Source organism: Gymnodraco acuticeps, unplaced genomic scaffold, assembly GCF_902827175.1.
Source record: "Gymnodraco acuticeps unplaced genomic scaffold, fGymAcu1.1, whole genome shotgun sequence".
In the NCBI taxonomy this organism is placed as follows: domain Eukaryota; kingdom Metazoa; phylum Chordata; class Actinopteri; order Perciformes; family Bathydraconidae; genus Gymnodraco; species Gymnodraco acuticeps.
The window spans coordinates 2,999,132-3,060,079 of record NW_022989810.1 but is presented as its reverse complement, the minus strand read 5'-3'; the positions used below and the strand labels follow the sequence as shown (position 1 = coordinate 3,060,079).

Below are 60,948 nucleotides of genomic sequence, written 5' to 3'. Positions count from 1 at the left end.
ACACACACACACACACACACACACACACACACACACACACACACACACACACACACACACACACACACACACACACACAGAGCCGAGCTTTAATGAAACACAGAGACCCAGACGTAATAGTACTGTATCATATTATTTTCGAATCAATAATTTTTCAAAATATGATTTTTTTTTTTTTTTTTTTTATAATCTTTTTTTTTTTTTAATAACCATTTTTCCTCCTGGTCTCTCGCGCCCCCCCTGTCATGCCTCTGCGCCCCCCACTTTGAGAACCACTGCCTTAACTTGAAATACTCAGATAAAGTACAAGTGACTCAAATGTGTTTGTGTAATTAAGTACCGTACTTGAATACATTAGTTACATTCCATCACTGAAATATAGGCTACTATAGTTTTGTGATTAAATTACCAGTAGGCCTACAACTTGTAAAAAGTACGGAGTATCAGTACTTTACACTACTGATATTGTACTTAAAAGTAAGCTCGGTAGCATAAACTTTAACCAAGTTAAATGAAAATGACAAACGGACCAAACCAAAATACAACAATCTTTCATTTCCTAAATCCTTTAAGGAAACATTATAGAACTAACGGTATGTTACTAAGAACCATTGGGAAAAGATTATACCTAATAATAAATATTATTATTGAGCTGCAAGGTTAAGGACCCCTGTGATTATACTTGCCAGTTTTTCTCTCGCCAAGATCTTCCCTGAATTTTCAGCATTATGTCTGTAAATATTTAAGGCCAACTGGGTCATGCAGACATGCTGAGGGTCTGTTGCTTTACATCATTGTTAAAGGTGTGAACTATATTAAATGTTAAAATGGAAATAAATAAAATACAGTTGTTAGTGTACGTTGAATTTAAGTCTTTGTCCAAAGAAAATCTGGTTCATTTAAATTGCATACATTCACTATTTTGTGCGCGTGTCTGTGGTCTGTGACCTTAGTAACTGCCGTCATCACCTAATCAGCATCTGAATGTCTCACGGCCTCTAGATGCCTTTAAGGGCTGCTCGTACATTGTAATTCTTACTGAAAAAACACACGACGAATCACAACCACAAATCTAATTTAAGTCGTTGGTCAAGAAAAAAATTGCCCCATAAAATAAACCAAGACCGGCTAAAAATGGGTGAAGGCAATACATCCATTAGATGCGCTGTGTTATTGGGGGCGATCTATGTAAATAGGTTTTATATTGTCATATTCCTGACCGCCTATGAAGGCAGCAGTGGAGCCTCACGTTCCACACTTCCTTCCTCCGAGCTGAGCAGTTCACTGGTGGTGCAGCCATTTTGACTCTGAACCGTAGCGCTGGAGAGAAACTGTCTGGAAAAGGTGGGGATTATGTTACTCTAAGCAAAGCGCTCATATATGTTTACTTCGTACTTTCCCTCCAGTGTGTTATCTATTTATATTTTAAAGCACATTTGTTCACACGGTATAATAATAGTGCTAGTATTATTTAGCTTTCGTGATTAGCTTAGCTCACGTAAGCTTGCATTTAGCTCCACAGGCAGCTTCAGAGTTTGGGATTTCACTGGCCCAAGTTTATTTCAGTATCATGCGTCAGTGTTGACACGGAGTTATCCCATGCTGCATAGCGAGGGTTTCCAACTCTAAACAGCACAAATGACTTGCAGCTAACCCATGTTGCTAAATACAGCTAGCTGCTTAGCTACATGTAACGTTAGCTTTCATCTTATAGCTAACACTCGCTCTTTCTGGCCAGTAAACGCAGTGTAATGTTACTGCGCACAAACTGCAGCAGCTCTAGTCATGTCAGCAGAAGTGATGGCGATGGTGCAAATTAAAATGTAACTAGCTGGCCTGTGCATTTCAGGTGTAAATCCAGAAGAGAGTGATGTGGGACCAGGGAGGACAACCCTGGCCGCAGTGGCCCCTGAGCCAGCAGCAGTGGATGCAGTCTTTCCAGCACACGCAAGATCCAGGTGAGTGAGCGATGCAAATGCACCGTGAGAATATTTTTCTGCAGAAGATCTGAGCCTCTGCAGGGCTTCTTTGCACAATAGACCAGTAATACCTTCTGTCTGTATGCAGGTCAAGTGGACTGGGCTGCCCTGGCACAAGCATGGATAGCACAGAAGGAGACGACAGGACCAGAGCAGCCCAACATTCAGCCCAATGGCCAGGACATCCCAGGCCTTGAACCAGTTGGGCCGGGCAACCATGGGGCCTTCCCTGGCGACCCGGCATTTGGCAGAATGTGGCAGCCAGGTACAATTGTAACCCCATGAATGGTATCAAGTAGGGATGATACGGAAAGATATAGGACTTTTTGGTTGATTATGATCAAAACACTTTGTTGTATTCCCATTATTGGGGTTGTTGTGGTCGAGCCAGCCTTGTTTAACTAAGAAAAAATACAACATTTATCATGCAAGAAAGAACAGATGCAAAATGTTGCATTAATGCTGGGGAACCTTGTGGTGTATGATTGGTTTATGTAAGAATACTTTTTTGTTCCCCGAAAATGTGTGTTGCCTAGAAAATACACATACACAAATATTGAGTCAACACAATGGAAGATACATTCATTTCAGTTTGTCAGTGCCATTTTAAGCTTGTTTTTTTATGATACTCTGACTAATATTGAATTATTCTATCCAGGATAATCGTGATGAAACTTTAACATTGTCCAATGCCTCATAGCAAGTTTCTATTTTTACATATTTTCTGTGCTACAGCTTACTGTTATTTATAAGGCGAAAGAGAATAAGGTGATTTGTGACTATTCGTGATCCCTCATGTATATGACTTTAGATAGACAGCTGGATACCAAGTCCCTCTTGTTCAGACGTTGAGGAAAATCTCCAGAGTTGTGTTTTTATTGTTACACATATATGTCCGTGTTGCTTTGGCTTTTGTTTATTACTTCTGTTGTCATTACCAGAATGGGCAATGCATGGCCAGCCCCCTCCTCCTCCACCCCCTGAACAGGCCTGGATCCCCCCTGGCTCAGGGCCGATGGATGTGGTGAACCCCAGCGAGGACAGCAACAGCCAGGACAGCGTGGAGTTCAACTCTGAGGCCCACCACGGGGTTTACCCCCAGAACAGCCATGGGTATGGGGCACAGCCCGACAGCTACGCCATGGCCCCCATGGCCATGAACCAGTTTGATTATCAGGTATGCAGATGCTACAGTAGGAACTGTTGAAGCGTTTGGGTTTTAGTGTGACAACCAAGTAACACAAGAAGGAGCAAATCCATAGAAACAGAGCCGGGTCCCAGCATCTAGGTGTATCAGTCATTGCTTTCTTGATGCGGTGCAGAGGAAAGTGTTGGCTTGTTGAGGATCCAGCATGGTTTGGTATTGTTTATAAGCTGCTTTTTATTTTACATTTTGAACTAAACAGACATTTTAGCCCAGTCAGTAGTGATGGATGAATGTCAGCTAACCTTATCTGGGGAATAAAAAAACAACACTCAGTAGATGAGAGAGGACCTATTGTACTTTGAACTTCCTTTTTAATTTTCTATTTGTGCGGTCTCTCCACAGCATGGCGCCGCCTCATCCTTCGCCCCCGCACCCACCAACTTCCACTCCCCATACTGGCAGGGTCCTCCTCAGAACAGACGAGATGTCAGACCCCCCGGCTTCAGGGAGCGCCCCAGATCCCCCATCCAGCTTCCTGTCAAACAGGAGGTCGCAGCAACATTAGGTGAGTGTGTTTTCCCTTTAAGAATAGCCAGCCATCACATTAAGATGATCAGCTAGAAGACTGCTTGAGGTGCAGTTTGTGTGTAAACCTCACGTCTGCTTTGTTTTTTGTAACAAAAAAGAATGCTCCTAATTTAATTACAAGTAGTTCATTGTACTCGCACTTAGTTACGCATACCAGAATAGACATGAAGTACTTTTTTAACATTTTATTATGCACGGCTAAAAATGAACTATAGTTTAGATATTTTGTCTTAATGGCCATCCCCATACCTCTTTGCACTAATGAATGTGAACTACATAACTGACAGTAGTCAAGTAGTAGTAAGTCAAAACACTTGAGTAGTAATCCCACATTCTAAACATTTTTAATTACAAGTGAAAACTACTTGATTAAATGTTTTTAGAACAAATGGCTATAATTGTAGTGTTAATATATCACAGTTCAGATCAGGAAACTGTCGGCACGGTAAAAAGGAATCTGTATGATGTTGCAAAGATGTGTTGGTTTCTGAATCTTAACATTGCAGTATGTGGAGGACTCATTTTGACCTTCATGTCACCTTCAGATGCGGTAAAGAGGCGCACACTACCTGCCTGGATCCGAGAGGGCCTTGAGAAGATGGACAGGGAGAAGCAGAAGAAGATCGAGCGAGAACAGATGGAGAAGGAGCGCGCTAAAATGACAAAAGACGACGCCAAAGAGCGCGAGGTCGAGGAAGGAGGCGACGGGCCACGAGTGCCCCGCAAGAGCAAATTTGTAAGCAACACGTTTCTGCCATTGACATCAAAATGATTTCCTTTTGAAAATCACTTAACACTTTGTTTTTCTGGCAAAAGTATCATTTGCATCACAATTTATGCACGTTGTTAAACATAATCCCTTGCTCCTGTGTCCATCAGGACAGCGACGATGAGGGGAATTATAACAATGACGATGAAGAAAAGCCCCTCCATCAAAAAGAATTTCTGGTCGAAGCCCGTCACCTGCTGCAGAGGACAGCGAACCTGAAATGACGGAGGAGGAAAAGGAGTTCCAGCTGGTCAGTTTGATCTTATTCTGCATCTCAACAGTTGTAGTTGCCTATTCTTCAAAGAGATTGATATACAAATAATGGATTTTGTTTTTCTTCTTAGATGTTTATCACAAAAACCCTTCTGACAGAGATCCTTCTCGAGGTCACCAACGAGGAGATCCAGCATGTGGCCAGAGAGACGCACCGCAAAGCCACTCGAGGTCTGCTCTTGTTTTTTCCACTTTTACTTAATCTATACTTGTCACCAAGACATTTGTTGTTCAAATCTGAAGAGAATCCAATATGTGCATAATAATCTCTTTAAAATGGACTCCGTAAGGCCCTGTAAAGTAGGGCGGTTGAGCGGCAAACTTTGGAGTATGTCTGAAATTCAACCATTCTCTGCTAATGCATCAGAAGCAGAGCACAGAGCTTTTCACAAACAGTATTTCTGGTTCACGGTATTAAAGGTCCTGCTGAAAGACTCTATGATACGAGTGAATAATGTCTGAGCATTGAATCTGACCAGCATCCACGTTTTAGATACAAGACACTTCCTCCACTGAAGTGACTGCATTAGTACAGATTGGTTCTTCCCGCTTGTGCGACTGTTTGACTTGGATTGTGTGACAGAATTTTGTTTGTTAACCCTCTCTCTTTTCTCCATTTTTTTAATTTATTTTATTTTGTTTTTGTCATTTCTGTTCTCTCTTTTTCACCAATGGCAGCTCTTGTGAATAGTTATCTGTGACCCCCCCTCTTCTCTAGCGACTCTCTTGAGAAAATGGCTCTGTGTTTTAACATGTTGTTCCTGTTGTTGATGTGAATCAAAGCTCCTGCAAAACAGCTGGCACAGTCAAGTGCATTGGCTTCTCTGACTGGTCTCAGTGAGTATCCCTTTTTCTGTCACTGGGGGGCGGGATGGAGAATATATATTAATTAAATGGCGGGGTTTTAGAAGGAAAACAGGAGAAACTTAGACCATAACACCCAAAATACACTTGATTGATCGAAGTGAAAACGTTGTGATGAGAAGCATGCTCTTCATCACAAAGTATTCTTATGCAGCTTTTCTTTAAGGGATATATGTTTACATTTGTTTTGAAGGGGTTAATCAGTGTGTAATATACTGTTCTTAAGGATTAAGTGCCTTCCATTGGGGACCTTGGGTTGGGATTAAGGGCTTTATAGTGAAACCTACTTTTGAGAATAAATCTTCGTCCATACCAACACTCAACCACCCGGGGGCTCTGTTGTGGCAGGTGGGCTCGGTGACTACGGTTCAGACGAGAGCGAGGATGAGGATGAGCGCAGCGTTCGAGGGTCCGAATCCTCCGACACAGATGACGAAGAGCTGCGCCACCGCATCCGAGAGAAGCAGGACGCCTTCCGCCGCAAGGAGCGGGAGGTGCAGCAGCTGCAGGACAAACAGGCGCAGGACGCTCTGCTTGCACGGGGTAAGACATGTTTGTGTCTTTGCAGGTTTGCATAGGCATTTCAGGAAGGAGGGAACGCTTCCTTGTACGCTGCGAGGGTCTAAGGACAAAGAGTCGTATACTGTGCACACTGCAAAGCCCCCGGAGACACATGTGCTATATAAATATAATTGGATTCATTCATTTTCACTAAATAGTCATCTAAAGACAAAGGAACTAATCGATTATTTGAAGTTGCAAAAATGTATTCTTTGCAAAAAATTAGTTTGACCAGGTCATAAAAGTTAGTGCTCTATCAATCTCATCTTGAATAATGCAATCATAATTATTGTAAAACTGTGTAGTTTGTTTCATGACATGATGTTTCTTAGTTTATTTTTAACCTGAGTTTTTGTTTGTTTTCACAGAAGAGATGGTGAAGGAGAGATTGAGCAGAGAAAAGGGGGAATATGATGAGGGCCAGCCAGAGAATACGCACAAACAGGAAATGAAAGAGACAAAGGCGGAGCCCTTGGTAGAAAGGCGTAGGTCCCGTAGTGAGAAGGAGGGTAGCGAGAGCAAGCCCCCGGGCAGAGGGACGGAGCGGTCAGGGCGAGGCGGCAGCAGTTCACCGGCCAACGGTCACAGCAGCAGCTCCCGCTCCACCTCCAGCCACAGCAGCCGCCACTCTTCCTCCTCCTCGTCTTATTCCTCCTCGGCATCCTCCCGTAGTTCATCACGATCCTCCTCCCCGCGCAGGAAGAGGAGGCGCAGCCGCTCATCCTCCCACAAGGCTCGCAGGCGTAGCCGCAGCTCCCACCGGCATCGCAGCGTGAAGGCCAGGGAGAGGAGGAGGAGCAGCGCAGAGAGATCAGGCCGACACAAGAAAGATCACAGCGAGTCCAGGGAGCGCAAGAGCCGCAGGAGTAGATCCAGATCCAGAGAGCGGGACAGGGCCAGAGCCAGGGCCAGAGACAGCCGCAGCAGAGAGAGGGAGAAGGAAAGGGAGAAGGAGAGGAAAAGGAGTCGGGATGGCAGAGATAGCAGCCGTAGCAGCAAACACAAGCAGAAGGCCTCCAGCAAAGACAGGGAGAGAAAGAGGGAAAGGAGTCATAGCCCCGAGAAGGACAAGAAAAAAAAGGAGAAGGAGTCAGACAAAAAGAAAGAAAAGCCTAAGGCCAAGGAGAAGGAGAAGGAGAAAGGAAGCTCTGCAGTTACAGAGGAGAATGGCAAATCTAAGAAAAGGAAGGAGAGCGACTCGTGCACGGACTCTCAGAGTGAAAAGCACTCCCGGCAGGAGAGCAAATCCAGCAAGAAGGGCTCCGTTAAAGCTAGCAAGAAACGCTCAGACTCCGACTCAAGTAGGTCCCTCACCCCTGAAGTTAGCAAGGAAAAGAAATCTAAAAAATCTAAACGTAGTCGCTCAAGGTCGACGGAAAAGTCTCACAAGTCTGGTAAGAAGGCAAGCCGCAAACACAAGTCTAAGTCGCGATCAAGGTAGTATTCTTTTTATTCCCTTTCTTTCTTACTGTATGTTTTTCATTGTATGTCTCATTGTGAATTCTACAGTCATTTTTAATTAGTATTTTGTAATAACTTTAAAAAGGAAAATTGTTGACTGATGTTATGAAAATGTACTGTCAACTGCAGTCAAATCTGCTTAACATTGTAAAGTCTGCAATAAAGTTTGTAATGCTTCATCTGTGTGTTATCTATCATCACATTTGTTATTTCTGAATTTCTAACAAGTCACATGATGTCTCAACATCCTAAAGCCAGTTTCATCTTTTTGTAGCAACTTGTTAAGATATGAAACCATTTGTTGCCTTACACTGTGCACTGCAGGGTATATTTGCTTCTCTAAAGTCTGCAGAACATTAGTTTTTCTGGAGGGTACAGAATGTCTGGTGGGTGGGGGTATCTGGGCATGTTTATATGTTGTAGTCTGCGTGGGTACGTGTGATTGGTGCAGTATTAATGTTGTGTCCACGCTCTCTTTCAGGTCAACTTCCCCCTCCCGTCGTAGCAGACGTTGAGGAGCACGGTTAACCCTCCTGATCTGTGCACTTTACCATTTTAAATTCCATGAGTTGAACAGGCTTGTCTCATTATAGAGGCAATTGTGTAGGTGAACCCCCCCTCTCATACACACGTCTTTCATCTTTGTAAATATGTTGTTATTTTTTAAAAGTGACTGAAGAACAACTTCAAACTTTTTGAATGGTAGGAGTTTTCACTTGTATCATTATGCAAAGCTTAAGCTCTGTGGACACTAAAAAGCTAAAGTTGTATCATTTTAAAAACCGTAACAGGATTAACTTTTTTTTCCTCAAAACATTATTGTAATATGTCCAATAAAACTGTGTGTTCCTTGTCTCGCCTTGCTGTCTTTTCTTTGTGCTACTTATAATAACACCCTCCCACACACCCCCCACCCTTTGAAAACACATAAATTGCTCAGTAACTGTCTCCACATACAGGTCAGGGTAGGTCCACTATATGCTGGCAAGTGGTTTATTTTATTGGAAATTATCCACTTGGAACTACTATCCCATGTTGAAGTGTTTGTAATTTAACACAAAAACACATAAGTCAGTCACCTAGTAGGACTTCCTTTGAGTTAAATATGGTTATTACTCGAGTTGGCGCAGTACATGGTTCTGAACCACTCTTGTGAATGTCAGTAGGGATCACATATCACCAAGCACACGTCAGTACCGTTGAACGGGTCTCTTCTAAAATGTTGCTGCGTTGCAGGTGCTGCCATAAAGCTGCAAGTCCTAGGACAGTGCCTCAAACTGAGAGTATGCTTAAGGCTAAGCTAACATAAAGCTAGAGAAGCAGCAATGATAAAATGACGGTGGCTTTTATGAAATTCGTTGGTTATGAAAGAACCCTTACATTAAAATAGCCACTAATAATGAATTACTGAAATAAATTACAAACGCAACCAATGACAGTCTATTTGTTTCCAGTCGGTAATATTTCATTGTCTGACCAGTAGGAACTAAAGTGTGTGTTGTTTCTGCCCGGGGAGAAAAGACATGCGCACAGTCGGTCAACTCAAGTGCAGTCAACAAATGTTCAGAAGCTAGCTGTGAACGTGTGTTATGACAGCATGTACGCGAATAAGTTCGGTCGCCTCATGTTCGGGCTGTACAGCCGGAACACCGCCGCTGTGTGTGGGGTGGTCCAGGCCCAGAGAGCGGGAGGACGGAGCGGGTTCAGCTGGACGGCGGTGTCTAGACAGTGGACACTGTGGCTGAGGAGGAGCACCTCTCTGGAGAGCCAGCACCACACCGTGCCCTGTCACATGAGGTAGGCTGCAACACCAACATCACAGTACAAGAGCCACTTTGTTATTGTTATTGTTAGCGTACCTTAACATGTCACAGTTGCAGCCAGGGGATATGTGTTAAACTGTACCAAGGGTAAATTGGTTAAAGCTCCCAAAGGAAATAAAGGTCAAAAAGTGTTAGTTATTTTATTTACTCAAAGAGTTGCTATAACTCAACTAAATGTGTTTAAAGGCTTGGATGGGCAACAAGAACAATGGTGTTAACCAACAGTTGCTTTTATTAACCATTAACTGGGGGATTTACATTTTTGATTAATCGTTTCTTATGTTACATGCCAGAACATTCTACAGAATCCCCATTTCTTTAGCTTGGACCACAAGCTGACCTCAGAGGGTTTGTGTTATCCAACCAACAGACCAAAGCATAAGTAATATGCAGTCATATAAAAGTGAGACTGCTTACATCTGAGAAGCTTAAACCAGTAATTTCCACATTATTCTTCAAGTTGACTAATCGACTTGTAATTTCACAAATAATTCCAATATGCCACACATTTTAGCAAGGATGTTTTAGTCCAAGATGTGGAAGTGCAACCTCAGCTCCATTTGTTATAAGACCATAACAGACTTTGTTTCCAAAATATTCAGAGGATAAAAAACTAAAAAGGCTAAATTAAAACCACAGTGTTTGAATCCATTCAACATAATATTATGTGTTTACTAAGGTTTGGGGCAAATACATGCAATTTGTTTGCTGCTGTATTATTAATTATGTTGCTATCATTGACCCCCTAAGCATTTAGTTTACAGCTCACATTTAAATGGTTCAGAGTTTGAAAGTGAATGAAGGTTTTGTCGTTTAAGTTTAATTATATTGATATTTAGTATTTTTAAAGCCTTGTGGGACTGGGGCATTTCTGTTGTCCAATACAAAAAAACTAGTTTGACTTTTTCTTAAAAATTAGAAACTTATATCAAAACTGTATAAATAATACCATTGTTGGTAATCATTGACAGTTCCCAAAACAACATAGAATTTAGCATACAAAAAATAATAACATTATCTGTTTGTAAATTGACATTTGTAGGGGTTAAAATTCTGAAGAAAATATATTTGTATTCATTTTGATCAGAACTAAAGTTGGTAACAATATTGAACCGAGTGCTAGTGAAACAAAATAATATATATTGATTTTTGATGTCTAAATTCAAGGTCCCAACGCCTCATTTTCAGTACTGTGTCCCCTGTAGTAACGCTCATGTTTAGTTATTTGCAGTCTTAATGTAATCTTCTCTATCTCCCCCTGCACAGCGCCCGCTCGGCCTCCCACAGCACGGTGGACCCCGACGAGGTGAGGAGGTTCCAGTTACTGGCCAGCAAGTGGTGGGATGAGCGGGGGGAGTTTGCTGCTCTTCACGCCATGAATGACCTGAGGGTGCCTTTTATACGGTGAGTGTTTCAACATGATATGCATGATTGAGAGGCGTCAAGCAACTGTGACAAAACATAACCTGGGGCAGATTCAGCCTTGTGGTATTTGAGAGCAAAAACACATACATTGAAGTAACATGAATTGGAAGTGACAGGATTCCTGCACACATCAGCACATTTTCAACAAATAGCGTTTCAGCTCCCCCAACTCTACATCAGGGTTGTTTTGGTGCTGCTGCGTCTGTTTTGATTGATAAGATTCGCTGTAGGGGCCCCCACAAGATAATCAGTATTTTACCCATCCCCCCTTTTCTGTGGTCCTGTTGGTGGAGGTGATGATGGTGATGTGTGTGTGTGTTGACAGTGTGACAGATCCAGTGCCACTGTGTGTCTGAGTGAGGCTGATTTGCCCTCAGGGTGTGTCTAAATGAGACCGCTGCTACTGTTGCTGCTGCACCTTTTACACTCTGACTCTCTTACTGTGGTACTATAGATACAAACACATGTTCATTTTCTTGAATATCATTTGTGAACTTGAACATAGATAATAGAGTCTGGAGTCCATACAGTAATACCACATTAATAAAAGACACAATTGCAATAAACCTCGCTGTTTTTTAGTTTTTTTTTCAGAATCAACCAGTGTTTTTATTCACCACTATATCACCTAACCCTAATATGACATGACTTAGTTGAATACTTGATTCTGATTGGTTAATTCGGACATTTCAGAGTTTTATATGACTGTAGTACAGTCCGCTGTCAAGGACTATAATGACCGTTGCTAAGGATGATCAAGAGAGAGAAAGGAAAAGAGGTTTAATGACGGATCGCTGGACGTCAGATAAATCAACAGAAGCAGACAGACAGGAAGTAAACATTAACGGGAACACGGTATGAGCTCTAGTTTTTAAGGACTTGTTGGGACTTGGACAGTCACAGAAAACATCATTCAGAGCTGCCTTCATTTTAAATTCACTTTGAATTCCAGCTGTTGGTACGCCATGGAACAGGGTTTTATTTTCTTAGTGGAAGCAATACGATTATTTATAAGTCAATACAATAATTTCAATTAATATATCAATTTAATGAATGTCAAGACGTTAGTTTATTTAGTATGTGGCTGTGTAATAAGTGGGATAATGTGCAGCAAGGCAGTCATATTATTATCCCTTACATATTCACCACTTAGTCATCTTAATTCTGTCAACAAATTATATATTGAATTGTGGCAGTGCTTTTATATAATATACCTATAAATATTCTAAAAAGCTTTTTTTAAATCTCTAGCATTATAGTTTGTATGCAGAAGGAGCTGGTTTAGGTGGGGGATACAGAAGGAGCTGGTTTAGGTGGGGGTTACAGAAGGAGCTGGTTTAGGTGGGGGTTACAGAAGGAGCTGGTTAGGTGGGGGTTACAGAAGGAGCTGGTTTAGGTGGGGGTTACAGAAGGAGCTGGTTTAGGTGGGGGATACAGAAGGAGCTGCTTTAGGTGGGGGTTACAGAAGGAGCTGGTTTAGGTGGGGGATACAGAAGGAGCTGGTTTAGGTGGGGGATACAGAAGGAGCTGGTTTAGGTGGGGTTACAGAAGGAGCTGGTTTAGGTGGGGGGTTACAGAAGGAGCTGGTTTAGGTGGGGGTTACAGAAGGAGCTGGTTTAGGTGGGGGATACAGAAGGAGCTGGTTTAGGTGGGGGTTACAGAAGGAGCTGGTTTAGGTGGGGGTTACAGAAGGAGCTGGTTTGGTGGGGTTACAGAAGGAGCTGGTTTAGGTGGGGGTTACAGAAGGAGCTGGTTTAGGTGGGGGTACAGAAGGAGCTGGTTTAGGTGGGGGTTACAGAAGGAGCTGGTTTAGGTGGGGTTACAGAAGGAGCTGGTTTAGGTGGGGGTTACAGAAGGAGCTGGTTTAGGTGGGGGGTTACAGAAGGAGCTGGTTTAGGTGGGGGTTACAGAAGGAGCTGGTTTAGGTGGGGTTACAGAAGGAGCTGGTTTAGGTGGGGTTACAGAAGGAGCTGGTTTAGGTGGGGGTTACAGAAGGAGCTGGTTTAGGTGGGGGGGTTACAGAAGGAGCTGGTTTAGGTGGGGGTTACAGAAGGAGCTGGTTTAGGTGGGGTTACAGAAGGAGCTGGTTTAGGTGGGGTTACAGAAGGAGCTGGTTTAGGTGGGGGTTACAGAAGGAGCTTGGTTTAGGGTGGGGGTTACAGAAGGAGCTGGTTTAGGTGGGGGTTACAGAAGGAGCTGGTTTAGGTGGGGTTACAGAAGGAGCTGGTTTAGGTGGGGGTTACAGAAGGAGCTGGTTTAGGTGGGGGTTACAGAAGGAGCTGGTTTAGGTGGGGGTTACAGAAGGAGCTGGTTTAGGTGGGGGTTACAGAAGGAGCTGGTTAGGTGGGGGTTACAGAAGGAGCTGGTTTAGGTGGGGGTTACAGAAGGAGCTGGTTTAGGTGGGGGTTACAGAAGGAGCTGGTTTAGGTGGGGGTTACAGAAGGAGCTGGTTTAGGTGGGGGTTGTGGTACAGAGAGCTGGTAGGTGGGGTTACAGAAGAGCTGTTTAGGTGGGGGATACTGAAGGAGCTGGTTTAGGTGGGGGGTTACAGAAGGAGCTGGTTTAGGGGGGGGTTACAGAAGGAGCTGGTTTAGGTGGGGGTTACAGAAGGAGCTGGTTTAGGTGGGGGTTACAGAAGGAGCTGGTTTAGGTGGGGGATTACAGAAGGAGCTGGTTTAGGTGGGGGATACAGAAGGAGCTGGTTTAGGTGGGGGTTACAGAAGGAGCTGGTTTAGGTGGGGGATTACAGAAGGAGCTGGTTTAGGTGGGGGTAAAGAAGGAGCTGGTTTAGGTGGGGGTTACAGAAGGAGCTGGTTTAGGTGGGGGATTACAGAAGGAGCTGGTTTAGGTGGGGTTACAGAAGGAGCTGGTTTAGGTGGGGGATACAGAAGGAGCTGGTTTAGGGGGGTTACAGCAGGAGCTGGTTTAGGTGGGGATACAGAAGGAGCTGGTTTAGGTGGGGGATACAGAAGGAGCTGGTTTAGGTGGGGGTTACAGAAGGAGCTGGTTTAGGTGGGGGTTACAGAAGGAGCTGGTTTAGGTGGGGGTTACAGAAGGAGCTGGTTTAGGTGGGGGTTACAGAAGGAGCTGGTTTAGGTGGGGTTACAGAAGGAGCTGGTTTAGGTGGGGGTTACAGAAGGAGCTGGTTTAGGTGGGGGTTACAGAAGGAGCTGGTTTAGGTGGGGGTTACAGAAGGAGCTGGTTTAGGTGGGGTTACAGAAGGAGCTGGTTTAGGTGGTGGTTACAGAAGGAGCTGGTTTAGGTGGGGTACAGAAGGGGCGGGTTTAGGGGGGGGTTACAGAAGGAGCTGGTTTAGGTGGGGTTACAGAAGGAGCTGGTTTAGGTGGGGGTTACAGAAGGAGCTGGTTTAGGTGGGGGTTACAGAAGGAGCTGGGTTTAGTGTGGGGGTTACAGAAGGAGCTGGTTTAGGTGGGGGTATACAGAAGGAGCTGGTTTAGGTGGGGGTTACAGAAGGAGCTGGTTTAGGGGGGGGTTACAGAAGGAGCTGGTTAGGTGGGGGTTACAGAAGGAGCTGGTTTAGGTGGGGTTACAGAAGGAGCTGGTTTAGGTGGGGTTACAGAAGGAGCTGGTTTAGGTGGGGTTACAGAAGGAGCTGGTTTAGGTTGGGTTACAGAAGGAGCTGGTTTAGGTGGGGGTTACAGAAGGAGCTGGTTTAGGTGGGGGGTTACAGAAGGAGCTGGTTTTAGGTGGGGGTTACGAAGGAGCTGGTTTAGGTGGGGTTACAGAAGGAGCTGGTTTAGGTGGGGTTACAGAAGGAGCTGGTTTAGGTGGGGTTACAGAAGGAGCTGGTTTAGGTGGGGGTGTACAGAAGGAGTGGGTTAGTTGGTTACAGAAGGAAGCTGGTTTAGGTGGGGGATACAGAAGGAACTGGTTTAGGTGGGGTTACAGAAGGAGCTGGTTTAGGTGGGGGTTACAGAAGGAGCTGGTTTTAGGTGGGGTTACAGAAGGAGCTGGTTTAGGTGGGGTTACAGAAGGAGCTGGTTTAGGTGGGGGTTACAGAAGGAGCTGGTTTAGGTGGGGTTACAGAAGGAGCTGGTTTAGGTGGGGGATACAGAAGGAGCTTGTTTAGGTTGGGTTACAGAAGGAGCTGGTTTAGGTGGGGGTTACAGAAGGAGCTGGTTTAGGTGGGGGTTACAGAAGGAGCTGGTTTAGGTGGGGGTTACAGAAGGAGCTGGTTTACGTGGGGGATACAGAAGGAGCTGGTTTAGGTGGGGGTTACAGAACTAGCTGGTTTAGGTGGGGGTTACAGAAGGAGCTGGTTTAGGTGGGGGATACAGAAGGAGCTGGTTTAGGTGGGGTTACAGAAGGAGCTGGTTTAGGTGGGGTTACAGAAGGAGCTGGTTTAGGTGGGGGGTTACAGAAGGAAGCTGGTTTAGGTGGGGGTTACAGAAGGAGCTGGTTTAGGTGGGGGTTACAGAAGGAGCTGGTTTAGGTGGGGGTTTACAGAAGGAGCTGGTTTAGGTGGGGTTACAGAAGGAGCTGGTTTAGGTGGGGGTTACAGAAGGAGCTGGTTTACGTGGGGGATACAGAAGGAGCTGGTTTAGGTGGGGGTTACAGAACTAGCTGGTTTAGGTGGGGGTTACAGAAGGAGCTGGTTTAGGTGGGGTTACAGAAGGAGCTGGTTTAGGTTGGGTTACAGAAGGAGCTGGTTTAGGTGGGGGATACAGAAGGAGCTGGTTTAGGTGGGGGTTACAGAAGGAGCTGGTTTAGGTGGGGTTACAGAAGGAGCTGGTTTAGGTTGGGTTACAGAAGGAGCTGGTTTACGTGGGGGATACAGAAGGAGCTGGTTTAGGTGGGGGTTACAGAACTAGCTGGTTTAGGTGGGGGTTACAGAAGGAGCTGGTTTAGGTGGGTTACAGAAGGAGCTGGTTTAGGTTGGGTTACAGAAGGAGCTGGTTTAGGTGGGGGATACAGAAGGAGCTGGTTTAGGTGGGGTTACAGAAGGAGCTGGTTTAGGTGGGGGTTACAGAAGGAGCTGGTTTAGGTGGGGGTTACAGAAGGAGCTGGTTTAGGTGGGGGATACAGAAGGAGCTGGTTTAGGTGGGGGTTACAGAAGGAGCTGGTTTAGGTGGGGGTTACAGAAGGAGCTGGTTTAGGTGGGGGTTACAGAAGGAGCTGGTTTACGTGGGGGATACAGAAGGAGCTGGTTTAGGTGGGGGTTACAGAACTAGCTGGTTTAGGTGGGGGTTACAGAAGGAGCTGGTTAGGTGGGGTTACAGAAGGAGCTGGTTTAGGTGGGGGATACAGAAGGAGCTGGTTTAGGTGGGGGGTACAGAAGGAGCTGGTTTAGGTGGGGGTTACAGAAGGAGCTGGTTTAGGTGGGGGTTACAGAAGGAGCTGGTTTAGGTGGGGGTTACAGAAGGAGCTGGTTTAGGTGGGGTTACAGAAGGAGCTGGTTTAGGTGGGGGTTACAGAAGGAGCTGGTTTAGGTGGGGGTTACAGAAGGAGCTGGTTAGGTGGGGGGATACAGAAGGAGCTGGTTTAGGTGGGGGTTACAGAAGGAGCTGGTTTAGGTGGGGGTTACAGAAGGAGCTGGTTTAGGTTGGGGGTACAGAAGGAGCTGGTTTAGGTGGGGGTTACAGAAGGAGCTGGTTTAGGTGGGGGTTACAGAAGGAGCTGGTTTAGGTGGGGGTTACAGAAGGAGCTGGTTTAGGTGGGGGTTACAGAAGGAGCTGGTTTAGGTGGGGGTTACAGAAGGAGCTGCTTTAGGTGGGGGTTACAGAAGGAGCTGCTTTAGGTGGGGGATACAGAAGGAGCTGCTTTAGGTGGGGGTTACAGAAGGAGCTGGTTTAGGTGGGGGATACAGAAGGAGCTGGTTTAGGTGGGGGTTACAGAAGGAGCTGGTTTAGGTGGGGGTTACAGAAGGAGCTGGTTTAGGTGGGGGTTACAGAAGGAGCTGGTTTAGGTGGGGGTTACAGAAGGAGCTGGTTTAGGTGGGGGTTACAGAAGGAGCTGGTTTAGGTGGGGTTACAGAAGGAGCTGGTTTAGGTGGGGTTACAGAAGGAGCTGGTTTAGGTGGGGTTACAGAAGGAGCTGGTTTAGGTTGGGTTACAGAAGGAGCTGGTTTAGGTGGGGTTACAGAAGGAGCTGGTTTAGGTGGGGGTTACAGAAGGAGCTGGTTTAGGTGGGGTTACAGAAGGAGCTGGTTTAGGTGGGTTACAGAAGGAGCTGGTTTAGGTGGGGTTACAGAAGGAGCTGGTTTAGGTTGGGTTACAGAAGGAGCTGGTTTAGGTGGGGGATACAGAAGGAGCTGGTTTAGGTGGGGGTTACAGAAGGAGCTGGTTTAGGTGGGGGTTACAGAAGGAGCTGGTTTAGGTGGGGGTTACAGAAGGAGCTGGTTTAGGTGGGGGTTACAGAAGGAGCTGGTTTAGGTGGGGTTACAGAAGGAGCTGGTTTAGGTGGGGTTACAGAAGGAGCTGGTTTAGGTGGGGGTTACAGAAGGAGCTGGTTTAGGTGGGGTTACAGAAGGAGCTGGTTTAGGTGGGGGTTACAGAAGGAGCTGGTTTAGGTGGGGGTTACAGAAGGAGCTGGTTTAGGTGGGGGTTACAGAAGGAGCTGGTTTAGGTGGGGTTACAGAAGGAGCTGGTTTAGGTGGGGGATACAGAAGGAGCTGGTTTAGGTGGGGGTTACAGAAGGAGCTGGTTTAGGTTGGGTTACAGAAGGATCTGGTTTAGGTGGGGGATACAGAAGGAGCTGGTTTAGGTGGGGGTTACAGAAGGAGCTGGTTTAGGTGGGGGTTACAGAAGGAGCTGGTTTAGGTTGGGGTTACAGAAGGAGCTGGTTTAGGTGGATGTCAGCCAACAGATAATCCTCCTTCCTTCACTGTTTGCACGACTGCTCCTGCACCCCAGCAGAGCTTTAATGAGCACAATGCATACCCACATCTCAGCCTGTTCTGCATGTCTGCTGCCCGGGGCCGCAGCAGTCAGACAGTGTGAGGGAGGAAGGGAGGAAGGGACTCGAGCGAGGGAGAAAAGGAGGGGGAATCTGTAGCCACAGGATCATTGTTGATGTTAGCTGGCAGACACTGACATTCAGATGGTTGTGACAGTGGATGGTGTAATCCAACATGTGTCATTCTCATATACCTACTTATGGCTACAAATGTTCAAGGGAGAGACACATCTGGCAAAAACTATATTTGTATGCCCTGCTGAATGTTTAACAATAGCTAGTCCCAGCCTGCTCCAACGAGGTCAAGGGAAAAATCGAATAAATTCATTTCTAAAGACAAAAATACTGTTAATTTAAAAAAAATGGTGCATTGTGTGATACAAGGGTTGCCAAAAATAGACATTTTAAATCTATTATGGCAACAAATAGAAACAACAATTTTTAACCTTGCCTCATCCAATGCTGGGATTTATTGTTTGGATATAATACATGTGCTTAATATGTATGCAATTGGCATGCATTAAATAAGATAATGCCTAACTTACATTTAAATATAACCTTCATAGTACTTTAGATACTAAAAATAACTATATAATGTGAGTAATCAACTGGGGAAGTGATATCTATCAGTTAATATTTGTACCTTATTCATCGTTAGTGTCTCCCCTCAGTACGCGTTCATCTTCCCTCGGTTTTTACAAACTCATCTGATCGTAACGTGGCGGGTGTATGTTGAAAAGTAACACGAGTAAGGCGGTTGTAGTTTTATTTAATTCAACCCACCTTCCATTTACCTTTTTCAGGGATAATCTGCTGAATGAGCACAGACTGGGGCATCCTGGGAAACCACTGGCAGGACTCAGGATTCTGGATGTGGGCTGTGGAGGGGGCCTGCTCACCGAGGTAAGGGTGTCACTCTTTTGTGAGAAAGACGCAAAGCGAGTGCAAATTAGGGCATGTGGACAAACTATTTTAGCTTTCTCTGTGTCTATTCCCAATAGTTTAAATTGCTGCCTTCACGTCACCTTAAATTCTTGAAAGATATTCTGCTTTCGTTGCTTTATACTTCCAGTCCTTTCACATACCAGTGCCTAAGAAACCTCTAAACGTCAGCCTGATCCTCCTCCTCTGGTGATGTGGCTGGTCTCAGTGTGGTGGAGCGGACAGGCGGTCATTTATTGTTGTTTATCTGTTTGTTAGAGCTGCTAGCTGCGGCAGCTTCTGTCTCTATTATAACGGAGGACATACCAGCTGTGTGGTGTGATTTGAGATGACAAATTCAGGTCCTGTTCTTCTGTGGCTCTGTCACACAGGCTGTCATATTCAGACGCAGAAACACGCACTGAGAAGCCCTGAAAGTGTCTGTGAGGATGGCAGCTGTGTCTCCAGGAGTCTTGTCACTGCAGCTCTTCCCATCAGAAGGGATCAGCTGAGGGAGGATGGAGATCGGCCCCTGGGCCTGCAGCTCACCTCACAGGCCACCAGATGGCGCTGTAGTTTATATTACACCACTGTAGTTGTTTAATGACCTGCTCTTAAGTGATGTTCTCTAGTGCTCTAGACAGCGATTGTATTTTCTGCGTAGACTCCGGGCTTACGGAGTCGAGCAGAAGTTCATGTTACTGTTGTATCATGCAGTGTTGGAGAGCATCATTAGGTATGGTATCACTGTAGCCTGGTACGGTAACTTGACAGTGCAGTCAAAGTCACAGATCGCTCGTCTGGTACAGACTGCTATGAAAATGATGGGGGGTTTAAAAACACCCATCTCTCCAAAACATATATGAGCAGTCCATTATTAGACAGGCACAAAAAATGGTGTCTGATGATCCCACCCACATTCTCCACCCAGAATTCCAGCTCCTACCTTCTGGTAGAAGATTCAGGGTTCCCAAGATCAGGCTGAACCGCTATAAGCACTCATTCCTCCCTATGTCCATTAAGCTTCTTAACATTCACATGAAATGAAATGTACTTTTTAAATGTTGACCATGAGGGTAGTGCAATAGGTCGCCATTGTCAGTATGTGCGTCTGTGTATTGTGTTTGTTCAAACGGTGTATGACTGATGATATGTGTATGTATTTTAATGTTTACTATGTTTGTATATGTACATGTATGCGGAACTGCAGGATGGAGTCCAGAACAAATTTCCTTACGGGGACAATAAAGTATTTCGTATATATATATTTCAAAGGCTCATTCTTACAGTTTTATACTATATTTTATATGTTGCAGAATCTACCATGATGTTACTCATAATATTCTCTCTCCCTGTAACAAAGTATTTTGTGAAGCCAAAGAAAAACATAATATATCATAAAGACTAAATTAACTGAACACTACTGGTTAACTAAGAAATCGTATTGCTGATGGCAGTCCTCAAACCACTGACCTACAGTGGACCCTGTCTGACTCTCTCCTCCCTCCCCCACCAGCCTCTGGGCCGGCTGGGAGCCGACGTGCTGGGTATCGACCCGGTGGGGGACAGCATTGGTACGGCCCAGGTGCACACGGCCTTCGACCCGGACCTCCGTCAGCGGGTCAGCTACCGCGCCTGCACCCTGGAGGACCTATCAGAGGATGAGGAGCATGGGGGGGGGCGCTACGACGCTGTGGTGGCCTCCGAGGTGGTGGAACATCTGGCCGACCTGGAAACATTCGCCTCCTGCTGTGGTCACGTGCTGAAGGTGTGTCCCAGCCCGGGTGTGTGTGTGTGTTACCCCCCAGCTGTTAGCTCATATCAGATATTTCTGCACCACTACAGTGTGTGTTCACCCGAGCGTGTGCTGACGTGCATATGGTGATCTGTTTGTTGTGTTTGCATCTGTTGTGTTTCTCTGGGAATAGGTGAGCATGTGTTTTTATGAGTCTGCTGCACTGAACCCTGACGAGAGTGAAAACTCAACATCAATACCGAGAAAAAAAAAGATATTACTGAGAGAACAAATGATTGTCATCAGTGGACTGCCGAGGAAAAAAGCCTAATGTTCACTAGAGGCCTCTGTATTCAGTTGAGACGGGAATGGACTAGAGTTGAAAAGGGTCAGTTAATTTTCAAGGAAGTTTGCATTAAAAATAATGACAAACAATAGTGAACTTATTTTGAGGTTAATACAGTTATAAAAAGCAACATTTGGTCATGGCATGAGTTTTTATCAAATGTAATTAAACTGTAATCATGTATTGCATTCAGCAGAGCACTCACAACGTCACATGATAGATAGATAGCGTCCTATTGGATTGAAATTGAGGAACATGACTACCCTCTGCAGGCACAGTGCATTCTCCATCCCATGTGCAGCTCAGAATACTGCACTTTCTGAGCCAAATGTCTAGGTTGTATTTATATTAATATTCAGTGAAGCAGCCTATAGTTTGTAGACAAAGACAGTTTTCTGTAAAAGGTTGAAGTGGCTGTTTTTGAAACTTCTGCCTTGGTTATATTTTTCAGCTCCCTGGGGTTGCTTTTGGTTTGAATTCATGCATGTTATACACTCCTTACTGCTCACTGTTTCATTTCTTTACAATATAATCCTCTTTAAACTCTTAATTTGCATGAAGCCCAGATGATCAGCTAATCAGTTATTTCCCCCATTAGCTAATCAATCAGCAGATAACTCCCCACATTGCACATTTCACATTATGTATTAAGAAAGTAATAAATGTGTCTTGCAAAAATATACAAGAGAATGTCTGCTTATCATATGGTACATACAGTCTGAACAAATATCCACCATATTTCTATTTGACTTCCCATAGGTAATTACCATCCTCCTTGACTATTTCCAGAATGATGCAATCCAAAACTCTCTTTTCTCTTTCTCTCTTTCACTTCTGTGTTATTTAAAAAAACATTCACATACAACTTGCTTCAGGGCACCTGTGCTGGGATGCTTTAGCACGAGTTCTTGTATTGTTTGGATTCATTTTCCTGTTTACGAAAAATTATTAATTAAGAACCATTATTTTCAACCTCTTCCACGCTCCCCCCCCCCCCCCCACCTTCTGTTGAAATAGTTAATCTTGACATAGTTGAGCCTTGAGGTTGGGCACAGCTGCTTTCTGGACTCTGTGTATCTAATCCATTCTATAAATACCCTTAAGGACCAAAGTAGGACCTAACTTGTGTCCATAGTACCTGTAAGGGTGTGACGTCATTGTAAAACATGTTTTCTTAAGCAGTTTCATCAATAAGAGCTGTACATCTTTTATACTTTTGAAACTAAGACTGTTCCTCTCTGTGTGTGCAGCCAGGCGGCTCCCTCTTCATCACCACTCTGAATAAAACCAACCTGTCCTACGCGCTGGCTATTGTCGCCGCCGAGCAGCTGCTGCGCATCGTTCCCAGCGGCACGCACGACTGGGAGAAGTTTATCAGCCCCGTGGATCTGGAGCGCCTCCTGGAGTCCAGTAAGACCCTCCGTTTGCATATTTCCATAAATAAGAGCACACACAGGTTAAAGTAGTGTCCTTGTCGTGGCTTCCTTCCTTGTTTATCTATCAAGCCACTAGACGCCTTAAACAGACATGTTTTAACTCGTTTTCTTCCTTTGATAGTACTTACAGTTAGAAGAGTTGCTTGGCCTCCGATGGTTTGGATGGTATTAAGCGATGTGTTTGCTCAGAAATAAAATAACACATTTACATGTGCAACAAAGAAAAGAGGCCTTTACAATATTCAAAACAAATAAGCAAAACTCAAATAAAATAACAAACAACTTGGGTATTCTTTCTTTTTGATAAGGCTCACATAACTTAATAACTTAAAGGGTAGTTTAACATTTAAAAACTGTTCCTCAATGGCATCTTTCTAGCAGGTTGCCCATCACTGTCACTTTAGAGGAGGCGCCATGGGAATTGTAGTCTTTTATAGTCTGTTGACTACAGACGTGAAAATGAGGTGGCCTTTCTTATCAAAAACAAAATACTGGCTCTAACAGTCTTCTTTAAACCATAAACTAAAGATTGAGAAGTGCTAATAACCAGTAAGAATACAATTCATCCTGTAAACTAGGGGTTCCCAACCTTTTTTCCCAAGAGCCCCCCCAAATGACCCCCCCCCCCCCCACACACACACACACAAGGGGCGGGGGGGGGGTCGCAACAGCGGTAATTAAAGTTGAAAAGTCTAAAAAATGCTACAACTACTGTCACAAACTGGATGAATGTGAAGTATTTCGTTTTGCCGATGTGTTTATGTGGATTCAAAAGTCGTAAATAATCTACAAAATGGAGGAGACCGATCTGATCGGAGCAACTGTGACAAATAATCCAACTGAAACCGGCATGGACAATGACTATGTTTTAAAAATGCGCTTATCCAGAAAAACCCGGTTTGGACACTTTACGGGCAGAAGAAACATTTCTATAGAAAGAAAGAATTATACATTTCTGTCTTTTTATGCCTTTAATAGCTACTAACTTGAACTTTTATTCTAATTAATTAATCAATTAAAAAATATATTTTATTGTAATGTAGAGACGAGGCTTTTAGCGAAAATCATGTAGGCCTATTGCGTTTCAATTATATGTATAAAAAAAAAAAAAGTCTAAATATGATATTTGACCTCAAATCATCTGAGGCCTGGCCCTGGCCTGGCCCTGGCCTGGCCTGGCGCCCCCCAGGTTGGGAACCACTGCTGTAAACGACCCAATCAGAAAAGTAGTTTGCTTCTGTTTGTAGGCTTATGTCATAACCAGCCACTAATATCAGATACATCACATGTGGTTGCCAGGCCAGAGTTATATAATGGGCGAAAAAAAAAGCATCGTATGTCTTTGTGCTGCTGTCAGTCCCTCTCTAACACCCCCCCATCCTTCCATCCTCTCTCAGATGGTTTCTCAGTGCAGTCTGTCCAGGGGATGCTGTACAACCCCGTATCAGGAGCCTGGAGCTGGACCAACAGCACGGCCATCAACTACGCCCTCCACGCTGTCAAAGCCAGAGAAGACCCCCACACAGAGCAGGCGCAGGAGAGCACCGCAGACACACACAGCTGAGACACACAACAATCAGAAAATAGACTCACGTTTGTGTAAAGTCCTAACTACCCTGTGGCCAGCTGTGAAGCAGCAAATGAGACAGCGGTTATTAAAGGAAAGGGACAAACAGCCTTGAGGTTGAATTAGAGATGTAGCTGCACTCAAAATAACATGGCGACATCCGCCTTTGCTTTGCTTTAAACAGTGTTTTATGTGCTGTTCAAGGCCATTGTGCATCCTTTGATTGTGGCTTTCAACAGAGTTTATACTTTCACATGCATTATTTGAGTATATACTGTACAGCAGGGAAAATGTATTAATTCAAATTAATATGTTTCTGTCCGCTAACAATAAATATGATTTCCTGTTGGTTTTTGCTGCACACTGGAAATAATTTGTTCAATGTTAAAGCATGTGTCCACACACGAGCATAGGACAATCGCATCCTGTGGGATTATAAAGGGTCTCATGTGGAAGTATTACATAAATCAAATCAAGCCTGAAGCAGAGAGTAAGTCATGCTAGCATGATGTTCTTCAAGTGCGTGCAAAGATGAGATTTCTAAACCCAACGGACTGAGGTTGATGTTGTCTTTTTCAAGAATGGTTACTTGTGTTATTTGACTGTGTAGGAGATATTAAATGTGTCACGAAAAGCTACTGCATTGATTTGTATATAATTAACGTGCAAATTACAAAAAGCTAGAAGAGTTTGAAAGAAAAACAACAATAATCTTTTTTTATCTGGTGCTTCTTCAAATTATTTGAAGAATTTCGAGGTTTGGATTGTTGATGGAAGAAGAAGAAAAAACATAATTGTAAAGGATTAGAGAATTATAAGAGAAATAATCAGATGAATACATAATGAAGATAATACTTATTTAATATGACACACCTCCACCAAGTACAACAGTATAATCCTGCTTGTCCATTAATGCAGTTGGCAATTGTAATCGTATGACATAATGCTACCGGTCACATTGTACATTATCCTGATTACCTTAGATCATTTGATGTATTTATTTTTAATGAACGCCTTTTACATTTACATTACGTTGCATTAGTACTTTAACTAAGTAAACTGAGTACCTCCATCCCCGCTAGTGCCTGCAGTGTACTCTTGTTCCCACACTATTCATCTGTTTACAATAACACACTCTCCTGCTCTAATGCGCGCCCCCTGAATCCGCGGGAGTGCGCACCTAACTTGCAGTAGCCATGGCTGCAGTGAGGGTTTTAAAGTGCACCACCATTCAGTAATACACACCGGTAGTTAATTCCGTTTCGACCTAGACACACTGTCACCTGCTGACTGGGAGCAGACGGGATTTCATTTGGCACCAGGGTGTTCTTTTGTCACCGAAGCTGTTGTAAGCTCCTACAGGATATTTGACTAAATCGTCTTTTCTGGAAGTGTTTCCCCAACACCTCTCTGAATGCTTCACAAACAGATTAAAAGAACGTCAGGTGGATTTCTCCGTCAAGATGAATATCTTCCTACACTTCCGAAGTTGTTCAAGAGTGAGTATACTTTTATTTTGATATAATTCCGATTAAAAGTCTTTTACAGTTGTTGTTGTGTATGCTTTTTGAAAATGCGAATGCTGTTTAATAGACTACATTAACATTAAACGTAACGAATGGATATTGTTTCACCTATAGGCTATATGTACCTATAGTGTTTTTTTTTGTGCCGGTTTTTATCCTCCAAGGTAAACAAACTATCAACAGCAGATATTTTGATGGTGAATAAACTAATTGTCAATTGAGTAGGCTGTCGCATACACAGTTTAATTTCTTATACAAATATAATTTACTTGTCATAAGTGCTGGACGGCGCTGTGTTCCTCCGGGTAGCCACCGTAGCCACTGGTTTCACTGGGACGCAGGGCTCGTCAGGGCGCGGTGTCTCCCCTCCGGAGCAGACAATAGGCCGGCTGCGTCGAGCTGCCAGAGTTTAGCATGCTAACACCGGATGTTGCCAGAGTTCACCTACAAAATAAAAGTGTTAGGATATTACACAGCAATTATTTTTCTCAGACCACAAGCCCCTGGCCTGTTTAATCCTAATTTGTTGACATTTGCTAGTTGTGATGTGATGTACGTTGATGTTATCTTAAAAAGTAGTCTAGCTTCACTTACACATATTAGCTCTTTCTAAGACTTTCATCAGATCTCTTTAATTTACGTCAAAATGACTACTATGACTACTATGGTCAAGGATGAGCTTTAATGCTGAAATAAAACAAAGCTGTTTGAGAGTCCTGCAGAATGATTGAGCATGTCAAGTTTATATAATATAATGATATAAACATGTACGCTGTTGAAAACGGATGATGTACTTAGGATGAATATACAGCATTTACTGGTTGAACACCAGCTTTTAACATATTAACACTTAAATGATTTTTTTTTAAAAACAAGTCACTTAGCTTAAGTTTATTCAACAACGTCTTCAATATTCAAGTCAAGTCAATTGCAAATTAATTGAAAACAATAATAAGTCGCAGTCCTTACACCAGAGAATATCTGTAAAAGGGAAGGAGGAAGTTTCAGTAGTTCAGCAGTGTTTATTTTTGAAAGATGTAACCGGAAGTTAATGTGTTGTATTACCTCATAGCTTGACAATGTTCTCCCAAACCTGCAAGGGAAAGCGGACTGGGTGCTGATCATCAACCTAGGGGAGGGCGCACCGACATGTTTACTCCTAATATTCCAGATACATATTAACCACACAGCCGCCATGCCGTAGAAAACCCGCCGGGCGTTTGGATGAAGCCTAACGGGGACCACAGCGGGGAGGAAGCGGGGTGGCTCTAACCGAGGGAGGGGAGGATGTACTGGGCTGCTGGCTTCGCCTCTTCCCGGCCGTGTGTGGTTGAACTCGGGCGGAATCACAGCCTGCCGCTCGGGCTGTGCGGCTTCGAGCAGCAGCAGTCTTTATATGGCTGTATCATCGCCTTCCCTTTACAGGACTACGGGGGCATTATGTCGGTTCTGGGGTCGGACTCCTGGTGGAAGAAGACCCTTTACATCACCGGGGGGGCCCTGCTGGCTGCTGCAGCCTACCTACTGCATGAGCTGCTCGCCATCAGGTAAGCACCGCCATCACTTCCTTTTATTTAACCTGCTCACAGTGACTTATCGGTGTCATTGGAATGGGTTTGGATAGGCCTATACTCTGAGTGGATATTATGGGAATCCTTCCATAGGATGCCAAGTCTGCAGATCTCGCGGTGGTTGCTGAGGTTTCAGACCTGTTTCCTCCTCCCAAGGACACGACACTAGATGGAGAGAGACCAAATCAAATAAATAAAAAATGAGTCACGCGTCGGCTCATGTGCCACGAGCACCTGAGCGTGAATTCTGCGTGAGATTTACGTAAACATTTTTTTCAAACACCTACATCCACATCCTTATAATAATGATATGAGGGATGGAGAAAGTGATTATCTCCTTTCATAGTGCAGGGAATCCTTGCCTGTCAATGGGGGGATTACTTTGGGAGTAAGTACATCCTGTTGTGTCTCTGCTTTCACTCTCACAGACGTGCAATCACCGCTAAATTGACTTTAACACAGGAGTATCTCCTCTTGCACTTTATGTAGCTCTTGTATCTCCTCTTGCACTTTATGTAGCTCTTGTATCTCCTCTTGCACTTTATGTAGCTTTTGTATTATCTCTTGCACTCGTTGCTGCTACATTGTACTGCCATGTCATAAATACTTGTATATGCTGCTCTCTTGCTCTTTTTGCATATCATGTATTTATTTTTTGCTATGTTTATAAATGTCATGTTCTTATATGTTGTATGTCAGGGACTACGGATGGAAATGAGCTCAAAGCTAAAATCCGGCATATTTACCCTTGAAGCATTATGTGTCTTAAGTGTCCATTAATATGCATTGTCCCTATTCAAATAAACGATTAAAATGAGGCGTGATAGGAGAGTGGATTGGAATGGTTTCAGCACCATGTGTCAGCAGACAGCGACTTTGAATACTTGGATCAGTTTCAGCACCTCAACACAGTGTGTAAAGCTTGTGCAACATGTATTAATAACGTGTTCAGTTACCAGTTTATTAAGTAACTCAATGAAATGCAGTACATGTTATAATGTTCAGATTGAGTTAAAAACGGTTTTATATAAGTTTTGGACACCTGCAAGTATCACAAGTAAAGCTATCTACCAACATGAACTCTAGAATTATTGGTAACCCTTCCCTCAAATATGGAAATTCCCATAAAGCAATGTTATAACAGCAAAGAGAAAATATATCGTGTTGTACAGTGTCAGAAATAACGTTGTCAAGGTATCTGCTCCATAAAAACCGAATCAAGGGGCACATGTTGTATATTGTTATGTTAATACCTACAAATTGTAAGCATTGCAGGATCCGTTTTTTATTCAAAGCATCAATGAGTGTAATTATGTTTGATGGGTTGAATAGGGCACAGCAGTAAAGGGGCAGTTAGTTGGTGTTTCCATGGATTTGTTTTCATCTTTTAAAAGCCTTTGGAGCATTGAGTTGGATGTTTATCATGTTAGAGTTCAGAGAGGCACGGATTGAACTTTGTGGTCATTTTAGAGGCTGTCGTTTAGAGTGTTGCTATACTGAGTCGCATTTCTAGTGTTTTTGCCAATCCGTTTCACTGATGGTAGTCTAAATATTAGAAATATGTTTAATCCTCTGAATTATCAGAAAAGCACTTTTTATTGTTTTTTTTTTTTTATTAGATTTGTACTTAAAGGTGGGGTAGGTAATTTTGGAGAAACCAGCTCGAGTGAGCTAGAATTTGAAAATACACAGCCGGAGAAAATCTGCCACTTCCTTACAGAGCCCCTCCTCCAACACACACGAACGCGCACATGACCAATGAGGGCACGAGATTAGTTTGTGCACAGATGGAAGGCTGACAGGCAGGTAGGCCATCCAGTTACTTTAGCCGGGCCGGCTCAGATGATTGGTCGTGCTTTTTACAGCGTCACAGCTCCCACAGATGACTTTTGTTATGGATTATGGTAAAAGCATTTCATATATTCATTGCTATCGGGATGTTAAGAGCATTCCATGGAATATAACAACAAGTGTTTCTGAAATAAATTACATACCCCACCTTTAAGCTGGCAACTGACTGCATTTTCAAACAATAAAATCCCATAAAAGATTGGAGTTATTTTATACAGTTATAAGAAAAGAAAAAAACTCCCACAAAGAAGAGCTTTGGCCAGTGGTAAAAGATATGCTAAACACACCGGACATGCTCTGTCTGCCTGCACAATGATGCTAATGTCAGGATGTAAAGTCTCCTTTTACCCTTTCCTCTGTGCTGCATACATAACATCTGGAGAGGAACAGGAAGCCACACGGTGGAAATGATATATATATTTAATCTTGTTTTCCCCCTAATGATGTTCAACTGCTTACAAAGCTTTGGCGGGTCATATTTAAGTGTTAAAGTATTGGTAATAGACACATACATAAAGTGTCCATGTTGTGCTCAGGCCCTTTTTATGTCTCTTGATGGTAATTCCAACACACAAACATGACATGCAACAAACAGGAAAAGGGAAAACGTGTTCGTGATCAGTGTAGTTGTTCATCTTTGATCAAATCATCTTTTTTTTTATATCAAACAAACAATTTCCTTTTGATCAAACATCACCTACCAAATGTATTTTTGGCTGGGTGATAATAGTACAGGGATACAGTGACAACTACGTGCATGTTGGCACAGTTGCTCCAGGGACCACAGGGAACACAGCCAGAGAGAAACAAAGAACATCAGTTGAAAAGTTTATTATGGTTTGTGTTCAAACAGCAGGCAAGAGGGATCTATAACATGTCAGAAAATTGTTCAAATGTTTCCCAAAACCCAACAAGTGGGTTGAGTTGTTGACAACAATGTCATATTTTGTCAACAACTCAATTATACTTAGCTTATTGTCATAAAGCAGTACAGAAATCAGAAAATATTTGCATTTAAGGAGCTGGATTAAGAGAATGTTGACTTTATTTTCTGAAATAATAACTCACACGATCAATAGGTTATCAATAGGAGATTCATTTAATTAATCTCCAACATTCAATTCAACAACTAACTGGTGAATCTTTGGAGCTCAACTTTTGTTAATATAATATCTTTAATTTCTGGTTACATTAATATAAGCATGTAACAATTTAGATGACAATTTGAGGGATACATGTACAGCATTGGCTGAAATCCTAATGGCTGAGCACTTTGGATTTATTTGATATATGTTCCTCCAGGACAACACGATGTAGGTCTGCTGCTCAAAGCTACTGTTTGAAAGTGAATGAAGTTAAGCCTCTGCAGTCTCTGAAAATAAAGAAAGGTGTTGACGGGTGGTTGCTCGGGGACTCTGGGACTTACTGCTGTGTCATCACGCTATAATAAACTACAGAGGTTTCCTCTCCTCCTCTCCTCCCTATACGCACCTACACGCACTGCTGGTAAGTTGCAAACTGTATTTCATTGGTACCTGTACTCAGAACAAATACACTACAGTTCATTTCAGTGTAATCTAATCTAGAAGTGACAGCTCTGAGAAGTTAGCATTTGAATCAAAGGATACTTTCACTGGCTTTTAAGTTTGTATCACTCCTCATGTTCCTCTGGGTGTTTACACATAGTCAGCAGCAGGGTTTACAATATCAAACAGATAGTGTTGTGAAGCTGACCGTTGAGCGGCCCAGACCAAGCAAGGAGGCAGAGGCAGAACGTCCAAAATACAACCCGGTGTGGGCATTTATTACACACACACGTATGACACAGCCTCAATCTGCTGTTCACGTGAGCACAGTCACCACAAGGATCTCACACACTACCCAGCCTCCTAACAGACAGGGAAACAGAGCCTAAATACACACACACCCTAATCAACCAATTAGACACAGGTGTGGGGGGGGGGGAGGAGACAACACAGGGCACCAGGTGAACATAATCAGGAGCAACAGAAAAAACGGGAGGGGGAACACTTTTCAAAATAAAAGATATGTGCAATATACAAGGCCCGAAGCAGTCAGTCAACAGTGACGAAGTTACCTTCGTCACAAGTGTATTCCTCCCTGGAGCATCAGCCTTTTCCTGCAAAGAACAATCAATGAAAGCAGGAAACACAACAGAACCAGAGGGGGAAATCCATCAGAGCATCAAACACAGCTTTCTGAGGGAAGTGCTTTTGAATTATACTTGCTGTCAATCAAATCATTCAAAGATATTATTGCCTCATTGGTTTGACAACATGGTTTTTCAGTTGATGTGAAATTAAATAGACTGAGGCATTCACATGGTCTTTGGATGGTCCCATTTCCTGAGTTGGGAAGCCGTTCTTCTGTCGTGTTGTGGTCAAGAGCTTTGGGTTGAATTGAGAACAGCATGGACACTTCAAAGACGATGCGTCTTAGGGCTTTTTTATTACGTTTGTCCAGTATTTTTGGGACAACAAGGAGCCATGAAATGTGTAGCAACTGCTTGGAAACACATTTTCACAACTATTCCAACACCTCACGAGTGCAGTACATTACATGTCACTTGTTAGACGCTTTTATCCAAAGCGACTTACATACTCAGTACTGCGGGCAATCCCCACAGGAGCAATTTGGGGTGAAGTGTCTCAGGGACACAACGACATACTGACTGCAGTGGGGTTTGAACCTGTGACCATCTGATCCGAACACCAACGCACAACCCACTGCACCACACGCCTCCCAGTACAAAGGTCCTATCTCACAATGTTCACTTCCAAGTTCATGTTTCCTCCTCATGATTTGGATTCTCTCCAAAATATTATAGGTTGTTCTTTTGCCCGTGCTTCACCCTTCAATTTAGTTGTGTAAATCGGGCCAGTATTGTTTCAGCAATCATGCTTTTCGACAGACCTGGATAAATGACCTTCATGTCAGGGGTTACAAGAAAAAATTATATGAAGTGTTCTTATACAGTACAGTGGGCATTGCAATCTGAACTGAGAACATCATCTTAAATAGACTGTTTATATATGAAATATATTGTTTTCTTCTTCTGTAGGAAAGAGCAGGAGTTGGACTCTAAAGACGCCATCATCCTCCATCAGTTCTCCAGGCCAAAGAACGGCGTGCCCAGCCTCTCACCCTTCTGCCTCAAACTGGAGACGTACCTGCGCATGGTGGACCTGCCCTACCAGGTGAGGCTCAGCAGAATACATTATAAAAGGGGGACATTTCCCAGAGATCGCCAACTAATCAAAGGACTTTTCTCCGTGACCCTTTCCCCCACGATAATAATTTGTTATTGTAAAATAATGCGTTTTCAAATTTTCTTTGGTCTCTCATGGCTTCCATAAATAACGAGCTAATTGTGTCCAGATTGTCAAATCTTTGATATTCTAATCTGAATCTGTGTCTCTCTGCAGAACTACTTTGATGGGAAGCTGTCGCCTCAGGGTAAGATGCCGTGGATCGAGTACAACCACCAGCAGGCGTCAGGCTCAGAGTTCATCGTGGACTTCCTGGAGGAGATGCTGGGAGTTAACCTCAACGTAAACCTCACCCCTGAGGAGAGAGCTGTGTCCCGAGCTATCACCACCATGGTGGAGGATCACCTGTACTGGTAGGGGACTATGTCATTATGGACAAGTTAAAACTGGGTGTTTGGAAACGTTTAATAAAATATGATTCAAAGGGGACATCTAATTCGGAATACGGGGACATTTCGGTAATTTGATGCAACAGTTTTACTTAAAGGCACAACTAATGCATTGGCTGAATTGAACCTGTATATTTATATTTACATATTAGTTATCGAATGCATATTTTAACACCTAAGCCCAATGTTAAGCAGTATCAGGAACCACCCACACATATCTCACTGAAAAAGAACAATGGAATATTGATTTAAATAATTGTTTGGCTTTTAATTTAATTACAATTATTTTTTAAATAAATAGAAAATATTTATTTTTATATATTCATTTGAATAATTATTTAAATTATTGGTGTTCAATTTTACAGAGGCAAACCCTAATAAAACTATGTTATGTTTGACAAACAAAAGAGCAAAAATAAACTAGAGAATGCAATTCCTGAAGAAATTGCTAGTGGGAATGCTTTATGCTGAAAAGCTGACGCTAAACTGCTATGCTGAAATGTAATGTGAAAGAAGAAAGTGAAGAATTTAGATTGAAATGATACATGAACACTGGGGGCTTGAATGTGTGATGAGAGAAGAAAAGAAAGTAAAAAGGCTTGGAAAAGCAGCAGAATATTCGAACTGCAAACTTTTGAACTAACTTGATGGCGAATGATCTGTCGCCATGCCAACGGCATTTGATGACACCCCATAATACGCTTAGATGCGTTGATGGCAGCATCGTAACCAAACCTGTGAAGTTTTGGGGCGTTTGGAGCAGTTTCACTGAAGTTATGAGAAAACTGTGTTTCATGGTGAGCATTGTGTTGCCGTGGCAACGGCATTTGAAGAAATCTCAAAACTGTCCCGTAGATGTCTTCACGGCTGGACTGTTAGTTGGTGAGATCTCAGATTTGGCGTAGAGCTGTTGAGGCATGGACCGGTGATATACAAGTGAAGATTGGGGGACGATTGGACCGTGTCCATTGGACTTACAGCCTACTTCATTGAAGTCGCATGAAGATTTGTTGAAGTCTGAAGATTCCTCCATTGACTTCAATGTTAAAAATGTGATGTATTATGGGATGTATCTCTGGAATTATGAATGTTATGAATGAGAAAAGTAATAGCAATCGATTCCCGACCGAGCTGAACGTTTTGATGTTTGAACGGAGTTTCTGCGATGTTCAATGCGGGAGGAGAAGAGGGCCAAAATAAGTCGGCGGAATAATAATAATAAACTTTTGGTGCGTAGAATAACAGTTAGTGGCCATCCTAAATAATAATGAATAGGATTAAAAAAATTAAGAACACACAACTAAATTAATATATAAAAAAATAAGGAAAAGTATGTTTAAAAAAAAATTCAATATGAAAATACTCATCGACATGGTGTGACCAAACCTAATGACTGTAGCTCTTCAGATTGCATATAAGGAGATTTAAAGCTTAGATTCAGTGTTATTTACTTTTTAGACATTATTCATGCAGCCTTACAGCTCAAGCTGTCTCTACCCTCAACATCAGCAGTGTGTTGTCAGCCATGCCTGCCGTGGTGAGTCACTCCTGAGCCTCTGGGTGAGAAGCTGCTGCTAGGAAATCATTCACCACCCCTCCTTCCCCACACAGGCTCTGTTTTCCATTACCTAAAAGCTCCATCCATCTTTGCTACACACACACACACACACACACACACACACACACACACACACACACACACACACACACACACACACACACACACACACACACACACACACACACACACACACACACACACACACACACACACACACACAAAGTCTCACTGATCATGTGTTCCACTTGCCTCTGTTTCATATTGCGGTAAACTGTAAGGAAAGAGTGTGAATTGAGGTTGTGACATGAATGTGTAAAATAGCCTATAGATGTGAAATTGCAACTTGTGCGTGATGTAAACAATGATTTCTTTCTCCCAAGCTTTAGAGGTCATGCATACATCCTCCCTCTCTGTGTCGCCTCCTCGTTCTTTTCTCTGCTCCTCCGCCCACCCTGTGTGCCCATGTTTAGACCCACTTATAGACCTATTGATTGAATTATTTATGTCAGGAAAGGGCAATCTAGCAGCTTGGTTGCTCTCTGAAGGGCTAGCTTCTGGCCAGAGGCACTAACCGAGTGTTCGGTCATACAGTACACACTCTGTTTTCCTCCTGCACTTCTGATCGATGCTGCTATAAAAACAAGATAACAGGAAACTGAAGAACAAGCAGCCTCTGTGCTTTATACTCTGTCCACCTTTGCTGTCTAAAGGGTGGTATGGATTTTTTTGAAGTGGGGTTATATGAGGTATCGGCAGCAAAAAGTCTGCCTAAAAAAAGTCAATATCAGTTTAAATGTATGCTATTTTTAGAATATTTTCACCACTTAACCAGACAGCCCTTTTCGAGATATTATCTATGCTCTTTTCAACGGCACCAGACTCCATTGACAAAAACAGTCATTTTACTTCACAAAACAAAGGAGCTGCTGGTCTACCCTTGTCTCGATCAGTTTGTTTGTGTTGTGTGATGTTGGTATTTCTAATGGTAAGTTCAAAATACAGAAGTCACACAATAACACAAACAAATGTTCTGTTTGAGGCAGCGTGAGACCAGCAGCTTCTGGGCTCTGCAAGGTAAATTCACTGTTTTTTGTCAATGAATTCTGGTGGGGCTTTAAATTGGTAGAAATATTACAGCTTATTTTCATGTTGTTTCTGCCGGATGTTTAAATAAACATGCAAATGTTAGCTAACATGTTCATCTACAACATTATGAGGTACTAGTTTTACAGCTTCCACTATCACAGTGGCCAAAATGGTCATGTAATTCAACAGAGGATTAAATAGGACCATTTCTATCCCCAACAATTCAATAAATTAGTTTTTTTCAAGCCTTTTATTATTTGAACACTAAAAAATCCAAGACTGAATGCACTTCTGATGAGTCAGTAAAATGATTCATCTTGTCTTTAAAATCAGCTTATGACTTTGAGAAAAGATGGTTATAACAGTAAGAATACTACTAATGCTCTTTATCATCAACTTGTGAGTCACAACCTTAAGTGGGAAACATACTGACTGAAAGGCCAAAACAATGATTTCATGCTTCCATTGTCTACCCCCTCAAAAATGACTGACCTCATCTTAATTATATATTTGAATCTGCTAAGAAGGGCTTTTTTCTAATCATGAAACAAAGGACTGTATATCCTCTTGGGACAACAGATCAGATAATGTAACAGGAAGTAATGTATGGCCCTGGATGGTCACCACTCCCAGATGTAATGTAGGTCAGATGCTTAAATTCAATTTGCATTGAGCGCCTTGTCTACCAGAGTGATGGAGAAGAGTGCAGGCCAGAGGCAGACGCTGCTCTGCAGTCGCATAACGGCGCAGGGGTCAGCCACTGCCGGCAGAATTACAACATAAAGCTTTCAGGCGTGCAGACGATCTGTGAGAGAAGATCAGTGTATTTCCTACGAAGTAACGGGAGAGAGTGTGTAAGGATATAGCATCTTAATCTTATTAGTGTCTACACGCACAGGCAGCTCGGCTGGAAAAACAACACATGTGTACCACACATCAGAGACACCTGCACTATCAGTAGATTCGACATTCAAATGATTTGTTACAGCGTAGTTTTGGCAATGAAAATCTTAAAGGGGCCCTATTATGCTTATATCCAGGTTTCATATTTGTATTGTGTTCCTTTACTTTGACATGTTTCCATGCTTTAATGTTCAAAAAGGTCTTTATTTGCTGCTGCAGCAGCTCTTTTCACCCTCTGTCTGATGATGTCCCGCCTCTGAGCCTTTCACATACAATGGGTGTTTCTCAATGTCGAGGAAGGCTCCTCTAGAGCCACTATTTCAAGCATACTACGTCATCGAGTCCCGCCGAAGGACTGTTCCAATGTACAGCATACTTGGAATTCTACCGAGGCTGGCGTACTTCGTAACGAGACATTTCGAGGCTGCACATGTGTAGACTCTGCGGTCTTAAAATCCCCACAATGCTTTGCGCACGGACCAATTTCCAAATCTTTGGTGGAAATCGCGCTCCATTTAAGGCGGGGCCTCCCATATGACGCACACCTGTTAGCCTGTTCCACAATTCTTCGTTTTCCGAGGCTAGGAAGGATTCTTGCCTCGCTTCTGAAGCAAGTGACTCGGAAGACGTGCTACCAAGCAAGCGTCCTCGACATTGAGAAACACCCAATGTGTTGGAGTGCTAGCCAATAGAAGCGTAAGTGTTACATAGTGATGTCACTATGTTACAGAACTAAACAAAGGAGTCCAATTCAGGCAGGGGGGGGGGAGTGTGTGGGAGAGAAACTCCCCCTGGAGGGATTTTAGCCTTTGTGGACCATTTACATGCAAAGAAAAAACCTTTATAACACACTAAGGTGGACTACAGGAAAGGTAGTAAGTAAGTCTCAGGCTCCTCCAACAATAAATACATCATACAATCTACTTAAAGACATAAAATAGTACAAGAGAATGGTGCAAAAGTAATTCAGAAACTGTAAACATATATTTTCCTTACTTAAGTAAGCTCAATCCCTTGTCAACTGCCTACAGGACATAAAAAACTGGATGTCATCAAACCTGCTCAAAATCAACAGCAATAAAACAGAGCTCATGATTGTGGCTCCCAAGACGCAGCTCCAGAAGGTTGGAGACCTGCTTCTCTCCATTGACGGCTGCTCTATCTCCCCGTCCACTGAAGTCCGCAACCTGGGAGTCATCCTGGACACCACCCTCTCTTTCCAGGCGCATGTCAAAGCTGTCACCAAATCCGCCTTCTACCACCTAAAAAACATTGCCAGAATCCGGCCTTCTCTCTCTGACTCTGTGGCAGAAACCCTGGTACACGCCTTCATTACATCCCGTCTGGACTATTGCAATGGAGTCCTGTCCGGGGTTCCCAGCAAAACCCTGGATAGGCTCCAATACGTCCAGAACTCTGCCGCCAGGCTTCTCACCCACACCAAGCCATGGCACCATATCACCCCCACCCTCATCCACCTACATTGGCTGCCGGTCAAGTCCCGGATTCAATACAAAACACTCATCCTCACGTACAAGTCCCTCCATACCCTCGCCCCCCAGTACTTATCGGACCTCCTCCATCCCTACACCCCTTCTCGGAGTCTGCGGTCCTCAGACACGGGCCTGCTCTCCATCCCCCGCTCTCGCCTCCGTACTGTTGGTGACAGGGCATTCAGTGTTGCGGCCCCCACCCTCTGGAATGCACTTCCTGCCGAGATCCGTAATGCTGCCTCCCTGGACATCTTCAAATTATCACTAAAAACACACCTGTTCACCCTGGCCTTCGGGCCCCAGCCCTTTTCTGGTCCCCTGGCTTCCTTTATTTATTTCTTTGGTTTGCCTGTTGATTGTCTGTTTGTTTTGTTTGTCCACCATGTACAGCGACCTTGGGTCCCTTGAAAGGCGCTATATTAATATCATTTATTATTATTATTTATTATTAAGTAGGTGAATACACTTCACAGGCTTATGTGTATAATTAAGATAAAACAACTGTCTCCTAGGTTACCATTTTCAATGGTCTCAAATGAGACGAAGTGGTTAATGAAAAGCAGAGCTAAAGAGGGATTTTAAGGATTTGAGTTGGGCTTGTTTGCACACAGAGACTGGATCTGTCTGTCGGCTGCTGTGAGACAAATCTCTTCCTTCTGTTTCCTATTTTTTCATTTGAACACAAGCAAAACAGACTCTGACTGACTCAACAAAGCAATGCAGCTTGAGTTTTTCCAGTTCAAATCTGTAACGGAGTTCCTGGGATGCTTTCACAGTCACCGTTTCCTCTCTTACATGCAGCCTGACAGTTTAAAGGGCTGGATGTATGATGCTGTCTTCCTGTGAGCAATATAGCTGATAAACGGGAAGTGGTAGTGTACTTTATTGATTAGGACGAGGTTATTATCAATAGACATAAAGCTTTGTTGGTTGTAGGGCATGGGATAAACCTCTAAATACGTCACTTCCTTTTTTCCCGAGCCACAATTTATTAGGACGTGTTTGGCGTAAAGAATGGAATTTCCTCTTTTGCATAATTGAGGAAAGGAATCACATAGCAACTCATCCACTTTATTACAAATAATGTTGGATGGATTGCTCTCTACATCCATATCACATCTCCATAAAACAAAAGATTCTTGTTTTTAAATATTTCTGTGGTGGTTTTATATATTTATGATCTGTGATATAAAGAAGTTTGATGCTAGACTCATCCATTTTCTGACACCGTTCACAATGTGATGTAAACACCATGTTGTGTGCTTTGTGTTCTGTCAGGACGATAGCCTACTGTCAGTGGGTGGACAACGTAGATGAAACGCAGAAGCTTCTGTCGATGACCGGCCCCCTGAGCGACACCCTGAAGTGGCTGCTGAGCCACATGAACGGCAGCATGGTGCGCAGGGAGATGTACGGCCATGGCATCGGACGCTTCTCTAAGGAGGAGGTCTACACACTGATGGAGAAGGACATGAGGACGCTGGCCACACTGTTAGGTAGGAAGAGGGCCATGTGTTTTGATTAGCATTCTCTATGGCTTTTACCCCTTACGTCATCAACTGTATGAGAAGGGCTTACCCCAACTCTGTTATGTAATTTGATAAAAAAGCGGCTGTTTTTTTTTTATCTGGGATAACAGAATGATAGTACAGTACACATCTGTAGCCGTTGGTACAGTTCTCTTTATAATAGGACTGGATGGTCATATGTATTATTCAGAAACTCAGTCCATTGGATAGTTGTTGTGAAATTTGTCAACCTTTCCAGAACAGTTGTTATGTGATTGTTATGTTACATTCAGGTAATCAGAATTAAATAAAAGTGACAGCGGAAAGCTAATTTAGTCACAGGAAGTTGTATGTAAAAGTAAACATCTATATCGAGCTAATGTATTACTGCATTGCCAAGTCATCATGACCAAAGGAAAATTGTCGGATCATTATCGAAGTCTAATGTGGCCTATTGCAGAATTAGTATTGATGATTCATGGACCCTCACAAGTTATTTCAAATATATATGCACAATGAAATATTATACAATGAAAAGGCACATTTAATAATGTGAATAACTAAATAACATATACAGCTATGGAAGAAGAGAGACCACTGCAAAATGATCAGTTTCTCTGGTTTTACTTTTTATTGGTAGGTCTATGTGTTTGGGTAAACTACTAACTACATTTCTCTGTGTTGGAATTAAACAGATACTGTAGTGTAAGGGAATGGCTGCCATACATGTAGAGATTGAGATTTAAGAAACTTAATTTGTTTACAGAGCTGTATGTCCTGGAAATAATGCATTTACTTTCCTTGTAGACAAAATACCAATATCATTTTCACTTTATCTAAACAGAACATCTCTGTCTTTCCCTGTGTTTGTAGGCTACTTAGTGAGGTATAGCAGAGATAAATGAAAACAGGAAAGTTCTGGATGTCAGCCACAGGGATAAGATATCAGTGCTCAGATGGAAACAAAGAGCCAGATGCTTGAAAGAAAAGTGATTTACATCGATCTGTTTGTACCATTTCAACAGAAGACCACTTGTTATTCTATGAAAGCATCAGTACACTTAGCTTCTGTTTTGCTTTCCTGACTCATGAGTGTGAGTATAAAATGTTTTGCTGCTGCCAAAAGTGTAGCTCTTCCAGTTTCATGATGAAATTCGTTTATTTTAAAGTGTGTATAATTCGCTGAACAAGCAGGGAAGGAGAAGCTAATAGATTTAGCATACACCGTATCTTTGATTGATTGATTGATTGATTGAAAAGTTTATTAACAGCTTGTATATTGGGTACAGTACAGTACAGCTCAAATCTAAGGCCACACAAACTCAAAAAATCAAATATGTAGGCTATAACTGGCCATACTGTTCTGTCTCTGTATTGTTAACATTCTTTACACGTTTATTTTAACAAAATGTATGATATATTTCAGTGTTTTTTAATGTCTTGGAAGGTGATGCCCAACCAGGGTTAGCCTAATTATATCCCTCTTTTTACATTTGTATACTTAGAACTATTGTTAAGCAGCTCAACTAATATAAAGAAAGGAACGTTCTATACAGTAGGCTATATTTTAATGAACAATCCGCATATTGGTGTTTAGGAAGGAACTACTATGAAGATAAAACCTTCTTAAATGTTTATGCTTACTACTAACCTACTGTGTTGTAACACCCTAGCTAATTTAAGTTAGCTAGCTAGAAGAAAGGTTAAAATAGCAAGCTAAAAGTAATGGATAGGATTAATAGTTAGCTAAGGGAGAATCATCTTTTTAAATAATTAGCAAACATGTATAATGTAACCTACTGAAATATGTACCTCAAATAAATGGATGAACAAGCTGGTTAGCTAGCAAAAATAATGCTTGAGCAACAGTTGCTAGCTAGCAACAGAACAGAAACGGCTAGCGAAAAAGTAATGGGCAAACTGTTGAAATTATAAGCTAAACAGTAATGCATACCATTGATATAAATACCAAAAAGAAATGGATAAACAGAAATAGCAAGCTAAAAGGATAAATGGTTGAATTAGCTCAAAGTCATGGATAAAAGGTTGAGTTAGTTAAAGTAAAAATAGTTGAGTTAGCTAAAAGTCATGGATAAATGGTTGAAAGATCTAGCTTCTGCTACTCCAAGAGCTAGTAGGAAATTAAATTGTTAGAAAATCAACAATGTATTTTTTGTTACTCAACCAGCTGGTGCCAATCAAACACCTTTAACTTTTCTATATATATTTTTTATTTTGAATCCAAAAAGTTTAAAGCAATGTTTATTTTATTTCAAACACTACTAATTATTATGCTCCATCATTTCAAATGTCTCTGTCCCACAGGAGATAAAAAATACTTCATGGGCTCTAAGATGTCCACATTAGATGCTACAGTGTTTGGGCATCTAGCCCAGGCTATGTGGACTCTTCCTGGGACACGACCAGAACAACTCATCAAAGGTCAGTGGATCTGTGGAGTGCTCTGCATATTAACTGGAGATATTGTTGCTTTAGTTTGAGCTTCACTATTACCCTGTGTTGCAGTATATAAGCTTGACTTCAAGATAAACATGTCACTTGCATATTTCCCAAGTGGTTTGTCATAGATGTATTTGTATGTTCAGCCAGTAGATGGCAGTGATATTATACTGTAATGCAGTGATGCTGATAGGCTTTGATTGTTGCACTGATGAGGGAACACTCGGGTCTCTTATCTTTTCCGAGAGCAAAATCAGAGCTTGTAATGTCACAAATGAGGGTTCCTCGCTGTTGCTTTGATACACACTTTCTGAAAGCACTTATCATAAAAAGATAGCACGTAATTATGTCTCTGGAAGTATCCCAGATGTATTGTCTTCCTCTTTGTCAGACTCAAAATGTCAGTAAGCACCATGCAGTGATACCTCCTGATGGTTTAGCTGTATCTGTAAAAGCTTGTTCTCGTAAACCTGCTGTGTCTTTTGTCTTTACAGGAGAGTTGATCAACCTGGCCATGTTCTGCGAGCGGATGCGGAGGAGGTTCTGGCCCGAGTGGTTTGTGGAGGTGGAAGATTTTTATTTTGAAGGAGAGAGTGAGAGCAGTGGCTCCCCTACAGGCCTGCTGGACTTTGGCCTCTTCTCCAGGACTAACACTCTTGACGACAGCGACGCCAGCAGCCACTCAGGCGGACACTCACACACGCACTCGCCCAAATCTGACCACTCACTCTTTGACTCGGACGTGGGCACGGGATCCGAAAATGACATTCAGCTTAAAGAGGAGTTAATTCCCGACCTTGAGGTTTGACCTGAGGATGGTCGTGATTGGCTGACAGGAGACGATGCATAGTTAGTTTTAAAAATCTGGACAGGTTGCCAGACTCTCACGGCTGAAGAAATGACTCCTCAACCTCTGATACCCAAAATAATGAACCTTCCTGATGGACCCCCTGGGTATTAATATGTAGTGCATACAAACTGAACCCCATAACACTAATACTGTATGCTTTGCCCCTCTCTGTAACATCAGAACTGTCCCCGCGGCAGTTCCTCTTTGCCTTATTTGTCTCATCCTAAGACGCAGAAGCTTGTGCGAAAGGTTAACACGGAAGAAATGTCTCATCGAGTGAAAAGTGCGGCGTCGACCAAGGAGCGGTGTATTCATGACAGGCGTCACCTCACTTGCTATGAAACGATGCAACTAATCACCACACCGCCACGTGTCCTAACGCACAAACCCACTGAAACGGGTGGAGATCGATCATGTGACTGACAAGAACAGCTGCCGTTAACCATCTGTGTGCGAGAGAGGAAACACAGATGAGTCCGTGCTTTAGATTGATCCTCGTGTCATTCCCTTTGTGCTACTGTATGTGGGAAGAAAACCACAACCTTAGTAGTAGTCCAATGGAATAGAAACAAGAATGAAAAAGAAGCAGTTTTGTGCCTATTTGATTTAATGGGTATTATCCTTATTTCTCCCGATTTAGTTATCATTTGCTTGCACTTTGTTGTTGGAGGAAATCCGAATATTGATTTTAATCTTCTTGATTTCAGCAAAACGCTGTAGTTGGTATATTACACCACTAGATGGAGTCAGTAGTCAGCCTGTGTTCAACAAGGTCATTCCACCCTCCCAATAACACAGCAGGAATTCCTCCTACAGTCCAAAACTTTAATGTTTCATTCATAATAACTTGTCAGCCTGCAGGTTAAATATGTATGCATACTTACAAATCAGCCTTAGTTCTTTCAGACTAAAGAAATGAGGGGGATATAGTCTGCAGCAGCTTTTTCTTGTGATATAATTTATTATCAGTGCCACTTTATTATTTCTATATGATCCAATGTGACAAATATATATATTTTTTGTTAAACTTTGTTTTCCTATTGCTCTCAAAGAGAGACTTTATTTTGCACAAGTAGAAATGTATTTTCACCTTAATGGGAGCAATCTGGAGGAAGGCAGAGGACAGTGTAAGACAATTGAATGGGAAATGTGTATATCAGCAGTACAGGACGCTGGGTGTCTGGATCATGATTGTGTATGTGAGATTTACTGTGTGTGAATGTCAGGTGATAAAGTCCGCGCAGAGACAGTCAGAATACCAAATCAACGGAACATTGCTAGTCTAAAAACGAGCAAAACTGGGTATTTAATGGACCAAAATGTCTCGGGAAGCATTTACTTTTGTAAGTAAGTGCTCGTAATGGCAATATGATTGCTGTAAAAAGAATGTGGTGCGTTTAGAGTAGATGCAACTAATGTTTAAAAGAGTCAGTTCACCCAAATAAAGAAAAACGTCCTTACTTTAAGCATCCATGCCATGCAGATAGTTTTGTTTTAATTTTTACATGTTTTAAGATGTACTGTATGTGTCTATAGGATTGCTGCCTCAACAGTTTTTACAAGTGCAGCCTGTACAATTGAGTTGATTAATCACTATTGTATTTATTGTGTTAGTCTTGCAGCCCTTCTAATTTGAGGATTTCATTTATTTATTTTTTTATAAAAATAAAACTAACATTAAAGAGGCCCTATTATGCTTTTGGGGGGCGTTCCCTTCCTGGTGTGTGGTATATAGGTTTGTGTGCAAGTAAATAGTCTGCAAAGGCTAAACTCTCAAAGTTCAGAGGGAGTATCTCCCCCACACACGCCCCCCTCTCGCGCTTTTTTCATGTGATTTGCCTAGGGGCGGGACATCTCTTAGCGGTTGACCAATCACAACTGAGTCGGCCAGCTAACCAATCAGAGCAGACTGGGCTCTGGTTTCAGACCGAGGATGAAAATACCTTTTTGAACATTAAAGCATGGAAACACGTGAAAATATGAACCTGGAAATGAGAATAATAGGGCCCTCTTAAGTAACAGTTTCAATGGAGGACTTTTACTTTGAGTGAAGTATTTCTGTGTGGTTTTTGTACTTAAACTAATCAAATCTGAATACTTCCTACATTACTGATGACTAGTTAGTGACCATAATGGATCATTTATCTGCAAAAAAGGGAGACTCGTCAGGAGCCGGCGGAGGGCAAAAAGCAATAGCAAAGAAGTATATAGATAAAACAATATCATCAGGTGGCAAGAAACACGCATTCGAATGAATGCTAATGTTGCTCTGTGTCTGCTAGATGTAACTGTTTGCTAACAAGTTCTTCATGTGAATTTCAAAATAAGACTCTGCATGGCTACATACCACTTGGGATAGCTTTTAGCAGTTTGGGTGAACTGCAAATGAAAAGCCTGGTATATAGATAGGTGAGTTAGTGACAGAAGGCCAGAGTTTGATACTTACATTCCTGAGACAACCTTCTTCCATTGGGTCGACCCACCCCCTCCGGACTGCGATTTCACTCGCCTCATCTAGTTGGGTCATCGTATACAGTTTGACCACTTTAATCAAGCCATATTAAAAGTAACTGTCTTGTTATTGGAACATGTCATAGCATTACTGCTGGGGTAATGTGCATTATTGTATGTGTGACAAAGTGTACCATACTGTGTGTAGAGCTGACTGACTGATCAAACTACCTATGGCTGTGCAGTCATAAAGGACGGAGCGACTGGGGGATTTCAATAAAGAATAGCTGTGACAATTTTAAACAAGAGTTTAATTTGCATTCTTATTATGTGTCTCGGGTTAATAAAATGTGTTGATGTCAGCTTTGACGCCGCTTTATTGAGCTCTGCACTGTAGTTTAATAATCGTGATAGCCCACAGATCGTGTTATATTGTGTCTTGTGTGTGTGTGTGGGTGTGTGTTCTCAATCAGGCTAACACGTTGCAATCATCGAGATGCGGAGGGTTGCTGATTAAGACTCTGCCAGCTGCTGGAGGCGAGACAACAGGAGGAGAGAGGAGCAGCATGAAGAAAAGTTACAGGAGAATAAATGAGGGAAGGATAGGAGGAACTTGAGCCAGGGCAAAGAGGCAAAACAAGAGCAAGAGGAGAAGGAGGGATAAAGAGGAGGAGGAAGAGCAGCTGGTGGAGAGGAGAGAAGGGGTGAAGAGGCCAGAGCTGAGGAGTGAGAGAAGTCATCAGGGAGGAGAGAAGGAGCACCATGAGTCTTTGGAGGGGAGACGTGAGGAGAAAGGAGGCAGCAGAAGGGAAGGAGAGATGTCGATGGGGAGGAGATAAAGCAAACAAGGAAAATAGGAGTTAGAGGAGAGGAGGAGGCGGTTGGGCTAGGGGGCCCGGGGAGGAGAAGCGAGGGCCACGGATCAGGAACCATGCTCCCGGGGGACGGAGCAGGTGCAGGCTGCGAGCGAGGCCTTTGGGCCTGAAGGGGCTGCCAGAGCTTAAAACAATCTGCACTGCTCCTTTTTTAATTTGGCTCTGTGAACAGCCCACCCTCCACTCTGACTGTCTCTCTGCCTCTCTCTATGCTTAACAGATCAGCGATCCACAAAGAGGGGTAAACACACACAGAGCCAAATTAAAACCGGAACTCCCCTGGCACTGCAAAACAAATTAGAGCAAACAAATTACAGAGTCAACACACAAACAGTGGAGCATCTGTGGCTCTCTGGACTGCTGGAGCCGGTGGCTACCTCCCACACCACCACCACCTATGGTACATGTTCATAATAAACTCTGTGTCAATCCTAAACACTTTTAGTATATTCTTGTCAAATCACTGTGACTGTCTTATCACATTCGTCCTCCATATGGTGTTGTTCTGGGTAAGGTTTTCTATTGCATGTTTAAAATCAGTGTTTGAAGGTTATAAGAGGCTTAATGGTTATGTTTATGAGCAACATGTGGGTTTAAAATGGCAGTCGTTTTGTGCGAAGAGTAACTTATGATTTGTTTAGGACTCAAAACTCAATGTTTATGATTTAGGACTTGTAAGACTTGGCTTGAGTTGTGTTAAAAGATTATTCTAATTTGATGCTTGGATGTATTTGTACATCTTTCTTCAATTTATAATAACATTGTACACATCAAATCATTGCTCTGGGATCACAGAAGCATGCTTAACCCTCCCGTTGTGTTTATGTCTCCCCGTTACTTTGGTGTTCCTGGTCAAATTTGACCTGTCTGTTTTAACTGCTCTTACATTAACACAAAAACCACTAATCACCAGATTATTTTAACACCCTTTTAAACTGTAATCTCAGACTAATGGTTTACATGAAGAACTGCAGTGAAAGTTGACTAGTTGACTACTCAAAATTCAGTGAAAGAGGTGATCAGCAATGTTATTTGTTCAAATGCCTTCTGTGGAGGATATCATAAAGCATTGAAGCAATCAAATGTTAAACACATGATTTATGATTGGTGGTAAATTGGTCAGATTTGACCCCAACACGACTGGAGGGTTAAAAGAATGTGAACAGGACAATAAAGACAAAAAAGACAACCAAGGGCGACCCGAGAACCAATCAATCAACCAACCAATGAGCTACTTTGTTTGGAAGTGAAAACGGAAGTGTGAGTATTACAAAAATGTCTCCAACGCCTTACTGCATAAGAACTCTCTGCACACACAACCGCAGATACCATCGATCGAAGCTGAACCAGGAAGTCTGGTATGGGTTATCATTTGTTCTAAGCTTTGATTTTCTCTACCAAAACAAGTTTGGCTAAACTGGTGGTTTGTCGACAACTTGTGTTTCTTTCCTGGTCAAACTCCTTTTTTGCAATGATGCGGTGTTTCCAGATCTAAGCAATGACCTGCTACTCCAACTTGAAATAAAAAACTAATATTAACGGTTAGTGGAACAACACAACGACATATTCCAGTACCGGGATTAGCTCTTCTCTTGTGCTGTTCTCTATTCTCGAAGTATCTCTCAGTGTAACATTTAGAAAATAAGAAAATCTGAAGTATATAGTTAGTATCTAAAAAACATTATAAATTCAATGTCTGTGTGTGAGTGAGCTCAGTTGGTGTTGGCTGGCCCTCTCCCTCGGCCCTGTGGCCCCTCTGGCAGTAGCTTTGGCCTGTCCATCTGCCTCCTACTGTCTGGGTCTGGTGGGACAGGGGCCATGGAAGACCCCCCGCACCCCTGTCAGACCTCCCCCCGCCGAACACCCTCACCAGCCCCCAGGCCAGCTGCTCAGGCCCCAGAATCTGCACAGGGCTGCCAGGTGGGCCCCAGGACATGCAGTTGGACCTCTTCAAGTACACACACATGTACACAGAGGAGCACACACACTCTCACAATACCAACACATATGCTCGGTAAGCCTCTTTACAAATGGAAGCCATACAACACACATGGTTACACGGGTGGCCCACAGGAAAAAACTTCCTCACACACACACACACACACACACACACACACACACACGCACACACCGTGCCAACCCTTTAACATACAGCCTTTGCAAGCTCAGGTGTTTCCCACAGCACTCTATAATGGTCTGGGTTCACAGAGGTGGAACACCAACAGGTGGCGCTGTTTTCTTTACTAATTATAGCTTTATTTATTCATTGGCATGTGGAAGCTTCCAAATGACTTTGGCTGGCCTACTCATTCATAGGATAGAAGCCAATGTGTATGTGTGTGGGCTCCATGAGGCTTTATTTTCTCCTATGGAGCACAGCATCACCTGCCTTTTAGTACTCACACTAAACCTTGCAGTACGTGTTCCTGTGAGTGTTTTATTGTACTGGAACAAAAGTAATAATGTTATAATGTTAGCTTATAATGTATGTGTTTAATAATGCCTACATACTAGCAGTCTCAATCTTTGAGGATGTAACAGTGCACTATTGGGTGGTCTCCCTGAGCATTTCATACTCTGATTATGATATGATTTGCAGTTTTTTCTGGCTTACCTTCGACAGCAACAGCAACTTTATTTGGTCCAAAATGCAGTTGCCGTAGTCCTTACATAATTTAATGGTGAGGACGGACCTCACCTGGTGTTTTTGCTTTGGCAATCAATTCAAACCAGAGCTGACTTTCAAAATCTTCACTCTGACTCAAGGAATAAAGTCCTGCAAATGAAATGATACCCATCTAATACCCCATATGTGCCAAAGAAATCTGAGTTTTGCAAATATTGCAAAACATCTTTACCATGGTTGAGGCAAAAAACTGTGTAAGGAGGATACGAACAAAATTCAACAAAGTGCAATGGAAACAGTCATGACTTAACTTAAGTACAATTATTATTATTATATTATTATTCATGACTTCATGTTTATGTCATCTTAATGGTTAATCTCAATGCACACGCATCTTCCGTGCTTTCCAATAGTTTAAAATAGTTGTATTCCACTGTTAAATAACCTGTTCAATACAAACATGCCACTTGTAAAAATGAAATAACATTTCTGTGAAGTGATATTTGTTTATTGAGCTTATTAGAGGATGTTCCCTGAAAGATTATGAAATGTCAATGAAGATGTCAGACTTAGTATATTTGTTAAAATTACATACAATACATGGAATTTGTGTGTGTGTGTGTTCCAAGTGAATCTGCGGCCCCCTGGTGGACAGTACATCGCTTATGTGGCCCCCCCACCACCATCCAAATTGCCCATCCCTAACCTAGGCTATAATTTTAGTAATATTTGAGGTTGGCGGAGTGATATGATAATGTTGTCACGTGTGTTGTCAGTGTTCAGATGTCCCACTGTGGAGAAGTACATTAAAGTAGACTCAAGTTATCCTGATGGCACTGACCTCATGCTATGTCATTTTTACGTCCAAAAAGTAGTTTAAATTCAGTTAACACATGTTTATTGTTAACGCTTAGAAGTAACCAGCTTTAACTTAACATGAGCAAACAGTTGCCCATTTAAACGCAGCAGATACAGAACATTAGCATTCATTTGGAGCTGGGCTTCCTGTTGTCAGTAAGTCCGATATTAACTCTTCTTCTTCTGTCTTTAGCTATTTGCTAATTGTATCTGTTTTAGGTTCTAAGCTTAAAAGCTAGCATAAAAAGACTTAAAAGCCAAACCCAGAAAACGATTCAATTAGTTAAATATTCGACTGAGGAACATTACATAGCTATGTGAGAAATGTCGGTATGGGTTCACATGAGTCATGTGATAATGTAGATATACACATAATGACAATGGTGATAAAGTACATTTACTCAAATACTGCAAAAGTAAATTTTTGAGGGACTTGTACTTTACTTGAGTATTTCATTTTTTTTACTTTGTACCCCACTACAATTCAGAGGTAAATATTGTACTTTTACTTTTACTACATTTGTTTAATACCTAATTCACATGCTACCCTGCAGTATACAAAGTAATTAATATTAGCTGCACCTTTACCAGCTTTGAGACCACTTAAATGATCAATAATGATAATCAGAACATATAATATATACCTAACTGAAATGGGCCAATCTGCATAATAAGTATTTTTACTTTCGGTATTTGAAGTATATTTTTTGCCAATACTTTTGTAATTCGACTTGAGTAACATTTTGATGGCAGGAGTTTAATTTACAGTAACAGAGTATTCCTACACTCTTGTCCTTGTACTTCAACAACATCTGAGTCATTCTTCCACCTCTGAATATTAGCTTCTTTTGTTTTAGTTCTTAACTTGACTTACATTTTGTTGCTATATTCACCTTTTGACCTGTATGTTTTGGATTCTGCCTGTATGTGTGTGTGTGTGTTCATGTGAGATCTTTAAGCTGTGAAGGATCTATGTATTCTTTGTAATCTAGTAAAGTGTGAAGAGAAGTTGAAGTCTCCCAAAACTTCAGTTCTCTTTCACTTTCTCAGATTTTTGTCGATCCATAAATTGTTGAAGATTCCAAACTTTCCCTCTCCACTTTTAGACCCTTAGAGACAGAGTGAGACAGCGAGTCTCCTGATACTGTGGTGTGTTGTAGCAGAGAGACAGACACCGCCCTGTACCAGACCCTATCATAGCTCCCCTTCTGTCAACCCATTATCTTTCTCCCCCATGCTCCTCTTCCCCTTTCTCCCCTTGCCTTCCTTTGGATGTTATCTCCAGCCGCGTATGCCCTAATACCCCAATTGTTGTACTGTAAAAACAATAATTAGCAATCCCAAACGAGACTGAGGGGCGAATTTAACAGCTTTCTTCTGATGTGTTACCCCCCCCATCCTCTTTTTTCCTCTTGATCTCCCCTTCCCTTTTTCATAAGAGCAAAGAGATGTGGAGGGGCAGGTCGGGGGGGGGAAGGTATTGACAAAGCTCTGGTATTATGGAGGATTATTTTGTGCTGAGATCCTGGCTTGTGTGTCTGTTTTTCCCCCCTCCGATCCTTTCTCTTCCTGGTTGTGGCAGACACGCTAGGTAAACAGTTTGTGTCACACTTGATTGCGTTTGAGAAATTAAAAAACAGGAATGACAATAGGCCGGGGCTGGGGATGAGGGCTGGGGGGACACTGACATCATAAGACCCTGGCTCTTCAGGGACCCCTGGTACGCCTATAACAGAGCGGCCCTCGCAGCCAAAACAATACAAGACCTCGTCCTTCAGAGAACACTCCTCGCTCCCAGTCGCCTAGAATATCTGCACTGGGCCATCTGCTCTGTTTCTCCTCCTCCTCCTCCTCCTCCTCCTGCTCCTCCTCCTCCTCCTCCTCCTCCTCCTCCTCCTCCTCCTCCTCCTCCTCCTCCTCCTCCTCCTCCTCCTCCTCCTCCATGACTCCTTTTGGAGAAAAGGTGTGTTTGAATTCAGCTCTTTGAATCTTGAAGTGTAAATCACTCAGCCAGAGTGTGTTTTCTAGACATATTCCTCTTGTGATTCAGGCTGTGTATATATATACACATTGGCAGTGCAACATCTGCCACAAAAAACGTGTGCAAAAGTTATATTTAAAACACAATGTTTACAGTGGAAAGAGGAAACATTTATAGCTTATACTGTAGCTGTGTTTAAAATGCAGAGCGTGTGAAAACAGCTGAGCAGGGTATATCACTGAAATACACATCTCTGTGTTAAGGATCAATGAAGCGCAGTTAGGATCCATCCCTATAGGGGGCAGTGTGATACTACAAAAGACACCATGTCCATACATCATGTTTTTAAAGAGAACATGGAGAACTGGAACTACAGAAACCTTTTCTAGTTGCTCTTGACGTCAGCTTTAGATAGTAGCAGGCTGTTAAAGAAAGTTGGTTCATGTTAGGTTGAGGAGGCTACACACATTCAAGTAATGTTGCTCATCAGATGTCAAGTGTGGTTTCAATGTTTAGCCATAGGAGCAATAGCCAAATTATGTTTCAATTCTAAATCAAGCTAAACAAGAACAGAAATGTAGATAACCCACAAGTGTAGCTTAACGTTAAACAATGCAAAAGCTGAATTCTAGCTGCACTACTCGAACATTAAAGTAAAAGCTAACTCTAAAGCTCAAACGTAACTATTATGTAAACTTCATGTCAAATCGTACAGTTATCATCTTAATCTAATATTAAATCGCAAACACAAAACTGCTTAAACAAAAAATAAAATGAAAGCGTAATATCTTTCCTTCTCCAATACGCAGCAGAGTTTCTACAAAAAGTTTGAAGAATCTTTTGTATTATTCTGTGTAATCTAATCTGATTTAAAGATTCCAAACTTTATTTATTTTTGTACTATTATATCAATTTTAAATAATATCCTTTATGGTCCCCGTTTGGAAATGTGTTAGGTACTCCGTTCTGCACGCCGCAGAAGATACAAGTTATACCTACTACATTGTGCACAATACATTTTGTTTTTAAAACATTAACATATTAACACATTACATATCCAAAGACACACATACTGACAATGGTGACCTATTACACAACCCTGATGGCCAGCGTTTACATCAATCCATTTAACATCTCTATTGCCATATCCACATGGTTGATCGCGTGGTTGAGGACAAAAATAGTAAAAACGCTTACTTATAAATGTAATAATTTAATACATATAAAACAGTATATCAGTAAGTATAAACCAATGCATATTAATACCTATTAAAAGCACAAGAAGTAGGTAACAAAAGATCAAATCCAACGCTTAAGAGCACAATAGATACGACATTAGCGCCAGTACGTAAATTACCAACCCAGTCTCACGGCATTTCGTGTTCACCAACACGATTTTTAATCTATTGATTCGTGTTCACCAACACGATTTGCCCCTTTTTTTCGTGTTGCACAGCACGATTTTAAAAGCAATGTATTTCTACTGCCTGCAGCACGTCTTTTTCTCCGGTCGAGTCGAGGAAGACCGGAAGCTGTGTGGTTCATAAAAACATGTTCTTATCATAGACTGTATATATAAAGGTTCTTACTCAATATCAAGCCACAGTTATTGCTTTTATTTGAAATCGTATTATTTCGGACTTTTGTTGCCGTCTGTGTGGAAAATAAATGGGGCTCAGAGCCTCAGAATACTGAAATCTGTATTTTTTAAATCTTTTTTTCCTTCTAATTTGTTATTCTTTTCAAAATAACACACTGTTATTTACTCACCAATAACACACAATTATCCTTGATTTTATTTATTGGTTTGATTCCATAATCTCGGGCTTTTTTGGCGTCCGTCAGGAACTGAATTTCAAAATAAAAATAACCGGAAACCGACGTAGGCATTTCGAGCGATTACCCAAGATCCTCAGCTATGGTTTTAAGCTCGTTTATTGGATGTTTTAGCCGCAATGCATGCTGGGATTTGGTGTTTATATGATATGAAATCCGGAAAACATTTTAAAAGAATAAAATAATACTTAATTCCGAGCGCTCTTGATTTTCTCTTTGAAAGTCATCACATAACGGCATTGTAAGACACGGTTCGGCTGCATTGTATATTACAGATCTGCCGTAGTTCTTTATTTATAGAGCCCTGATGAGAAGACCTTTGGAAAAACTGAGAAAATGCCGCCGAAACTGAATACTTGACGTGGAGCATAAATATATTCAACAATTAAACAACATCTTCAATTTATCTTCACACAATACGTCTCCTTGCAGTATCAACACTAATTCGGCTGACTTTTACATTTGATCTAATTCACAGATAGGTTATATTTACACCATAACGGTGCACAGCTGATATAAAAGGACTGTAGTTTTTAAAGATATTACTGATTTTCTTTGAATGTAAGAATGTAAATACTGAGTCTGAAATAGTATAGCAATATGCTGTAAAATTATGTGAAAGCATGAATAAAACTACACATTTTCAGATGTTGTACGAAAACAAAAGTGTCCTACACTAATAATACAAAGTTATTATGGCTGTGTGTACCTTGTGTGCACCGCCTAGTGGTTAAAGCACGTTATTGAATTATTGTTTTATTTGATTAAAAAAATATTAAGAGTACATACTTTCATAGGGGGAAAGTATAAATATAGAATATAAAAAATCAAGAAGATACTATAAGTGATCTCTACAATAAAACAGTTTAGTGCAGAATGTACAAAGATATTAATAGGATGATATGCAAAACAGAAAAACGAATGAACCTTTATTTAAACATTAAATAACAGATTAAGGTCTTCTTTTAAATAAGAAAACAACTTTGGGGGTATCTATCTACAGATACATATTAAGCCTGACAAAGTACTTAACGTCTAATATATTGCTTTCCTGCAATGTGAACTATGTTGAAGCACTTATTTTAACTGATATTATACATATGAATTATACTCTTATGTAGATAGAAAAAGAAATGTGCAGAATATGACAGTTTAATGGTGGAGGTACACACATATTGATAGATGTCTTGTAATGCACTGTTGAGGAACCTGTGACCCAAGTGTTTCATTCATTGCATAACTACACAGTAGTTGTGTATATGATATGTCAATAAACCTTTGAAAATCTTGAAATCTTAAAAGGGATGTGCAAAATAGCCATAATATACAATCTTTAATTAACTATTAGTAGAGAATAACGAGTAATTAATATACTTTATTACTCGTTTCCATTCATGTCAATTGCAGATACATGTTTAGTCTTCTCAAGCACCAACTATCAAATATCTCTCCTGATTGTTGGCACTTGACAATCACCTTACCTGAATTTTACTCAGGTGTAACTAAAGTCTGATTTAAGGGTTGTTTATATTTCACATAATTAATCAGAATCTGCAAAGTAACTCAAATAAATGCAGTGGAGTAAAAATACCAGGTTAACCTCTGAATTGTAGTGGAGTAGAATTACAAAGTAACAATGAGCTGTCATGTGGGTATATATTAATGCTGCGCATTATGGACACAAGCGATTTTCACCCATTTATTAATTATATGTTTTACATTTGATAACACCAATGTGTTTAATACTGGCAACTTCTAATTGTGGGAAAAACAAAAACGTTCAGTAGAGACGTCCCATAGAACATTTTGCGAAACACAATAGCCAGCATGTGTAGTTCTGGGGGGGAGTTCGATTCCAGTTTTGGATAGTCTGGCGTGGTTTCGTTCCATTTCACACAGCTGTTTGACGCTCTGCGTAACCTTACGGGGACTATAGTCCTAAACGATAGCTGGGGATTATGGGTAGTGTAGTGTCTTCGGCCATCCTAAACTCAGAAATGTTGACAATCACAATGATGCTCGAAATGTCCCTTATAGGCCTACGTCTGTTTCCGGTTATTTTTATTTTGAAATTCAGTTCCTGACGGACGCCAAAAAAGCCAGAGATTATGGAATTAAACCAATAAATAAAAGCAAGGATAATTGTGTGTTATTGGTGAGTAAATAACAGTGTGTTATTTTGAAAAGAATAACAAATTAGAAGGAAAAAAAGATTTAAAAATACAGATTTCCGTATTCTGAGGCTCTGAGCCCCATTTATTTTCCTCACAGATGGCAACAAAAGTCCGAAATTATACGATTTCAAATAAAAGCAATAACTGTGGCTTGATATTGAGTAAGAACATGTTTTTATGAACCACACTGCTTCCGGTCTTCCTCGACCCGACCGGAGAAAAAGACGTGCTGCAGGCAGTAGAAATACATTGCTTTTAAAATCGTGCTGTGCAACACGAAAAAAAAAGGGGCAAATCGTGTTGGTGAACACGAATCAATAGATACAAAATCGTGTTGGTGAACACGAAATGCCGTGAGACTGGGTTGAAATTACCCACTAGATGAAGTGAATCAAAAATGTCTTCCCATCCATATTTCACAACATTTAAGTATTTCAAACCATTGTGTTTCCACCTGAGGGACTCATTCACCGTTTCCTTTAGTCTTCACTTTGTGTGGAAGCATTTACTTGTGTCCGGCCAGAGCCACAGAGACTAGCTTAAAGCCAAACACTGACGCTAACCCATTTATCACCCTGAGCTTTTCTTGCCTCTGTTTGTGCTCTCCCCGTGTTACAATCAATCATGTTTAATTCAATAGGCCTCACTTTGCTAAGTCAAATCTGGAGTTTTGGATACGAGTTTATGTTTATCCGTGCAGTACGTTTGCTCACGATTATTTGCATTTGACAATTTAGCAGGAGTGAACTTGAGACAGGTTCCACCCAAACTGTCACACGTGGTCGCGCCTCTGTCGAGGGACCAACCTGCAGCCGGCCTGCCTGCAGCTCGCGGCCTCCCCTAATATATAATCTGTTGTTACACTGTCACCACGAGGAGCACAGCCAACCCTGTGGAGACGCCACCGAAATTCATTAATCTAATTAAATATGTCGTATTGCCCAAATGAGACGGCGTATGGCTTTGCTGCAGGATAAGTGCAAAGTAAGGCTGGGTCCCACAAGAGTAGCAGGCAACCAACGCGTGCTAACGCTACTGCGCTTCATTACACTCTTAATTACCTATTGTTTCTAACTAGTTGGTGGCGTTTTAATGAGAATCTACAGGCAGTTAAATGTAATCTAAATTTTCTAATCTACTGGTCCATTACCAGGGAGTCAAAATGTTATTGGTTTTGTGAGTAATCAGACTTTTAAATGGTGCTGATATCACTCCCGGAGGGCAAGGAGTGGGTTTCGACTGTGTAATTGAATTCAGTTTTTTTCCCCCTCTTCTTCTTCCTTTTCTTTGTCGGGGAGCCAAGAGGAAGAGTTTTCTGTTGCGGCTGGTCGCTCAGGTCGAGGAGCAAGTCTTCGGTTCCGGTCCGATCACAAGGTTTTCCAGCTCACAGGTCACCATGGCGACCCCTTCAAGAAAACGTGAGCTGCAGAACGTGTTTATGTGGGCTGTGAATATGTGTGTGCATGCATTGTTGTGTGTGTTTTGGTGTGTTTTGTGCCCCAGTCATTCTCCGTACTCTGCTGTGCTGTCACCTGCAGCCAGATAAGCCAAAGGATTTATCACCCAGTGAATTGCCTTTGAGTGGTGGATAAAATGGCTCCAATACATTCTCATATGAAAACGCTGCGAGGTTAATGAGAGCCAAACTCACAGAGGGCTAAATCTATTAGGTTTTCATGGATGGAATCAATCAACATGCACCACACTGGCTGATTTGTCATATTGAAGCATTGCCCGTTTGAATTCCAAAACACAATCCTCCTCACGGAATGATTCACTTTGATTCTGATTGCCTCTTCATCAAGAAGATGACAGCTATGAACTAATTTTCTTTTCTATCATGTTACACACTTATTAGCTCCGGCTGTCCTTGGCAGATGACTGATCCTTTCCTTTTATAGAGCTACAGTTGGATTTTCCTCAGGTCTGTTCAAACAGTCACAATGTCCCTGTATTCTTTTTTTAAATCAAATGATTTCGTTTTCAGGATTTTCATTTGCATAAAGAATTAGCTGTGGTTTAATTAAATTATTTTAGAGATGTGCTTATGCACGTTCTTGCAGAAGGATTTTCCTGATACTGACAGTTGTTGCTTATATGGGTTGTATACCTTTACATCCCCACTGGTACAACGTTTAAAACAGAAGTTCAAAAATATTGGGACATTTGCTCACTTGCTTTGCAGCTTGAAGTAAATAAACCATATTGGTATAAAAAGACCACCAGCAGGTGTTAGCTTAGCTTAGCACAAGGACTGGAAACAGAGAATCAGCTAACCTGGTTCTGTCCAAAAGAAACACATTTGCTGACCAGCTATCTGACCTAATGAACAGGTAATATGTTTTTTGTTTAATCCTCACAAAAGACAAAGTTTAAAAATTATTTTAAATAGTTTGGATGACGAGTATTTATTTGCAAATCCCAGTCTCAGATAGTCTAACGGGTAACGACAAAACACATTTCTTTTGTTTATTAAACAAATAGTGTGACGACCCCTGCTTTACTCCTCCCTGTAGTTACCTTTAACGATGCTTCCTTATGTCATTGAAGGTAACACTGATTGCGAGCACCTGGTCGATGTGCACCCGGGGTTAAAAGCCCCGATCCAGAATCGCTCTCCCTCTCTCTTTTGCTGGACATTTGGTGCTGCTACGTTTTGTTATTGTCTAGCTTGCGCTTGTGCTTACTTTAGTACCTAGTAGGTCTGTTTTGAATTAAACAGCTAAGCCTGTATTTGTTAATGTTCAGTTTTGAAAATAACACAGGTTTACAAGCTGGTCTCAAATAATAATGCTTACGTAGTGGCCGTTGATTTGTGATTAAAATGTACAAGGCACCCTGTAGCATCTGTATGAAATGCATCGGCCTTTGTAGTAACTTCAACATAAACCAATAATTGGATTCAGAGCTAAATACAAAGTATTAAGAGAATGGAAGTCCACTGGTGGGTGGGGTGAAGGTGAATTGGTCAAACAAACACAGGACTTTTCCCTCAGAGGCAATAAGTCAGTAAACTCCATCTGACTGAGTATCATTGCGCGTGCCACGTAAAATAAACATCCGTAGCTTAACGAAACTACTTATTTTCAGCCAAACCATGATCTTATTCAAACCCTAAAAAGTAGTTTTGCGCACTAAACTTTACCACAACCTTTTCACAATGTTAACCATCGTTCAACAACATTAACTATACAAACCTTCCGCAAAACATATATGACACATAAAGGCCAGGATATTCGGCCCAAGTAGAAATATGAACAGTAGGGTCGAGATCACGGTAGATTACACAGTGCTATCAATCTTCTTATGTAACTTTCGGCAAGAAAGCCAAAAAGTAGATTCCCCAAAAATGTTGAAACCATTCTTATGGCAGAATAGATCTAAACAGATTATCTGACTAACTCAAAGGAATATTAGAACAATGTTGTTTGGATTGTACTGAGGCTTTTGTGTCTGCTGAGCCAGGAGGTTCATTATTGTTCAGTGTGCTGATACCAGAGTTGATGAAGGATTTCCAGCAGCTGCATTTCAGATCTTTCTTCAATAGCTCTTTTCAGATGGCACCACGTACAGTATCAGAGAGAGAGCTGGCGTCACTTTATTCTCTTTGTGTGGATGCTGTGATCCTCCACCAGAGGAAATGTCTAATCATTGCAGAAGGAAATAAAAAACAGAACGACGCATTTGTCTTGGCCAGCTCGTACCTTTCTCTCAGTGCGGTGATGGATGACAACCTTGGCGTTGAGTGTGTGTGTTTGTCTATCGCAGCGGTGCAAAGTGACCAGGGACAGGCGCCAACAGAAAAAGGCCCTGTCCCCCAACTAATGAGCAGCATTATTCAAATGGAGTCTTTGTTGTCAGTGCACTGCGCTGTAGTCCGCACACTGCTGTCGCCTCATGCACCGCTTCCTCATTTTGATGTTCTATCTCCTTTTGAAATGCATGTGTGGAAATAAGACACCCTGAAACAGTTGGTTTGTGCAGATTTCCCTTATTGTACTGCAGGTGATCATACTGTATGATATTACCATTCTCATATCAACGACCAAAGGAGATCTTGTGTTGCTCCGTATCGCCAGAGGATTCGGATGAAAGCTGTTTCATAGCAGGATTACCCTCTGTGCTGCCGATACATGATGTCAGCGCGGGATCAGACAGTAGGTGGGTACTGAGCAAAAAGGCACAAAAAAAAGGCAGCCAAAACAAAATGTCAACAAATAGAGAAATATCACCCAGTTTGTCTATCACACTGTGGAGTCACATGACAAAAATACAAACTAGGAGAAGAGCTATCAAGGCCTACGCCAACTGACAGGAGGAGCAGCGGTGAATAAAAGAGGAGGGGGAAAAGAGTCGAAAGATCAAAATCAGCCTTTAGGACAGGAGAAAAAAGAAGGCAGGGTGTTGGAGGATGCTCCTCCGACCGAGCCCATCTCCAGCTGTCACAAATCATTTCTGCTCGGGAAGTGAGGGGAGGCGAAATGTCAAAATATTTGAATAAATTCCACAGAAGCCTGTTGAGAGTGGGGCGGTGCGGTGAGAGGGGTATTGTTGGCGCAAATGGGGTGGAGAGGGGATGAGAGGGTTGGGGGAATACAAATGTGGGGTTGTGGGGGGTAGCAGAGGGGGTTTGCATGTAAAATAGCCTTCTCAAGCCCGAGGAGGAACAAGGGCTAAATGGAAATCAAAGGCTTGGACACTGCAAGGAATTTTCATTTTTAACAATTGTCTTCCTTTGGTTTAGATCATAATGACACTGACATACGCAAGTATGTTTTCTGGTTTTGTCATACTTGTTAACATTAAGCTGCAATATGTTGTTTTAACATCCTGTGTCATTGATTACAATTTGTTTAAAGATCAAACATATATTTGATATAAGTCAATGTAATAAACACTGCTTCTTAATTCCTAAATTACTTTTTTAATAACCCTAAAACACCCCTTTTCTCAAAGTTGCATCTCCATATTTCTAATTAAACCTCTTTACACTGATATATAACTATATATCATAATGTTAATATATTCTGCCATATTTGTTTATTGCATCCTCTTCTCGATTTAACTCTGCAAAGGCACCCTCAGGCAACTGTGAAATGGGTAACAACACCTGGGACTGGGATTTTCAAAACCATTTAAAGATGATCAAAGAGGACATTTGGACATATCAGTGATTGCATGTAGGATTGCCACAATCTAACTGTTTACAGAATAACTAAAAAGCAGACTATTTTAGTCGCTATTTAAGTTGCTTAACAAAGTGACCTTTTCATTGGAAGGATTCCTTTCCTTTTGTGGTCAATCAAAGCCTCTGTAAGCACCGATTATGATAAACCATGGTCACCAAAGTAAATATTGGACCCATTTTATTTACAAGCTACATGTCTTGCGAACATTTTGAATCTAAAATGGCATATTTTAGATGGACAAATCACGAGAAACATACAGTATATTTGCAGACGTTTTGCAAGAAAAAATGGTTTATAGCTTTTAGATTGTAGTTTCAACATCAATCACAGTTAGTCTTGGACATTTCGCTACACTGTGACTTTTTCCGCTTGCGGTAATATATCTGCTTGTTTTTTTGCGATGCATTGCTTTTTTCCCCGTTAGGCCTGATCTTAAGCCAACTTCATCATAAGTTGATGTTTAGTTTTGCTTAATTTCCCCCCTGTCCTCCTATTAATATGTATCATGCAACGGGAAGAGTGAATTAAGGACAGGTTGTAGTGATAAAGGTCGGATGATGCTTGTTTGTTCAAAGTCTCTGAATGCATGTACTCTATCAGGCTGTTTGCATCTACTCACTTTGTTCAGATGATCCCCGGGGTGCATTAGAAGTCGCAGGG

General features: G+C 42.0%; 3 protein-coding genes across 4 annotated transcripts; all 3 read left to right on the top strand.

The window, feature by feature from the left end:
* The first annotated feature begins 1,213 nt into the window (after nucleotides 1–1,213).
* pnisr (PNN-interacting serine/arginine-rich protein) lies at nucleotides 1,214–8,495 on the top strand. The gene is given in 13 exon segments (XM_034229247.1): nucleotides 1,214–1,344; nucleotides 1,850–1,958; nucleotides 2,068–2,244; nucleotides 2,921–3,156; nucleotides 3,529–3,691; nucleotides 4,260–4,450; nucleotides 4,594–4,657; nucleotides 4,660–4,733; nucleotides 4,828–4,927; nucleotides 5,540–5,593; nucleotides 5,969–6,163; nucleotides 6,550–7,618; nucleotides 8,124–8,495. Coding segments are annotated over 12 exon segments (2,445 nt in total). The 5' UTR covers nucleotides 1,214–1,344; nucleotides 1,850–1,870; the 3' UTR covers nucleotides 8,158–8,495.
* A 647-nt stretch (nucleotides 8,496–9,142) lies between these two features.
* coq3 (coenzyme Q3 methyltransferase) lies at nucleotides 9,143–24,161 on the top strand. Its single transcript, XM_034229282.1, has 6 exons — nucleotides 9,143–9,439; nucleotides 10,732–10,869; nucleotides 18,609–18,708; nucleotides 20,243–20,494; nucleotides 22,058–22,217; nucleotides 23,641–24,161. The coding sequence occupies exons 1-6, from the start codon at nucleotides 9,240–9,242 to the stop codon at nucleotides 23,805–23,807; spliced, it is 1,017 nt and encodes a 338-aa protein (XP_034085173.1). The 5' UTR covers nucleotides 9,143–9,239; the 3' UTR covers nucleotides 23,808–24,161.
* Nucleotides 24,162–24,701: 540 nt separating this feature from the next.
* On the top strand, nucleotides 24,702–45,111 carry faxcb (failed axon connections homolog, metaxin like GST domain containing b). 2 transcript variants are annotated; one of them, XM_034229269.1, is made up of 7 exons: nucleotides 24,702–25,309; nucleotides 26,762–26,883; nucleotides 31,841–31,976; nucleotides 32,205–32,401; nucleotides 38,759–38,976; nucleotides 41,314–41,430; nucleotides 41,943–45,111. In XM_034229269.1, exons 1-7 carry the CDS (start codon nucleotides 25,274–25,276, stop codon nucleotides 42,254–42,256), a joined length of 1,140 nt encoding a protein of 379 aa, XP_034085160.1. In that variant the 5' UTR covers nucleotides 24,702–25,273; the 3' UTR covers nucleotides 42,257–45,111. The 2 variants fall into 2 exon arrangements, with proteins under 2 accessions (XP_034085160.1, XP_034085152.1); XM_034229261.1 differs by lacking the exon at nucleotides 24,702–25,309 and having other exon boundaries at nucleotides 26,430–26,883.
* Nucleotides 45,112–60,948: the final 15,837 nt, after the last annotated feature.

Coding starts and splice junctions, on each gene's coding strand:
- faxcb (XM_034229261.1), top strand. CDS start 26,624: ATGTACTGGGCTGCTGGCTTCGCCTCTTCCCGGCCGTGTGTGGTTGAA. Junction 26,884..31,840: donor CATGAGCTGCTCGCCATCAG/GTAAGCACCGCC, acceptor CTTCTTCTGTAG/GAAAGAGCAGGAGTTGGACT. Junction 31,977..32,204: donor TGGTGGACCTGCCCTACCAG/GTGAGGCTCAGC, acceptor GTCTCTCTGCAG/AACTACTTTGATGGGAAGCT.
- coq3 (XM_034229282.1), top strand. CDS start 9,240: ATGTACGCGAATAAGTTCGGTCGCCTCATGTTCGGGCTGTACAGCCGG. Junction 10,870..18,608: donor CTGAGGGTGCCTTTTATACG/GTGAGTGTTTCA, acceptor TACCTTTTTCAG/GGATAATCTGCTGAATGAGC. Junction 20,495..22,057: donor GCTGTGGTCACGTGCTGAAG/GTGTGTCCCAGC, acceptor CTGTGTGTGCAG/CCAGGCGGCTCCCTCTTCAT.